Source organism: Aristolochia californica, unplaced genomic scaffold (assembly GCF_029961685.1).
Source record: "Aristolochia californica isolate CCGP_79_NKW_82.1479 unplaced genomic scaffold, dmAriCali1.0.hap1 SCAF_9, whole genome shotgun sequence".
In the NCBI taxonomy this organism is placed as follows: Eukaryota; Viridiplantae; Streptophyta; class Magnoliopsida; order Piperales; family Aristolochiaceae; genus Aristolochia; species Aristolochia californica.
The window spans coordinates 5,967,170-6,028,796 of NW_027182290.1; the positions used below are offsets into that span (position 1 = coordinate 5,967,170).

At 38.7% G+C, this 61,627-nt stretch overlaps 2 protein-coding genes across 3 annotated transcripts; both read right to left on the bottom strand.

The window, feature by feature from the left end:
• Window positions 1-6,718: 6,718 nt before the first annotated feature.
• Window positions 6,719-43,385, bottom strand: LOC137941371 (methionine aminopeptidase 1B, chloroplastic-like). Of its 2 annotated transcripts, XM_068786746.1 has the most exons (11): window positions 43,218-43,385; window positions 42,359-42,437; window positions 40,175-40,224; window positions 39,990-40,096; window positions 39,583-39,744; window positions 39,233-39,274; window positions 33,483-33,554; window positions 13,441-13,520; window positions 12,430-12,527; window positions 12,162-12,209; window positions 6,719-7,052 (listed from the first exon to the last, which is right to left on the bottom strand). In XM_068786746.1, the coding sequence occupies exons 1-11, from the start codon at window positions 43,345-43,347 to the stop codon at window positions 6,907-6,909; spliced, it is 1,014 nt and encodes a 337-aa protein (XP_068642847.1). In that variant the 5' UTR covers window positions 43,348-43,385; the 3' UTR covers window positions 6,719-6,906. The 2 variants fall into 2 exon arrangements, with proteins under 2 accessions (XP_068642847.1, XP_068642846.1); XM_068786745.1 differs by having other exon boundaries at window positions 39,990-40,224.
• A 9,763-nt stretch (window positions 43,386-53,148) lies between these two features.
• LOC137941249 (AP2/ERF and B3 domain-containing transcription factor RAV1-like) lies at window positions 53,149-54,380 on the bottom strand. The gene has a single exon (XM_068786574.1). The coding sequence runs from the start codon at window positions 54,273-54,275 to the stop codon at window positions 53,229-53,231; it is 1,047 nt and encodes a 348-aa protein (XP_068642675.1). The 5' UTR covers window positions 54,276-54,380; the 3' UTR covers window positions 53,149-53,228.
• Between the last annotated feature and the right edge of the window lie 7,247 nt (window positions 54,381-61,627).

The following is a 61,627-nucleotide window of genomic DNA, read 5'->3' on the forward strand; positions in this document are numbered from 1 at the left end:
AGTTCTCCCACTTCGAGTGGTAAGATAATCTAAGATTCACGAAAGCTCCACATTTGGGTCTTTCAGAAAACGCGAAAAAGAAAGAAAAACAAAAAGAAAAAAAATGAAGATGAGAAGATTTGCAGACGCTGGTGTAGTTGGTGATCATCAATCATCATTACATACCCCTCCCTGCGGACACGAATCGTAATTCTAGGGAGGGGGGATTTTTCGCATGCATGTCTGCATCTGTACTGTCCTTTTACTATATGTGATGTTCACATTCTCCTTCTCCTCCACCATCATTGTCCCAGGAACCCAACAACAGTGTTAACCTGCTCTGCCCGGACCTGTTCCTGTTATTTATTTGTGGTCATTTGCTTGAACTTGGGGAGGAAGAGAACCAGGCAGGTAGCAAGAAACCAGTAACTGGTGAACTGTGAGGCGGGGGTCCTCTTTCCCGGTACAGGAGCATTTACTCCATTATATATGCGTCGAAATCTCCTAGTAATGCCAAAGATTTTGTATTCAAGGAGGTGATTGTAGTGCAGGAGGTAGTCGGTCTGTAGATCTACTGTTGTCTCTGGGGGAAATTGGGTTCCTGCTCTTAAATGCGTGGCTGGCCTAAGATCCTAGATCCATCCCTCTAAGAAGAAGTATCAACCCTAAATACTTGGAGCAGGGAGGGGTATGATAGCTTTGTCGCTCCATGAAAGGTAATTTTCCCCACGGTCGCCCACTGATGATCTAACAGGTAAATCAGGGGTGGGCAGGGGTTAAGACTTATCGGAGAGATCCGATGAAACTGAAAATTAAAGTCTTAATAATAAGTTTTATTCTTTTGTTTTTGTTATAGGTGAAGATTTTGGGATTTCGTATATTGATTTATAGCACGAAGAGAAAAACCTAGAATTTATAAATTTATACTTTGATGTATAGTTTTTATTTTGGTGATTGTAATTTGATATTGATATTTTAATTATGTTTTTGTATTTGATTATTAAATGAAGTTTATGCATAATATTATGCAGTATTTATGATCAATTTTATGAATAGTGTATAGACAATTTTATGTAGGGTTAATGAATAGAGGTTATGCCCAATTTTATATAAAATGCATCCATAATTTTATATACAAGTTTTTTACATGTATTTTGTGGAAAGTTTTAAATGTAGGTTGGAGCTCCAATTCGGTTCAAGCTCAAGTTCGGACTCGATTAAAATTATTGGGCTCGTAGTGAATTCACCAAGGTCAGAATTGAAAAATTATCTTGCAGGTGTGTATATTTGTGAAGAAAATTCACAATATGATTTTGATGTTTTAGAATGGTGGAGAGTGAATAATTTGAAATTTCGGGTATTATCTAATATGGCAATAGACATCCTTATAATTCTCATATCCATATTAGCTTCAGAGTCTACCTTTAGTGTTGATGGTACTATCATTCTTCCTTGGCACCAAATACAGTTCAAGCTTTAATTTGTGGCAATGATTGGGTTCGGTGTAAAAAAAATTGCTTTTAAACTATTTTTGAATAATTATTTATTATGATATTTTTTTAGTAATTTTTTTAGTTTTATTTATTAGATTTTTGTTTGATGATTACAACCTGAGAAGAAGATTGTGGAGATGATGCTACCAGTTACTTGATTTTTCATTTTTTCTCATCTTGGTAATTTTAACGTTTTAACTACATTAAATAAGAGTATTGGAAAAGTATGTTTTATTAGACAATAATAATTTTTATTCTTTTGTTTTTGTCATAAATGGAGATTTTTCTCATGCGAATGGGGACTTCGTATATTGTTTTTTACTACGAAAAGAAAGACCTAGAGTTTATAAATTTATATTGGATGTATAGTTTTTTTATTTGGGTGATTGTAGTTTGATATTGTTAGTTCAATGATGTTTTTGTGTTTAATTATCAAATAAAGTTTATGCATAATATTATGTAGTGTTTATGTTCATTTTTTTGCAGTATGCAGGGTTAATGTACTGAGGTTATGTCTAATTTTATGTAGAGGTTATGCCCAATTTTATGTAAAATGTATCCATAATTTTATATACAGTTTATTTGACATGTGTTTTATACAAAGTTTTAAATGTAGGTTGGAGCCCAAACTCGGTTAAAATTATTGGGTTCGAGCTTGATTACAATTTTAGGCTCGACTCGAGCTCGAGTTCGAAATATTTAAATCAAACCCAACTTGAATATAGATAGGCTGGGGCTCGGCTCAACTCGATGCAACCCCTACTTCATGCACTCACTTTTGAATTTATCGTCATTTTTACATGTTTTCCATCATACTCTCTTTTAATAGCATTTTAAGGGTGTGTCAATGCACTTACAAAGTTAGAGTGGAATATGAATTTCACTCACTTAAATGACAAAATTGTGTTAAATTGAGGATTCCATTATGTATAATCAATAGAAGAGGATTAAGGGGTGAAAAGAAGAGGAGGAAGAGTGACAAATTTGGAGAAGGAGAAAGAAGATTAGGGTCATGGACTTATCCAAACCCTCCCTCTTAAGTTGTATTTATAGATATCAAAAGTACTAATATTAAAAGAATACTCTTCACCCTAGTAAGAGTGAATAAAAGACATAAAATTATAAACTAATTACATCAGTACCATCTTTATGAGATGACTCTTTATTTACCATCATGCCACCATTGTGTGGGCCTATGGGCCTTTTCCTTGGTCTGTGGGCTTGAGCCCATCTTCCACACACTTGGATGTGTAGGCCTTCCTTGGTCGTGTGGGATAGGCCTATTTTCCTACACTCCCCCTCAAGCTGGTGGTCTCTTTTTTTCAAGAGACCCATTTGGCATAATATAAGACAAGAGTAAAATCACTCCTAGCCGTAAGACATCACTCCATACTCCACTCAAATTGTCATAGTCAAAAATACATTCCACTCAATTTCCCAAGTGAAAAAGTAGCTCTACTATAGAGCACAAAGTCTACCCACTTTCTTTGGGTAGCTAAAAAAATACCTCTTGGTTGAATCATAGACTTGACTCACATTGGATATTGGGCACACTCCTATCTTCTATAAGTAGTCAATCTATAGGTATTGCTCAAAAGTGTAATAATAAACTCCTCCATCACAGTATCCCTCCACAGGGCACCAACTCTCAAATGGTAGGAGAAAAAAAGGCAAATAAAGGGTTAAAGGGTAATTAATGGAAGATAATATTGGGGCCACCAGGTGTTTTTTTCTTCATTAGAGTAACCAATGTTGATAACAATCAACAACCGAAAAGTCCTCTTTCACCAATAATGTCATAATCAGTGAGACACAATAGCAATAGTTGAAATGGGCCTGGGCCCAAATAACACTTTCCAATTAGACAATTATATAGCAGCGGATAACCAATAGGTAGTAAAAGTTCTTAAGAGCAATAAGGACATATAAGATAATCTGCAGCAAGTTCATCCTTGAATAAGGAAGTTATACACCAAGTTATAAGTTGAGGATAATCCAAGGTAATAATCAAATCGGGGGTCAAGCTGGTAGCAGATAGTAGCTTTAACAATGAGTGAGTGAGTCAAGCCGAGTAATAGACTACCAATAATAAGTTGAAACCAAGTGTTGTTTGATAATCAATAATTCAAACAATCTCTAATGTGCCCATCCTTCATACTTCTCCTTCAATCCCCCCCCTCCCCCCTCCAACTGGGAGATAATGTCAATGATCCCAGCTTGAAGTCAACAAATATTTTGCAAGCTCAAGTGCTAATCCACCTCTTGTATGATCAAGTAAAAGAAGGCTACTATCAAAAACTTAACTAGCTCAAATATTGCAAACAAGTAACTCAAGCCAAGCCAAGTATTTCAATCGTTTCTTGCCTTAAGTTTTTAGGCAAGGATACCAAATCAAATTCTTTGCAATCTTTCAAAATACCAAACAAATCTCACAAAATTCGTGGCTGGAAATTTTTTCTAAATAAAGTAGTTTCCTCCTTCAATTGGTGCCAACTTAGTAATCAAAGAAGACACCTTTCCTTGCCTTTTTTCTTGAAATCTTTAGGCAAGGCAATTTTTGACAAATAAATCTAGGAAAATTTATGAAAATAAGATGATCTTCAAAAGATTCTTTTCAGATATTGTTAGTTAAAAAATAGATACTTTCTAAGGGTAGATCATGAGATAATTTCTTGATATTGTGTATCAATAACATCAACAAAAAGTTAAGCAAAAAAAATTGGCTTAAATCTGGATCTTCGCGTGCAATAGTATACCAGCATGACCTTTGATTATTCCAATACGAATATCTCCTTAAATATAAATAAGATTGACATAAAATTTTCTCCTTTTGAAACTAAACTTAAATACCTTTAAAAAAATATAACTTTTCTTATTAAAATATACTTCTTTTGAAATAAATAATCTGATAGATTTTGGGCTCTATAATCTAGCCAAACTAAGTACTCTTTATTCTTTGGCTAGCCATTGACTTTTCCAAGATTGATATCTCCATAAAAAAAACTCAGAATGAGAATTGGTTGAATAGGTAAGAAAATAGACTTAAAGATATTTCTTTTGATACATAATTCTTCATATAATGTCTTGTTCTTTATGGCATAAAATGGCTCAAAATTTGAAGTTTTCTACTGCTGTATAAAACTTCTATGCTGCTTTACCTTTGTTGTTTCACATGTCGATTTATCTTCCTATAAAAATTGGATTTCAACGATTCTTTTTTAGTTAAAAACTAGACTCAAATATCTTTCCAATAGTATATAATTTTCTATATGAAAATATGAAAAGAGGTTTAAGGAGATATAGAATTTGAGAAATAAGATTTAAGGAAAAATAAGAAACTCCTCTTATTTTCTTTTTTTTCTTTTGCTTCTTCTTCCTCCCTTTCTTCTCCATCTGTTTCTCTTTTTACATCTCAGATCATTGCCCGCTCTAATACCATGTTGAAACTTAGGATGCTATGATGTATAATTATTGTAGAAGAGGATTAAGGGGTGAGAAGAAGAAGAAGAAGAAGAGAAAGAGTGGTGGAGAGAAGGTATTAGGGAGGAGAATAGGAAGAGTGACAACTTTGGAAAAGGAGAAAGAAGATTAGGGTCATGGACTTATCCACACCTTATAGATATCAAAAGTATTAATATTATAAGAATACCTTTCACGCTAGTAAGAGTGAATAAGAGATATAAATCATAAACTAATTACATCAGTGTCATCTTTATGAGACAACTCTTTATTTACCATTATGTCACAAACTGTGTGGGACTATGGGCCTTCTCCTTGGTCTATGGGCTTGAGCCCATCTTCCACACATTGATCGTGTAGGTTTGGGTTCATCTTCCAACAAATTGCATTAGTACAAAAGTTGGAGAGCAATTCACTTTATCTAGGAAAAGTAGATCACTTCATTTTTTTTCACAAAATGATGAAATATGGAACTCCAAACATAGTACAAAAGTTAAACTCATTTTTTTGAGAAAATAAAATGATAATTTGACCATTATTATTTCTAAAAATAGTTTATTAAAAATGAGATAATTACTAAATTCTCCTTTTTACTAACTATTTTTAGGAATAATAATAGTCAAATTCTCTTCTGTGATATTTCTTTTCTATGGAGTTCCAAATATAACGGTGGACATAGAAAAGAAACATTTTGGAAATACATGCAATTGGACCTTTGTTTTCATTAATCACTAAAAGAGGTTTTACTAAGAAATGGGATCCTTTACACACTCGCTTTTGAATTTATCGACATTTTTACATGTTTTCCATCAAACTCTCTTTTAATAGCAGTTTATGGGCATGTCAGTGCACTTGCTAAGTTGGAGTGGAATATGAATTTCACTTACTTAAATGACAAAATTGTATTAGTACAAAAATTTACGTTATCTAGGAAAGTTAAGATCACTTCATTTCTTCACAAGTGGAAGCCACTTTTCATCAAATGATTCCATATTCCCTTCCCCACTCAAGAGAATAAGGGAGTAAGGGTCTGTTTGGAATCCCATGGAAAAGAAAAGAAAAAAAAAAGAACTTGACCATTATTATTCCCCAAAATAGTTAGTGAAGAAAACTTTCAAATGTTTGATTTCAAGAATAAAAGCTAAAACTAAAGGTTTTCAGGAATCGAATAAAAAACTAAAGGTTTTCGAGAAAGCTGGCACACTTACTCTCTTATTTTAAAAAAAAAATTGATTATACTTATGATTTTCTTTGATAAGGTTTGATCCTCATATTTTGAAAATTCCGTAGTTATCAAGATTGGGTAGCAAAATTATGATTACGAAAAAGAAAAGAAAATGTAGTCTTCTTGTTACATACAACTAACAAATGATATCAACAAGAGGATGAATTAAAAACCAAAGCCCAAAATGTTCATTTTTTAAACAAATTCATCAACCATACATTTATAGAGAATAATTTGCTTGAATTAGTCAAAACAAATTCATACGGTAACCAATGGTATAATTTAAAATTGAGGGAATCAATTGTTATACTCAACTATAAATACTTTCTTCATCTTTTTCACCTAAACATCGTCTTCGTTGTTTACAAGCCTTCATCTGTTTTCTTGTCGTTATTCTATAAAGAGTAGAATCTTTATTCTTCCCACCTCTTTCAATTTTAGATTGTCTCCAATAGGGAAAGTTGATGGTGTGAAGTAGTGGGTGGTTCAAAATTTTCTAGACTCGCCATGTAATTTCTCTCCGAATAAAAAATGTCATTGGAAGGACAAACCCAAAAAGATTTAACTTTTCCAGAAACACTGAAATTATATGTTGAACTTGTCCTGTATTATTTTTCCAATGTACATTGTACATAATAGGCAACAGAAGTCCACATGGACCTGTATTCCAGACAAGTGACAGAGCCAACAAAAACAAAAACAAAAACAAAAACAAAAACAAATCCCTGAGAAAATAAATTACCATTTATCTCAGTATTTGGTTAGAATCTCTGCTCCTTTCCTAGTAATCAACAAGGTATGTTCAACTTGGGCTGCTAAGCCGCCATCAGCAGTAAGAGTTGTCCAACCGTCCTCCCACATAACGCAATCAATGCTTCCCATTGTTAGGATAGGCTCTGCAAGGTCCAGCAATCGTCTCAAAAACAGGTTAAAGCGCATGGTTATTAAGTAAAACCACCATCCTAATAAAAAAAGATCAGTGACACAAGTACACAGGTAATAGCACTTCACCACATGGCTCGAAAATCCAAAACATAGGATTAAGAGTTTTTCTTTCACTTAAGAGAATGTAACAGCTTCTTGATTCATTAGACATGTTTCTTATTTGTCGTAATGTAGGCAAAAGGTTGACCTGTCCAACAGAAGAAGGGTGAAGGCTACCCTAGACCAAAAAAACAACATAACTTTGAAATTCCCCCTAAAAAATTATGCACATATATCAAACATGTCTTACTAGTTAAAAAAAGATGAAAGGCTCCTTAACCAGAAAAAATCTCCCAAATGATCTTTTGATCGAAGATCGGTGTACATTATTCCACTCATAACTGTTTCTTTGGCAATATAATATATTATGCTTCTTCCACTCAAGTAATATTGGGTTACTAGCAATAAGTATAGTAGTTTGGTTAGTATGTTCGGTCTTCACAGGTTTATCAACTGAAAAACCACACTTCCTGAAAGGATAAATTAATAATCCTAAACAATCATCTTACCTATAGTAAGAGCAATAGATCAATATTCTGCCTCCTTGCACTAAATTGGGCCATCACAGTTTGTCTCTTACTTTTCCACAAATGTCCTACATCAAAAGTTCAACACCTTGATGTAGATACAGAATACAGTAATCAGGATGCCTTTCTATATTCAAGTAATTATGTGATTGACAGGCTTGTCATTTCCCAGTTACACTTTTCAAATACTTCAAAATGCAATATACAACTTCCAAATGAGTGTGTTTTGGATTCTCTATGAAGTGGCTGACTACTGCAACAAGAAACAAAATCTCCAGTGCAGTAATAACTAAAAAAATTAATTTTTGCACTAGACATTGTACCAGATGTCTATAGTACTTCTCATCCAGTAATGACTCACTATGGGCCAGTATCTCAAAATATTTGTTTCCTAAAGACAATCTTAAACATACTTTCTAAAGGTAGTACAAATCATATTTTTATTCAAACTCAATGCACACAAAAGTACTTCAGCATCCCTCGAGTCTTCCTCCTAATTTTTTTTCTTAAAAGGTCTTACTTTCGTAATTTTGCTATGTCACTAGCAGCAATAATATTATAATCCACATGTACTACAAGTACCACAACACCACTGTTTTGATCAAGCACAAGCATGATGTGATCAAACTGGCTTCTGTTAAACCATACTCCAATACAGCCCAACTAAACTCAAAGCAAACTCCAAGACTGCTTAAGCCACATATTGCTTTTTATAGTCTACAAACTTTCAAGTCCTGAGCAACAAACCTATGATGTTACTCCATGTACACTTCTTCAGTCAAATCACAATAAAGAAAGTGCTTTCCTACGTGTGAAATGAAGTCTATTTTCACTAATCGACAAAAAAATAAAAAAAAGTACAAACTCACACACACAACATGAGAAAATCATTTCCCACTAACCAAGCCATAAACTCACAATTGTGCTATGAAAATGATACTTCACATGATATCCATTGATAACCAGCTGCCTCAGCTTTTAGCGGAATAGAAACTATATCCTAAGTGCTAAAGGCAATCCACATTTCATCAATCATTGCCTTCTTCCAGCAGGATTGTTCTAACACCACCTCCTGCTAGGTCTTATGCAATAGACACAAAGGGCAAAGTTGTGTCATAAAAATAAAAACAAAAATAATAAATTAAAAAAATAAATAAACAAAGGGCAAAGCTGAGTATGACAGGAGAAGAGACTCAGATAAACAACGTGAGCAATAGATTGTTTGTTACTAGATCTGAACCCTCGCAACAATCAATGGGATCAAGATTGAAAGAAAAAACCTATGGAAGAATAATTAACCAGGAGTTCCACTGGAAGATGATGATGGCATTGCAGAGCCAACATCAGTAGAATCAAAAATAATTTTGTTCTCTTAAAGTTCAGCTACAAAGGCTTACTTGCATGATCATCCACAAGATTTATAGGAAGCAGAATCCAAAAGGAGACAACAAATTGGAAACTATCACATCAGGAGAAAAATAAGGTGTACTTTCAAAAAACTGTGACATCAGCAGTAACATATTTCTTAAAACAAGTTCTTTAGGATCTGTGACCTTTCAAAATTCATGATTAACCAAGACTCGTTCATTTGACAAAACAAGGAGATTATTTGTCAACACAAGGTTCCAATATTAGATGAAGACGCAAGCTGTTGAGAATTTTCTTAAGCTGATGAAAGGAGGTTATACCCATCTCTAGGAACACGTGCAACTTCAGTATCTTTATCAGTATTGGTAGAAGCTTCAAACTGTCAAGTTACACTAATCCATGCAGGTTTCCCAAAATTATCCCAGCACTTATTACATATACGATTCCTCTTAACTATGATGAGTACATTGTCAATTAGTTTTTCATTTATCACAAACTCCCCTTAGTCTTGAAATTGACTGCTTGAAAAAAAAGGACCCTACGTTAAAAAAAAAGCAAATCCATCCTGCATTCTCACTAATCTTTCCACTCAAATAACTGTTCATTTTTTGAAGTCTAGAGAATGAAGCATTCACAAGAGGATCACATCACTCCTTGTCATTTGATCTTGTACAACATAATATTGGACTCTAGCCCTCAAAGAAGTAATCCATTCCAAAGTCATCTCACTGAATTTGCATCAGTTTAATATCTATAAACTGTTATAGTTGAATTCAGATTTATCCAAAATAGTTAGCAGAAATTAGCTCTTGGCTCAACTAATAGCCACATGAATTTTCCTACTAGTAATTTATGTGGGATCATTCCCACTAATACTCCTTACGTCCAAATCATTACAAATGGACAATTGGCCTGAAACGTGAAGAATACAAAACAGGCACAAACTAGGCCCAATATAGCAGATATTTTTCTTTGATACCATGTTACAGTTTGGTTCAAATCCATCTCAAAACGACTAACCGAAGTTAGAAGACCTTCCTCAACTCATAATCACAGGAGTTTTCCTAACATTAATCGATGATGGGATTGTTCCAACAAACAAATACCTTCCTTGAAGCTACAGTAGCCACCAGGGTATTGTATTTTACTAAAACCTAATTATACACTCGTACAAATCATAAATTTTGGAAATACTTTTCTCACACAGCAAGGCTTTATGATAGCAATCCACATGCCTTTAGCAAACTTATACAACATGGTACTAGAACTTATGTAAGAGTTAATACCATTCACCAACCAAACAATCCTCCTCCACCTTAACTTCCCAAACTAACAGCTAAAACATCATACACTAATCCAAGTGTAAGACTGTTAGAATTCATATGAGGGTATTTTAGTCATTTCACCCTACTGGTATTCTTTTCTGTGGTAGCAATGAGTTAGGAATCATGTTAGAGACATAAGGTTCAAATTTGGTTTAATTCTGAGTTGTATTGAATGAGTTATGAGAGGTATTTCTGTACTTTCGATACAAAATCACTTGATGATGGTTTAAATAGAAAACATAGTCAATTCCGACCCTAATGTGTGCTCAACTCAACATGCACTTCCATCCCTTTCTCTCTATTCTCTTTCTTCTTCTCTTTTTCTCCTAAAGTTCAGATTTGTAAAATAAAGAAAAAAAAAGAATTTTGGACAAAGAAAGTGAAGAGAAGAAGATTAAGAGAGGAAGGAGAAGGGGAACTCTGACGTTGAGAGAAAGAGACCAGTTATAGGATCTGCACAATCCCTAACCTCTTTATTGATAACTTAAGTGATTTTAGTACAAAATGACCATCATGCCCCTACTCTAATTATATTAATTATTGCCATCAAACAGTAATAAGAAAATGTAAAAGTCACAATGGTGAGCACGTCTAATTCACCTTTATCCAATTAGATGAATGGACCACAATACCCTACAGTAAAATTACTAAAATACCCCCGGCCTTTAACAAGAGTTTTACAGACTTACTTTGATATATGGATGACCACAACTCCCAAAATGCGTCACTCTTTTGCAGATTCATCATCTGTGGACTCTGCCATACTATACTTTCACAAAGCAGCACCTCACACTCAAAACTTCAATTCTCAAAACCGTAAGCGACTTGAATACACCAACAGAAACAGCAGAAGACCACAATAATTGTGCAGAAAAAAGAATTCTTTTTCTACATATAAGATAATAATAACAGAAAACAGCAGCAGCAACCAACAGATTTGAGCAGAAGACTTTCCTTTTTTACTAAAAACAAAAATGGAAATTGGAATTGGGAGACACACTTGGACATTACACTACAAAGAAACTCCTTTCTTTAACTTATAGATTCATTAAAAAGAAATTCAAGCACAACAATCACCAACCGGACCACAACCAAAAAAGAAAAATCAGGGAACGTCAATGGTGGAAAAAGAAATGGAAACAAATCCCTCAAACAACTAACCAAAATATGAAGGAGAAAATTGTATTAGCATGGACCTCAAAAAGTGGGCCCATTCTAATACCATGTAAGACCAGAAAGACAAGAAGTATGAAAAAGAAAGAGCAAGAAGAGAAATAAAGAAATTGAAAAACAATAAGAGGGAAGAAGGTGAAAAGATTGACCTGACCAACTGAAGGAGAGTGAAAACCGAATAGGGTTGTCAACCTTCTCTCCATTCTCAATATCAAGTATGTTACATTAAAGCAAGTTTAACATGGTTTTCTGGCCCACAACTAGACCAGGTCAACTCAGATTCAGAAGAGAGCAGGTTGGGCCAAGGATCAGGCTTAGCCCTTCACCTGGATGAGTCTCCCGAGTTCCGTTACTGGACTCCCGAATAGCCAACCCGGTTCTTCAGGAGCCTAAGTCAGTTCCCGAGTTCAGGTCAGAGAACCGTGATTTGCAAAAAAAAAACCCAAGTTTATAACAATAATAAAGCATATCTGACAAGAGAAAAACATCCCAAGAATGAAAAGCCATATAAACTTTGACCTTCTCCATCTTTCTTCAGACAGTAAAATTGGAGACCATAGCAACCAAGTAGAGAAACAGTTACAGAGTGAAAAAGCCAGATTACAAGGTATTAAACATAAGTACTCACCAATTGTAAATGTCTGGCCCTCAACCATACGTCCAGGCATCTCATTACCTACCAAACACACGAGTCAACAATATAAGTATAAGCAAAATAAAGCTAAAGTCCCTTGTAAATTACTTTCATTCATTTTAAATGAAACAAGAGATCATACGGAATGCTTGAAATGTGGCATCTAAACATTAACCAATTATCACCAGTGGAATCGGTTACATGCTCCTGATGTATATAATCCATGATAGGGCAAATGAACATACTCCTGATGCGTACTTACGATTGTGTATTATGATTGGCTCTGAATGAAAGATCTTTCCTACTCCATGACCCACAAAGCGCTCAACTACACCATAACCATACTTCTCTGCATGCTCACTGAGATTTTTCCAGAAATGATATGCTAAAAACAATGTAAAATGATAATCTAGAAAAATAAGGGATAACTGTTCAAAAGTGAGCACCAGATAAAAAAACATTATTTCATCAATAAAAGAATACACTTTTAGTTCTGGCATATTCAAAAAAAATTGTCAACATGCGATCCTTGAAGCTATATGAGTGCAGTGTGAAAAGAAAATATGACAATGCATAATTATATGTTCTTCTACAGCTTGCACTTTTATCCTAGTATTATAGGCCGAGAGGTATATCACCAACCTCAGTAAACCAGAAAGGATTAACTCAAGATTCGACAGCAAAAACTGTCAGACCAGCCATGCTTTACAGAACGGAACAATGAAGAAACACCTTCTACCATGGGTTTTACAAATGAGAATGTTGAGATGGGTGTGTGGCAAAACTAGATTGGAATAAATATATCATTTAGTAGCAACCAAAGATGAAAAAAGAAGAGAGCCATTCATGATGGTCCAGGCATATTGAATGAAGACTTAGTTCAACATGTCAGAAGGGTCTTTTGCCAGTTGGATGCAGACCTGACAACAAAATAGGGAATGATTGAGAATTACATGGATATAAGTGGTGAGGAAAGACTTGAAGGCCATATATGATTGACCAAAATGGAGAAGGGTTCACATACTATACCACAATGTAGTTGCAACAGCACTTGATGGGAAAAATTAGCAACTTCTCACAGTGAACAAGCATCCCTCAAGTCATCAGCAAGACTTCTAATTAAATTATTATCTGATAGGAAGCCAGACTAGTACTCCCTATAAACCCTTCTTTTTTAACAAAATTTAGTAAACTGGTTGATGCAATGGTGCACGGTCAAATAATACTTCAACAGAACTTATATAAGATGGAGAAACAACTCATCGGCTCAAACCTTATCCTCTTTCCTATTTTCTTAAAGCTGACTCCATCTTTGCAAACAGATATAGCCTTCTCCAAGCACTCTTCAGTTACCTGATATATGAGTAAAATATGATAACAAGTTTAAGACAGTAACTCAAATAGAAAAATCATATGCATGATTTCTTCATCTGAATCAAAATCTAGTGATCGCAAAACAGTATATTGCAAATTAGCTGGAAAACTGATTTATGCCAGTCACTTTCCCTGATATATCTTATTCTGTAAGTATGGTAAGTCAATTTATAGAACATCCAAATACAGTACACTTAGAGACTGCACAGAGAATATTACGGTATTTAAAAGGCCACCAGGAAAGGGGTTGTTCTTTAAACCTCATGGTCATTTGAAGATATGTTTTCTCAGATAAAAAGTATAGGAAGAAATTTATAAATTGGAAGAGCAAGAAGCAGAATGTAGTAGCCCGTTCTAGTGCAGCAGTTGAGTGTAGAGCTATACCTCTACTATAAGTGAGTTGAAGTGAGTGAGATCAGTTCTTCAAGAGTTAAACCTGCAGGTTGCCGAACTTATGACCATGTATTGTGATAACCACAAGCAGCTATTTTATTGCAGGTAAGAGTTGAAGTGAGTGATGCAGAAAATCGTTACCCCTATGTTCGGTCTAGTGATCAAGTTGCCGATATGTTTACTAAAACATTGAGTAAACGTGAAATCGGGGATAGTCATTTTACATGTTCGTTATATTTCACTTATCATGTTCAAAATGTTTAGATGTGTCTATGGTGCTGTTTCTATGTTGTTTAGAGGTGTAGATGGGTAGTTGTAAGGAATTAAGTGTTTTTCTTTAACAAGGTGTGAATATTATTAAAGAAGAGATGTACAAGTTAAGGGAACTCCCCCATTACAACAAGGGATTGAAGGGAGGTTCCCATTTTGGCTTGGCCGTCAACAAAAGAATTTGCTGAGCGGGGAATGTGATTCCAGGTACAATGGAGGTTGGAGGAAATGGTACAAATGTCAAAATAGGTTGCACAATGTCTCCAAGGCGGCTCCTTAGCATTGGTGCACCAATCAATCACGATTTCAGAGTCTCCTTCAACTATCAATGGTTCAGGGTATCAATCACAGTAGATGGTGAGGCCATGGAGGAGACCAGCAAGCTCAGCAACGATTGAGTTCAAAAGATCCGGCATAAGCAATAATGAGAGTGCCTTCGGAATTGTGAATAGCCTCGCCAAACCCAACAGGTCTCAGGCATCCAAGAGCACTATCATTGAAGTTTAGTTTGAGGAAACCAACAGGGGGAGGTTTCCAATCAACCATGCTTAGCGACCTGGAGCGGCCGGCCATTGGAGCCACCAGATGCCAATTATTTCTTAGAGGTGTGCCCTGAAAGTGTTGGAATTCCTTCATAGTAAGAAGCCAAGAGGCAACCTGGCCAACAATTGATTCAAAGACTTCCCCAGTGCTTCTGAATTTGCATTAGAAGCACTGATTGTTTCTTTCCCTCCAAACGGACCAGGGAATGAAACCAACGCAGCATGAAAGGAGGACCTTGCTTAACTTTGGTAACCAGGTTCCTAGCAGAGATTGGAGCATGGACAAGACATCATGTGTAGCGCATGATTGTTGGCCAATTCGGTGGAGTAGAAGGGACCAAACTCTCCAACCATATGGGTAGTGAAGGAGAGTGTGGCTGATGGTCTCAATATCATCATAGCAAAGTGGACAAGTGGGGTCAGGAATGAAGTTCCCACGGCACAACAAGTTGTATGTGGTAAGAATTTTGTTGAGGCTGGCCGTCCAAAAGAAGAACCTGACTCTGGGCGGGACAACAAGGCTCCAAGACACTGCAGCGGGGATCTAATCAGCAATGGAGTTTCCTCCATGAAGGTGAGAATAGGCCGAGGAAATGGTGAATTTGCCACTCGAGTCAGCCAACCAGATCAGCTTATCCAGAATGTGGAGACTGATCTAGATCAAGGCCAGGTTCGAGATGAAGCGAGAGACATCAGACACTCCATCATCAAATAGCCCACGTCAGAGCTGCAGGTCCCAGTCAACATTGCCTTGCCAAGTAGCAACCGGGTTGTGGAGGCAAATTTTGGGAGCAAAAGAAAGGGCAACCTCCAAAGGGGTGAGAGGCAATAGGTGGCAGCCACCCCCAGTCCACCAGCCCTCATCTCTCCCAAGCTTGGCCACAATCATAGGTCTCCAAATCTGATTGGGCATCATGTTGAATTTCAAAATTCATTTTAATAGGAGGGCCAAGTTCATGACAGCAGTAAGCCTGATGCAAAGGCCCCCGGGATGGGCAGATTACATACTTCAGTCCAGCGAACGAGATGGTATTTGTGCTCACCCTTCAGACCCCTCCATAGGAATTGCTTCTTCATAGATTCAATGTGATGGCAGACAGCTGCTGGATAAGGGAAAAGGGAGAAAAAATAACTTTGAATGCCCGCCAAACAGGATTTGATGACAACTAGTTGCCCAGCTTTTGATTAGAATTTCCCTCTCCAAGAAGCGAGGTGTCGCTCCAACTTTTCAATGGCGAGACTCCAAGAATGCTTGTGAGGCATGCTGTAGGGAGGCCCAGGTACACGTAGGGGGGTTGGCAACAATACACCCCAGGTAGCTGGCCATCAGATTGAGGTCATTGTCGCTGATGTTGTGGCCCAAGATTGTAGACCAGCTAATTTGCTGGCCTGTTGTCAACTCGAATAAGCCTAGGAGAACTTTTATTTTTTTGATTTGATCGAAGGAGCCAACCCCGAAGTAGAGGGTGTCAACAGCAAATTGGAGGGGGATGTCAAGATTGTTTCAGTCGAAGATAGGAGCTAACCACCCACAGCATTTGGCTGAGTAGATCATTGCTGATAGGTATTCATTCAGCCACAATGTTGAAAAGGAAAAGGGAAAGAAGGTCCCCTTGCCTGATGCCCCAAGAGCTTCGAAAGTAGCCACATGAGGTTTCATTGAAGAGGATGGAGTACAAGCCAAAGGAGATACAACTCCGGATCCAGAATCTCCAATGGTTGCCAAAGCCCATGCGCATGAGAAGGTTGTCAACATTCGATTTACTCGGTCAAAGACCTCTCGAAGTCAAGCTTAAGGGTGATCCTAAGGAGCCTAGATCGCTTGAAGAAGTCCAACATCTCATGTGCGACCATGGCGGAGTCCAAGATGTTTCTTCCTCTCATGAAGGCGCTTTGCTCATGGTGGATGATTGTAGGAAGCACAAATTTAAGCATGTGTGCGAGCGGCTAAGCAATGACCTTGTATAAACAAGATACGAGGCTAATCGGCCGGAAGTCATGAGGGTGATCCACATTTGTCTTTTTAGGGAAATGAAGATGGAGGAGGCCCCCATGGCCTGATAGGTGATGTCGTTCTAATGAAAATTATGAACCATAGTAATAAGGTCATCCTTAATGATCGGCTTGAAGAAGTCCAGCTCTTGTGTGTGGCCATGGTGGAGTCCAAGATGTTACGATATGTTAAAATGTATATTAAATGTAATTTATATTCATAATTGTTGTATAATTTGGGATTTGTATATAGGGTTATTTGATTAGGCTTAATGGGATGAGGGGGTATTGTCGTGGGCCCATGGGCCATTTTGTAACAGGAAAACCTAAAGGATAAATACTTAATGAAAGGGGGAAAATCCCCAACGGAAACAATTTTGGATTGATCTTCGTGTGTTTCGTTTCGCCGTGAAACCAGAGAGCTACGCTCTCTCTAGTGGATGTTTGGACTGTTCCGTCAGTCCCTTGATCTTGTTTTGTCATGGTATCAGAGCTCTGAAGAGTAACCGTTCGACGTATTTTTTGTCCGACGACCTGCATTGTCCGACCATTTTTTTTCTCTTCGCGTTCGGCATTGATTTCGGGCGCTGTTGGAAATACTTGTCGGGTGGTTCCGTTGTCGGACGAGTTACGGAGGTTCCGTTGCCAGGAAGGGGGTTCTCGCCGGAAGGGGAAACAAACGGCAGAGGGTTCTCACCAGAAGGGGAAACGAAAGGGGTTGTCGGAAAGTATTCTCCGAGCTCGGAAACGTTGTGGTTCCGTCGTCGGAAAAGTTCCATCGGTGGTTTCGTTGCCGGAGAAGCTACAACGGACGGGGGTTCTCGCCGGGACACTCGCCGGAAGGGGGAACGAAAGTAAAAAAAAATTTCTCCCGCGCGTTCGTTTCGGGTGATTATTTGGCATATGGTCATTTTGCAATTTGAGAATCTTTGGGGGCTGCTTTGCAATTTCTGACAGTTTGGGGGGCCATTCTGGAATTTCTGAAGGTGCGCGGGTGCTTTTCGAATTTCTAACAGTTTGGGGGTCTAATTCGAATTTCTGTTAACCTGGGGGCAACTCTTGGATTTCTGCAAGTGTAGGGGTCTATTTGCAATTGCCGAAAAGTGGGGGTATATTTGAAATTTCTTATCTTGCGGGGGTGCATTAGGAATTTTGCTAGATTCGATTTTATCATGTCAGCAGATAAGTCCGATTTCGTCTATTCGGTTCACGGGCAAGAACTACGGTACTTGGGAATTTCAGTTCCGGTTATTTGTTCAGGGAAGAGGTTTATGGGGTCATATTGATGGGAGTGATCCGGCACCTGGCGATGCTGACGCATTGTCAAAATGGATTATCATGGATGCTAGAGTTATGACTTGGATACTTGGATCTCTTGAGCCTCACCTAGTCCCAAATCTGAGGCCCTACAAAACTGCCGCCAATATGTGGAATTACCTCCACAAGGTTTATCGTCAAACCAGCACGGCCCGTCGATTTCAAGTTGAATATGAACTTGCAAATTTCACCCAAGGCAGTCGTTCGATTGAAGAATATTTCTCGGGCTTCCAAAATCTATGGGCTGACTACAATGACATTGTTTACGAGGATGTCCCTGCTGCTGCTCTCTTTGTTGTGCAAGCTGTCCATGACACCAGTAAACGGGATCAATTCTTGATGAAGCTTCGTCCCGAGTTTGAGATTGCTCGATCACATCTGATGAATCGTCATCCGGTGCCGTCCCTAGATGCCTGTTTGAGTAAACTTCTCTGGGAGGAGCAGCGCCTTACTACTCAGGCTGGCATGGAACCTCGCGTTCAGGCTGATCTCTCGGCTCCTGTAGCTTATGTAGCACAAGGGAGGCCTCAAGGTCGGGACACCAGTTCTGTTCAATGCTTCCACTGCAAGGCTTATGGTCACTTTGTTTGGGACTGCCCCAAGAAGTCGGTTTCATTCTGTAGCTACTGTAAGAAGTCGAGTCATCACATCACCGTTTGCCCTACACGACCTCCACGGAGGAAGCCTACAGCTTATCATGCATCCACCGGTACATCTAGTTCTGCCACATTGCCGCCTGCCGTTTCGGTCCCTATCATTCCTGTTCCACCAGCACCTGCCAGTTCCACCACTCTCACTCCTAAAATGGTACAACAGATGATCATTTCTGCCTTTTCTACTTTTGGTATCTCAGGTAAACAGAACCTTTCTACTCAACCATGGTATTTTGATTTTTGTGCCTCTAACCACATGACCAACAATGTGGTATCTCTTTCGAATGTCCGAGAGTATGATGGCAATCTGCACATCAACACTGCTGATGGCAGCACTCTGCCTATCAGTGTTGTTGGTGATCTCTCTCCATCTTTAGCTGATGTCTTTGTATCTCCTGACCTGTCGACAAACCTTTTGTCTGTTGGTCAATTGGTTGATAAAAACTGTAATGTTCAGTTTTCTCGCTTTGGCTGTGTTGTGCAGGATCAAGCGTCGGGGAAGGTGATCGCGAAGGGGCCTAAAGTGGGCAAGCTATTTCCACTTAAAGTCTTTCTACCCACTGTTATTCCACATTCTCCTGTACTTTCTTTTGCTTGTAATGTTGTTGGATTTGGCCCTAAGTTATGGTATAGACGTCTAGGCCACCCAAACTCAGTTGTACCTCGTACATTATTTAAATCAGGTTTATTAGGCAATCAAAATTGTACTTCTCGTGACACGTCTTTTGACTGTTCATCATGTAAACTTGGCAAAAGTAAAACTCTATCATTTCCGCATCATGCCTCGCATGCCTCCCACTGCTTTGACCTTATTCATAGTGATGTTTGGGGAATTGCTCCCGTTATCTCGCATGCACACATTAAGTATTTTGTCACATTTATTGATGACTTTAGTCGATTTACCTGGGTCTACTTCCTACGAGCTAAGTCTGACGTTTTTGTCGTTTTTAAGGGGTTTCTTGCACTCATTGAAACCCAGTTCTCTGCTCACCTTAAAGTACTCCGCTCTGACTCTAGAGGTGAGTACATGTCGGCAGAATTGCAAGAATTTCTTCAAAACAAAGGCATTATCTCTCAACGTTCTTGTCCCTCGACACCCCCAACAAAATAGTGTTGCTGAGCGCAAAAATCGTCACCTTCTTGATATGGTCCGCACCCTTCTCATTGAATCATCTGTTCCTCCTAGGTTTTGGTGTGAAGCTCTCTCTACCTTTGTCCATTTAATTAACCGCCTGCCCTCGCCTGTCTTGCATCATATCTCTCCCTTTGTTAAATTATTCTGTTATTCTCCGTCCTACACAAACCTTCGGACGTTCGGTTGTGTTTGTTTTGTGCATTTACCTGATCATGAACGACATAAACTTACAACTCAATCCGTTATGTGTGCATTTCTTGGGTATGCCGGTTCTCAAAAGGGCTATGTTTGCTATGATCCTCAGGCACGTCGAGTCCGTGTTTCTCGGAATGTGGTCTTCTTTGAAAACCAATATTTCTTTCCCTCTCAAGTTACACTTCCGTCTACCTCTTTGTCTAGTTTGTCGAGCTTTGATGAGCCTCAACCCACTGCTTCGCTGCCCTCTTCTCCTTCTGACCTAGCACTTGCTCCTGATCCTCCCTCTGCTCCTGCTCCCCTCCATCTTCGCAAATCCACACGTAGTTTTCACCCTCCTAACCGGTATGGTTTTCCCTCCCCTGTATCTCTGGTAGCTACTTTGTCTTCTATTTCCATTCCTTCTGGATATAAACAGGCTATAGCCCATGCGTGTTGGCAAAAGGCCATCCAAACTAAACTACAAGCGCTAGAGGAGAATCACACCTGGGACATTGTGGCTTGCCCTCCCACTATTCAGCCTCTTGGAAGTAAGTGGGTCTTCTCTGTCAAGTTGCGTTCCGATGGATCGTTGGATCGGTACAAAGCCCGCCTTGTGGCCCTGGGGAACAGGCAGGAATATGGGATTGATTATGAGGAAACTTTTGCCCCAGTTGCCAAGATGACCACAGTCCGTACTATCTTAGCCATTGCAGCCTCTCAATCTTGGCCATTGCATCAGATGGATGTGAAGAATGCCTTTCTCCACGGTGATCTGCAGGAAGATGTCTATATGAAGCTTCCCTCGAGTATGTCTACATCCTCTCCTGATCACGTCTGCAAGCTACAACGTCCTTTGTATGGGCTTAAACAAGCCCCCCGGGCTTGGTTTGAGAAATTTCGTAGCACCCTTATCCTCCACCGGTTTACCCAGAGTCAATATGATTCCTTCCTCTTTTATCATAAGTCTGTTGCAGGCATGGTCATTCTCTTGGTTTATGTGGATGACATCATCATTATTGGCACTGACTCTGGACTGATTACCATGCTTCATACGGTGTTGCATGTCACTTTTCATATGAAGGATCTTGGGCGCCTCACCTACTTCTTAGGGCTGGAGGTTCATCACACACTCAAAGGTATTTTCTTAAACCAACATAAGTATATTCAAGATCTCATCACATTCGCTGGGTTGGAGGACACATCTTCGGTGGCTACCCCTATGGAGGTCAATGTCAAATATCGGAAAGATGAAGGGACTCTCCTTGATGATCCGACTATCTATCGGCAACTAGTCGGGAGTCTCATCTACCTGACTACTACTCGCCCGAACATTTCCTATGTTGTTCATAAGGTCAGTCAGTTTATGGCATCTCCTCGACACCTTCATCTTGCGGCCGTTCAGCGCATCATTCGCTATCTGCACGGCTCCCCTACTCGTGGTTTATTCTTTCCTACTGGCTCCGCGCTACATCTAGTTGCCTACAGTGATGCTGATTGGGCAGGGTGCCCCGATACCCGTCGCTCTACTTCAGGCTGGTGTATGTTTTTAGGCGATGCACTGATTTCTTGGAAATGTAAGAAACAAGATCGAGTGTCCAAGTCATCTACCGAGGCCGAGTATCGTGCTATGTCTACTGCGTGTTCGGAAGTTATTTGGCTCCATGGTCTTCTTACTGAGCTCCAGTTTCCTCAGCCCTCCTCTACACCGCTTCATGAAGATAATACAAGTGCTATACAGATTGCAGCCAATCCGGTTTTTCATGAGCGTACCAAGCATATTGAGGTTGACTGTCACTCCATCTGCGACACTTTGGAGCGCTGGGTAATATCTCTACCGTACATTTCTTCGAATTTTCAAGTGGCCGATGTCTTCACCAAAACATTGTCTCAATCCCGACATAATTTTTTGGTTGGCAAATTGTTGCTGGTTGACTCACCATCATCAATTTGAGGGGGGATCTTACGATATGTTAAAATGTATATTAAATGTAATTTATATTCATAATTGTTGTATAATTTGGGATTTGTATATAGGGTTATTTGATTAGGCTTAATGGGATGTGGGGGTATTGTCTTGGGCCCATGGGCCATTTTGTAACAGGAAAACCTAAAGGATAAATACTTAATGAAAGGGGGAAAATCCCCAACGGAAACAATTTTGGATTGATCTTCGTGTGTTTCGTTTCGCCGTGAAACTAAAGAGCTACGCTCTCTCTTGTGGATGTTTGGACTATTCCATCAGTCCCTTGATCTTGTTTTGTCAGTTTTGCCCATGATGGATGATTGTGGGAAGCACAGATCTAAGCCAATGTGTGAGTAGCTGGGTAATGACCATGTCTGGGTTGAATACGAGGTTGATCGGCCAAAAGTCACAAAGTGCCCCACATTTGTCTCTATAGAGAAATGAAGAGGAGGCCCCCATGGCCCAATAGGTGATGTCATTCTAATGAAGTTTTGAACCATTGCAATAAGGTCATCCTTAATGATCAGCCAACAATGACGATACAACTCTCCATTATATCCATCAAGGCTGAGAGCTCGATCCAGTGGCATACCAAGAGCGGCAACTTCAATTTCATGGGAGGAAAATGGCTGCTCCAGCAGATTGGATGTGGGTGCTGATTTGTGCAAGTTGGATGCGTTGGAGCAAAGGCCGGTTGGTGCATTCCTCAATATAAAGGTCTGTGAAGAAGCTCACAATTGCATTAGTAATGGAGACTCTAACCGAAGTCACCTGGCCATAGATGCACAATGAGGTGATTCGGTTAGATCTCCTCCTAGCCGAGGCAATTGAGTGGAAAAACCTAGTGTTTCCATCTCCCTCAGCCAGCCACTTGGAACAAGTGCATGGTTTCCAAAAATTCTCTCGATGTATGAAATTGTTTGGAAATTTTGAAGAAGTGAAATACAGTGAAAATTCTAGTGGAGAAATGGACCTTTGCTCCTCAGCAATTTGGGCGAGGAGGGAGTGTTTCTCAGCAGGATTGGCAGAGCGACAAATTGAGGACCATGATTTGAGCGTAGCCTTGAGTAGCTTGAGTTTGAGTGGGAAGTAGGGGTGGCATCGAACCGAGCCTGTTCATGAGTGGCTCGAGCTCGGCTCGGTTTGATTCAATCATAAACAAGAGAAAAAAAAATCTTTCTTGAACTCTGGTTGTCGCCTCATGGCTCTTGAAGAAATTGAAAAAACATTTAAGTAGAAATACGTTTTTAGGGACTATTAGTTGTTTTTTCAAGAAATGTTGAAAAGACATTTTTAGTAGAAATATGTTTCTAGGGACTATTAGTGCCTCATGTTTCTTTGAAACATTTTTCTAATAGGAAATTCTTATTAAAAAAATCATAAAATTTTCTAAGTAAGATTTTCCTACTAAGATGAGCTAGAAAACCGTATAGAAATTTTTTGAATAAGCATTTGACAGTTGATGTTGTAATACTTTTAGCATGAGGCAATTTTCATAGCAATTTTGTGTTTGACATTTTATTTGATTAAAAAATTATCGATAAGTATAGTAATATATAAGATTGATTATTAATTTTTATTTATTTTCCTAGAAGAGGCAATAAGAGGTCCATTTAACTTTCCTAAGAAAATTTTAAAATATCTCTTGTAATTTTCTAGTAAGTCACTAATAGTATTAGGATTTTATTTAAAGGTTTTTTTGGAAATATGTATCCTAGGAAAAACATTTCTAGTTTTTCCTAGAATATAAATTTTCAACCAGGGGCACTAAGGAGGCCATAGTAAATTTATGGCCAGATTCAAAATTTACAAAATAAGCTAGACAACATTTGGAGTAAAAAAGATTAATATTGGTGTGTTCTAATCCATTATCGAAATTCAATCCCAAACCTCCCCTATCATTCTTTTTTTTAAAATGTATGCATAATTTTATATATAATTTATTTGACATATATTTTATGTAGGCTCGAACTCGGTTAAAATTATTAGGCTCAAGCTCGATTACAATTTTAGGCTCGAGGCTAGGGTCGGCTCGAGCTCGAACTCGAGTTTGAAATATTTAAATCAAACTCGGCTCGGACAAAGGAAGGTTCGGGCTCAGCTCGATTCACTGCCATCCTTATGCCCAATTTTAAGTAGAGGCCATGCCCATTTTTTATGTGGAGGTCATGCCCAATTTTATGTAGAGGCCATGCCCAATTTTTATGTAGAGGTCATGCCCGATTTTATGTAAAATGTATGCATAATTTTATATACAATTTATTTGACTTGTATTTTTTTAAAAGTTTTAAATGTTTGTTGGAGCTCGAACTCGAGACATGTATTTTTTGAAAAGTTTTAAATGAATGTTGAAGCTCAAGCTAGGCTTGAACTCAGTTAAAATTATTGGGCTCGAGCTCCTGTTTGAAATATTTAAATCAAGCTTGGCTCGAACATAAGCAGGTTCTGGCTCGGCTCGGCTCGATGCCACCCCTAGTGGGAAGGCCCAACCAGCATTGTTGCTACTCCCAATATCTCTCCACCAATTGGCAAGTTTTGAGTCGAATTGATTATCCTCTAGCAACAGTTTTCAAACTTGAAAGGATTGTTCCCAGGTGGCTAAACTTTGTATCTAACTGGATTGGCCAATGATTGGAGCCGGCACGGTTAAGAACCCATCCAGAAGCATTTTCATACAAGCTACTACTTGTTAGGAAGCAATCAAGCTTCAACAAGATTGGTCGGAAGTACCCGTTAGACCAAGTAAATTGTTCATTGGATCGATTGATTTCATAGTTGTAGCTGCCAATGAAGTCAGCAAAAGCCCGCATTGAGGAGGAGATTCTGGTGGCAGGCGAAGATTTCTCGTTGCAGAACCGGATGGCGTTGAAGTCGCTACCAAGCAACCAAGGAAGGGTGCAACACTGTAGTAGATCATGGAGCCTGTCCTAGAAGGCAGCACACTCCCTGTAACAGGTGGGGCCGTAAACTCCGGCAAGGCATCAGACATTTCTTGAACAATGACCCACTTTGGAGTCCAATAGAGTGGTTACCATGTTTGGAGTCAAGGACATCAATGGAATTAGGATTCCAAAGGACGAGAAGACCACCAAAGTAGTCAATTGCTTCAATTGCAGTCCACTCAAGGCCAGTGCAGTTCCAAAGGTCGCGGGCAATGGTATCTTCCACATTTTGGGCCTTGGTTTCTTGAAGAATAACAATTAAAGGGTTGCAACTAGAGAGGATGCTTTTGATTGTTGCGCTCTTTCGATGGGAACTAATTCATCTAACATTCTAGGACAAGATGATCATTTTCTTCTTGGTTTGGAGACTCCCGCTTGTTTTTCAACCCCAGGAAGTTGCCCAGTGTAGACAGTCCCAAATTTGTCAACAACTTCCATCATTTGACTCCAAGTTTCCTCGTCGTATTTGTATTTTTCCAACCGGAGTCCTATAAAAAATTGTCTGGAGCGTTCCCCTGGTGAGAGAAAGGAGATCAACCTGATGTACGATCACTTGTCTTGGGTTTTGCATAGTATTCGGACCACCTTGCCAATGCAATCAATGGACTGATCAATGGAAATTCTTGTGTGCCCATATTTGAAACTGTTGTCGGCATGGGGAATGGAGGTCTCAACTCGCAGCCTTCTGCAGGTAGCTCAACTGTGGACAATTTGCCAATCAGCATCTTCAGCTTCTTCATTGAATCCAGTCCTCAATCCATAACTCTGTCATAGCCTAGAAAGAAGGCCCTCGCAAAGATCAAAAGTATTGTCTTAGTCGTTGGTCTTGGAGCAAGAGGTCACTTCGCCAAGCTCCAAGCCTAGTGAATGCAGGTCTTCATCTTCTCGGCTGGTCTCACGCTGCTCGAGTGTCCAAAAGCATGTCCCTTATTCCTCCACCACCTACCGTTGTTCGATCTTCGCCATCATCTCTTCTCTCTTTGCCTCACCCTTCTCACTTCTCCACCTCTGCTTCCGCTTGCCATCAAGTGTTCATAATTCGTTATAAGGAGTCAAGTGTAAGAGGGGTAAATGTGTAATTGTCTTTTAACTTCACTTAAGTGAATAAAGAAATTGTAACTTCACCATCTCGAACCCTGACCTCCACGGAACCCAAGACCACCCTACTCCACACTAGCCAAACTCCTCACTCCAATCCCCAAAGCCCCTCTCTGCCACAACCTACCACAGAGATAGAGAACCCCCCTCTCCACGCAACCACCATTCCTCTCCACAAACCTCTAAAACTCTCCCTGTCAGTCACTCCCACCTCACGCCCCTCTCTCCACATCACCCCGTTCCTACTCCCCAAAATCCTTCGGTGTCAGAAACTTCTGATTCACGCATCCTATACTCTTCACACCACTCTACTTCCCCTTCCCCGATCTCCTCTCTGATGCCAACTATCATTCCCGCCCTTGCTACCATGCCACCTGGAATACCCGAACCTCTGTCATATATTGAGCCTCTGACTCTAGAACCCATAACCATGATCCCTAGTGTCAGCCCTCTGCCACACCCCTCATCATCAAACGTCTTCACCCTTCCCTATCTTCTCAACCTGCCCGGACCTGAGCTCCACCTCCACATCCCCAGTTCACCCCAGACTGTCTTTGACATCCACCATCTTGCCTACAATCCTCCAACACTAAACCCCAAAAACTTCCTAAACACTGTACCCCTATCTCACCACCCTCTAGCCTCCCTAACCCCGAATAACACTCATCATCCTCCACTCCTCCCACCCTCGAGCAACCACACTCTCCCTCATCTCGTCAACCGCATCCTGCCCGAGATAGATCTTGCCCGCAAATCCCCACAAACAAATATTTCTTTCTCCCCTCCCTCGGAAACCCAATGGTATCTTGATAAAGATAAGAGCATCCCTCGAAACCCCCCCCCCCCCCCCCTCCTCTTCCCGAAGGTTCACCCCCTATAAAAGGATATCCCCCCAACCAAATCTACGCACCTCCTCCCGCAACCAGCACCACTTTCCTTTTCCGCACCCCTCCAGCAACAATGAACCCCAACTCTTCTAACAATCCACAAGCCACCACCTCTCGCTATGGGAACAAATCTCCCATCACCTACTTCAGGCGTAAGCCTAAGCAAAAAGAAACCTCCGCAACACCAATCAAAACCTACTCCCATACGAAAACTCACAACAAACCCAAGAGCCCTAGCCCAAAATCCAGCAACTTACAACAAGAGCCTCCTTCCCCGCCCCCCCCCTCGCTCGGAGTATCTCAAAGACTTCCCCCACCTCACTCGAGAGGAGCGATACCAAAACCTGCAAGCATGTATTATGAAACACTCTGCCGGTAAAGTCTCCCCCCATCGACTTATGAAGATGTTGGGGTACTGTTGGGACTTCTCCGAATATTACAATGGCCTCTGCTGCTACTCGGAAAAGGATTTTCGCAAGCACGCCTGGCTATGAAAGTCTTATCCTGGAACGTCCGTGGAATCAACTCGCCCTCCAAGCGAGACCTTATCAAAGCTTCTCTTTTTGAATGTAAGGTGGATATAGTTGTATCTACTGAAACCAAACTACAATCTTTTGATCAATCTACTGCGTGCAGTATCTGGTTTAACTCTAACCCTAAGTGGGCAGTAATTGATGCGATCGGCCACTCTGCAGAATTCTTGTAATTTGGAACCCGAACTCGGTTGAGGCGCTACAAACCTCAGTTTATTCTCCCTTTGTATCCGTTTCCGGGACAGATCATTGGGATCTGAATGGGCCATCGCGGGGATCTATGGGCCCTCAAGTAATGTGGACAAATCCATCTTCTGGGATGAAATGCTAATTAAAGTCCAACAATGGAATGTTCCCTGGCTTCTTGCTGGGGATTTCAATGCTACCCTCTTTTGCTCCGAAAAAAGCCCCCCTGCAAAAACAATTATCTCCACTATGAGAGCTTTCTCGAACCTAATCAGCTCCCTTGAACTTGTTGAAATCCCTCTCACATGGAAAAAATTTACCTGGTCCAACAGTCAAAACCCTCCCATCCTCTCCAAATTAGATCGCTTCCTAGTTACTAATGATTGTCTCAATCTGTTCCCCAATACTACAGGTCAGGTCCTCAATAAAATTGGCTCCGACCACTGGTCTATCCTCATAAATTCTCACCCCCTTAATTGGGGATTCTCTCCATTCCGCTTTGAAAATTCTTGGCTATTCGAGGCTTCTTTTTCTTCAAACTTCAAGATTTGGTGGGAAAGTCTCCCTCATCATCCAAACCCTGGGTGGGCATTCCATTGTAAACTCAGAGCTCTCAAAACTGTTATCAGACCTTGGGCTCGTTCCCTTACAACTGAAATTAGAGATCAAAAAACCTCCATCCGCAGCAAACTCTCAGATCTGGACCTCTTGGAAGAACAAAGAACACTCTTTCCCCATGAACTTGTTTGTAGAAACAGTCTTACTCCTAATCTCTCAAAGCTTCTATCCAATGAAACCACTCACTGGAAGCAACGATCCAGATTCAGATGGCTCTCTGAGGGGGATGGAAATACAAAAAAATTTCATGCTATAGCATCTAGCAGAAAAAGATCTAACCGTATATCCTCTCTCACTATCAATGGAGAGGAATGTACTGCTAGTATTACTATTGCTAATGAGTTTGTTAAGGAACATTTTGATCGGCCTATCCTTGACCATATCAGCTTTTGTCAGATTTCGGAATCTGACACTTCTCAGCTTGAAAAACCTTTCACCCCCGAGGAAATTGATGCAACTGTCCTCGGAATGCCTATAGATAGGGCCCCGGGCCCAGATGGGTTTAATGGGAAATTTTACCGGCGGTTTTGGGACATAATCAGAAATTATGTCCACAATTTTGTCAAATAATTTTCACCGAGTAGGTATCACTTACAAATCTATTGGAGACTCCTTCATTGCCCTCGTCCCAAAAAAATCTGGCTCCACTCAGGCTAAAGATTACAAACCCATAAGCCTCACCACTAGCCCTTACAAAATCTTAGCTCGTGTCCTTGCCAAGCACCTCAAATCTGCTCTCCATAAAGTCATCAGCCCCAGTCAGAGTGGTTTCATTGCTGGTAGGAATATTTTTGACTCATCTATGATAGCCCATGAAATCCTTCACTCTTTCAAGAAACTGAATAACCCAAGAGTGGTTATCAAACTTGACTTTAAAAAAGCTTTTGATTTTGATAAAGTAAACTGGAAGTTTCTTGACCACCTCCTCTTCAAGATGGGGTTTCCTATTCGTTGGAGATTTTGGATGAGAAGTTGTATCTCCAATGTCTCCTACTCAGTTCTGATAAATGGCAAGCCCAGTGGATATTTCAAAGGCTCTAGGGGACTCAAGCAAGGGGACCCGTTGTCCCCTCTTCTGTTCACCGTCATTGGGGAACAATTAGCTGCAATGATCCGCTCAGCCAAATCTTCTGGATGGCTAAGTCCTGTCTCCCCTAACCCTACCCTTGATATTAGCCTCCTCCAATATGCAGATGACACTATTTTTTTCTGCAATGGCACTCTCGATCAAATTCAGAATTTCAGTGTTGTATTGAGCTTATTTGAAATCTCGTCTGGGCAAAAAATCAATTGTGAAAAATCCTTCATTTCAGGATACAACATAGAGCCTGACCTTCTTAATTCTATGGCCAATTATCTTGGTTGCCGCATTGAATTATCCTCTGGAACATATTTGGGACTTCCACTGACCCCGCGTCTCCCCTCTAAGGCTTCTTGGTACCCACTCATTGAACGTCTTGAAGGGAGACTTGCCACCTGGAGAGGGAAATTTCTCTCAAAAGCACGCAAATTAGTTCTCATCAAATCATGTCTTCAAGGAATCCCCAACTATTATTTGTCCATGTTTCATTGCCCTGCGTCTATCAAAAATAGAATTGAGCTCATTAAGAGACGCTTCCTTTGGGGAGGTCCTAATGGCGAAAAAAAAATATCATCTGGTCAAATGGGAGGAGGTTTGCAAGCCAAAAGATCTAGGTGCGCTAGGAATTCGAGACACATCCACAACGAACTCTGCCTTGCTGCTTAAATGGATTTGGAAATATAACATGAATCATCATTTGATCAGAAGAGCCTTCGTCAAGGAAAAAAAAAACCTTTCCTCTGGTTGGTGGACAGAAGGAGGGAGAATCCGATCTCTCTCACTAGCATGGAGAAAAATTATTCAGCTCCTTCCCAATTTCAAAACGGCTACCAAATGTTATATTGGCAATGGAAATACATCAAAGTTTTGGAATGACTAGTGGGTTGGCCAAAGTCCCCTAAAAAATAGTTTCCCGATTATCTTTGGCCTCGCAAGTAACCCAGAGATAACTATTTCATATAGTTTATCAGGAAATGGAGATTGGAATCTTAACCTTAGAAGACATCTTACTGATGTTGAAGCTCTCCTAGCGTCCCAACTCCTCCACACTCTTCCACGCAGCCAAATGAACACATCTGATGATACCCTAATTTGGACTTTGTGTCCAAAAGGATCTTTCTCCTCATCCTCGGCCTATGCACTCTTAAACAACCTCTCAGATCATCCTAAGCACCTAGCGGCTCATGTTTGGGATCTGCTAGCCCCCTCCACGAGCCAAATTCTTCATTTGGTCTGCCTGCAGAAACAAAATATTAACCTCTAATGCTTTAATTCGTAGGGGCACCTCAATCTTGGACCATCACTGCCCTTTTTGCATAAATACTCGCGTCCTCCTTTCTTGCCAATATGCCTACCAAGTTTGGACAACCCTTTTAAACAAAATTGGCCACCAATTCTGTGCATCTAGAAACCTTATTGACACTATCCTCTCTCTGGTCAACTTGCAGCTCCCAAGGCTAGGGAGAATGATTATATCTTGTTGCATTGGTCATATTATCTGGGCTCTCTGGAAAGAATGCAACAAAAGGAAATTCAAATTCAAATCCTGCCCTATTGAGGTTTTGACTGACCATATAGCAACCCAAGTCTCTTTTTGGCTTTTAAGCAAAAAAGAATTCAAAAAATTCAGTGACTCAAACTTTAGGGGAAATTGGCTATCTATTGCCGAGATGTCCCTTCCCGCTCGTCCCCCTACTATGGCCACATGGACTCCCCCCTCCACCTGGCATATAAAGCTCAACTTTGATGGTAGTGCTTTACGTTGCCCTAGACCTGCGGGTTTCAGTGGTGTTCTTCACAACGGAAATAGCGAACTCCTCTTCTCATATGCTGGCCCCCTTGGCAGGTCAGACTCTACTACTACAGAACTCGTTGGACTTCTACACGGGCTCAAGGTCTTCTCCAATCATCTCTCTGGTCCACTCTGTATTGAAAGCGACTCAGCAGTAATCATCAATTGGTGTGCAAATCTTGGCCACTCCCCATGGCGACATTGGGAGATGTTCAATGAAATTTGTAATTTACCTTCTAGGCTAAATTGTATATGGAAACACATTCCACCCTCTGCTAACCACTTAGCAGACTCTCAGGCTAAAGCGGGTGTGTCTCTCCAACACTTTGTTGTGGACCCAGGCCCTTAAAACTAGGTTTGTATTTCTCTCTATTTATCAATATATGCACTTTCATAAAAAAAAAGTGAATAAAGAAATTTGAGGGTCGACTTCAAAACCCCAACGACAGCTCCTCTCACACTCTCTTTCAGCATCCTCTTTCTCCCCTTTTCTTTTTCTCTCTTCTCTCAATCTTCTATTTCTTATTTCTTGACAGAGAGAATGTTGATTGATGTTCTCATGGTAAAATCTTATGGTCCAATTTCTGCTAAGAGTCTTCAAGGTCATACTTGGTGCCTTTGTCTTACTTCTTTTGAAAAAATTCAAATGTCATGAACAAAATATGGTCTTTCCAAGTTAATTCATACCCCTTTGTGCCAAAACTGGTCACTTTCATTGGTCATTGGCTTGAATTGTCAAATTTCTTTCAATTTTGCTATTCATTTTGTCTACCTTTTATTCCCCCATAACTTTTTTTATTTTGTATACTTTTCTCCTACCATCTCTATTTACTTTGGACTTCACTTATCTTTTAAGACCAATCCCTCGTTGGCTTTCTTGGGTTGGTTTCTTTTTTTGCTATATATAGGTGTTTTTTAGTCCATCATGGCTTTTCTGCTACTACTACTACAACCGCCACCTTTTGAGTGACAAGCATTACCCTGCTTAGTGATTATTATCACATTTGTGTTCGAAATCCACACATATTGTCTATTATTTGCTTTTTTTTAAGAGTTTGTGTATGTTTTAGTACTTATTTTGGGACACCTTGGGATGATGGAGGAGATGTGTTGAAATACATGAAGGGGAAGTTTGATCATTCCCTATCTCTGTGTGTGTCCCTCTAAGTGTTCCAATAAGTTAGCCAACATGATAGGAGTATGTTTCAAGTTTCAAGTTATTCTGGTAAGTATTTTAAGAGTAATTGAATTTTATGTAATGAGGGGTATTAGTATAATTTGTCTGACTTTCACTTAAATGAGTTAATTAAATAGAGAGGGCTGAAGTTTCAGCCCTAACGTGTGCTTGTTTCACATCTCTTTCTATCTCTCTCTTGCCTCTTCTTCCTTTCTCCTTCTTCCTCCTATCTCTCTTCTTTTGTGTTGCTTCTCAAAATGATTGCTACAATCATTTTTATGTTCAAGCTTGGATCACTGTCATTACCTACCAGCTTGAGGAGGAGAATAGAAAGAAAAGTATGAAGAATGAGGTGGGTGATTCCACAAGTTGTAGTAAAAAAATATCCAAATAAGGCGGAGAATTAAAGATTGAAGAGATTGATGACCAGAGAGACCATAGAAATTTGTTATTTTTCTAAGAGTTTTTTTTATTTTGCAAGCCGAAGTTACAAACTCTAACTTGAGGGCGAGTGTTGAAGAGCAAATATAAAAGTCTTACATGACTCTCATGAAAAGGATCTCATAAAGAAAAAATGCATTTGGTAGAAACTTATACGAATCTGAAAAGAATAATCTTCATAAGAGAAAGAATTTTAGTATTATTTGGACTACAATTCATGTTAGAGTTGTTTAAGTGTTGTAGGATTTATCTTTAAGAGTGGTCAGATTTTATGTATTCTCTCTACTATAAATAGAGACCAAGTGTACTCAATTTACAACAATAAAGGAATTATTTGTCTTTTTCAGAAATTCAACAATATTAAACAACCAGCTCAATGGTGTTGAGGCTCTATTTCATCCCCGACAATTTACGCATCACACCAGCCCAAGCTAATCAAGACTCCGGGATAAATTCTTCATCAAGTAAGATCTCAAACAAAATTTAGTTAATTAAACATGACAAGGACATGGATATCACAAAACAAGTGAGAAATCAATAATTTGATAAAGATTAACAAAGTTCAGACACACATCAATTCCCATCACAAAACTAAAAGGCAAAATCCATTGGGAAACAAGCTTTAGAAAGTTATCACCATATAATAAATCCATCAAAGGAACCAAGAAATGGAACCACAAGATATTTGTTTAGAGGTAGAAAAGGAGTTGGTTTCAACTAAGATGCAAGTCAACACAATCATACCTGTACTAATCTTCTAGCTTCTTCATTTACATTCCCACATAAAAAAGTCCTTGATGTGTCACCATGGTAACCCTATATAATACAATTGAAAAAAAAATTGTCACAAGAAAACAATTTTATTGTAAAAATTAAATATATACAAAAGAAATAAAGTAGTTAAACCAACTCTCTTAAAACCACTAGAAATTGGAAAGTTGTAGCAATTAGGAACAACTTAAGGGTGGTTAGCAAAAATAAAAAGTGCGCTGGAGAAAAATAGCTTAACATGAAAACTACATATGCATTTTCTTCCATTTTACAACTCCTGAATTAGTGCAGACAAAGGGAGATCCAAACCAATTTTATGTCAAAATTCATGTAAGGGTATTTTGGTCATTACACCCTTCTAGTATACACCTCAAGTAGCAGCAGCAAATTAGGCATTAGAAACATAAGGTTCAAGTTTGATAAAATTTTGAGTTACATTTAAATGAGTTATTAGGGTATTTTACAACTTTGTTAAACTGTCACTTGAAGGTAATTAATGGGGTCAAGTTTTTCTCCCCCATCGACTGCAGAAGTTACGGACTCTTCCCTCTCTAGTCTCTCCATTTTTCTTCTTTTTCCCCTTTTTCTCCTACAATTTTATATCTTTACATAGTATAAAAGCAGTGAGATCCTATTGCAAGAGCTTCTTGGCCTTTCTTTCTCCCCTCTCTTAGTTCCATACATTCCAAGAAAGGGAAATTCTAGGATTTCAACTGATTGAAGCTAAAGGTCAGATTTTTTTATTTTCTGTGTCATAACCTTAAAGTTGATGGTTTGTACTAGTAAGTGAGCAGTCCTATGTGCAGTTTGTGCCCCCCTAGAAGGTTTGTATTTGTGGGTTTTTTCCCATTTCTACCTGCTTAGATCACCAGATCTACGCATATTGCCTGTGTGATCTTACTAGCTGATGTCATCCTTATTTTTTATAACTTTTAGTATTTTGGTCTCGATTGTCTCTGTTGCTCCAAGATTGGATTTTTGCAATTGAATGGTGTTGTTTGTTACCCTAATCGTTCTAGTGTGAGGCCCACATAACCTGTGTAGGCATTCTATAGAGGTTTTTTTGGTTTTTTCAATTTGATTACTGTGTATGGCCGACTCTAGTGAAGTGTTTACACCAACTAAAGAAATTAGTAATTCTAATGGGAAGGATACCATTTTGATTATTAATGAAAAATTGAATGGCCAGAATTACTTAAGTTGATCCAAATAAGTTCAAATCTATCTTCAATCAAAGTGAAAGGCTAAATACTTGAGAGATGATCCCCCTATTCCAGTAACTAATGACTGGAAGCAGAAGACAGCTAGATAATGACTTGGCTACTCAGCAGTATGGAATCCAAACTCAGAGCTAAATTACGAATTGTGAAATGACCAAGGAGATTTGGATCTCCTTGAATCAATGTAAGCCTAAGAGAGTAACTTGTCAAGAATTTATGAATTATGTGCGAAGTTATTTAGTTTAAAAAGAGGTGACAGAACAGTCATCGATTACTATTGTGACCTGCAAAGTGTGCTACAGATAATTAGCATCTACCATCCCTTTACAACCGATGAGAAGGAGATTCTCAAACAGCCGGGACACATTTATGTAAAAAAAATTTGGATGGTCGGAACCCGAATATGATGCAGCCAGAACACAATTGCTTGTTTTAGATGATGTGCTCTCACTTCCTAATGCTTTTAATAGAGTCATGCATGCAGAATCTACTGTGGCATCACATGGCAGAAAAGAAATAAAAAATGTCGAGGCTGCTGCCCTTAACCTTCAGCATGCACCAAGTCGGTCAGGGCCACTTGTGGTTATAGACGGGTTAGTAGAGGACGAGGTTGAGACAGTTCAGGACATGGTAGAGGCCAAGGTGAGGGCAAATGTGATAAACCTTACATACACTGTGAACATACCATCCATTTTTCAAATAAGTGTCAAGACAAGTTTGGTAAACTATCATAGGCGAATTCTAGTGTTCCAGACAGCAATGAGACTTCTACAACTTGTGTTGTTGATATTATGCATGGTGCCCCTATTGAACTTCAACAATTAGTCCAAAGGATGGCCCAATTGACTTCTTTCTCTCAGTCCGTAGCCCAGACCATTCTGTCAGCTAAAGCTCCTCTAGCCTATTCAGGTAAGTCTGTTTTGCATGTGAGTCTAGTTTCTACATGGGTTATTGATTTTGGTGCATCGCACATATGTCAAGTATGTCTTAATTGCTTTTGGAACTTAATCAATCCTCACCGTGTAAACAAGTCTCTCTTGCCAATGCTCAATCCAACCTACTTTATCATTACACTTATATTTAGGCTTTTTAGTTCCTTAATTTCTTGTGGATCTTCTGTTTGTTGGTCAGATCACTAAGTCTTTGAATTTTCTATAGCTTTTTATCCTACTCACTATGTTTTGCAAGACCTTCAAAAAAGGAGGATGATTGGTTCAAGGCGTAAAAGAGATGGACTATATCAGTTGGACAGTTCATCATAGCAGACTTCTTCAACGCTTCATGTAGATACAACACTCTTCTCATGGCATCTTCAACTAGGTCATACTTCTCTAGCAAAACTGCTTAAATAGTTTCCCGTCTTGCCATCTAGGTTCATATTTCAGTGCAAGTCTTGTCAGCTAACGAATCACCGCCAAGCGTCTTTTCCATCTAGTCAATCTTCTAGTAGCAGGCTATTTGAAATAATTCATTTAGATGTAAGGGGGCCATGCCCTACTGCTATTACCTTTGTTACAAGTATTTTGTGCCATTTATCGATGATTTTATTAGTTCAACTTGGGTGCGTCTCCTATGAGAAAAATCTAAGTTTATAATGTATTCTTGTTTTTTTTACAATGAAATAAAAACCTTGTACTGTGCTTCACTTAGTATATTACATACAGATTATAGGGCTTGAGTTCATGAACCATAAATTTGATTCATTTCGTCAAACTATTGGTATTATTCATCAGTTTTCCTGTGTATTATACTCCATGGCATAATGAAGTTGCAAAAAGGAAGAACCATCATTTGCTTGAGGTTGTGCGCACTATCTTATTTCATATGCATCTTCCCAAATCTTACTAGGTCGATGCACTTTTTACTACCTATTTTCTTATTAATAGGATGTCTTTCTCAGTGATTGGAGGATAAATTCCTGTTCAAGTTCTCAAGCCTGATACTGAATTATTTCCTCTGTCCGCATGTTTTTGGCTGTGTTTGTTTTGTGCTTATGTTTGACCCTACTATTGATAAATTGTCTTCTAAAGCCATTAAATGTGTTCTTTAAGGTCATTCACCCACGCAAAAGGGATATAAAGGTTATTGTCCTTCTACCAGGAAAATATTTGTATCAGTTAATGTTATGTTCTTTGAAAATATTCCATATTTCTCAGTTTCTATCTCTTCACCCATTACTCCTAACATTGATCATGTTGCTCTTAGTCCTATGGAGAAGATTTCTAACCCTTTGCCACCGGTTGTAGAATCAAAGCTATTGTAGAAAACCTCCTAAGACACCAAACAAGGCTCTCTCTCTACTTCCTATGCTAGCGCTTTCTTCGTCTATTTTTCTTGAGGTAAATACTCTGCATCTCCCCATTGTTGTCCATAAAGGTGTACATGCATTTACTTGTTATCCTCTTTCTTAGTTTGTGTCCTTTGATTTACTATCTAACTCCTTTAAAAAGTTTGCTCTATCATTGTCTTTGTGTACTACTCCTTCAATGCAGGAAGTCTTGTTGTCTCCTTAATGGAAACGGGCTATACACGAAGATTTGGATGCTCTACTTGACCTTGGGACATGGACACAATATAATCTACCTTCTGGTGCTGCAATTATAGGATGTCATTGGGTATATACTGTAAAATATAAGGTTGATGCATCTATTGAAAAATATAAAGCCCATTTTGTGGCTAAAGGATGTACTTAGACTTACTACGTTGATGTATTTGAGACTCTCTCCTTTAGCCAGATTGTCCTTTGTTAGAATTCTTGTTTCAGTAGTAATAACCAAGGGCTGGCCTTTTATATCAATTGGATATAAAAAATTTATCCATTTATGGGAACTTGGATGAGGAGGTATACATGGAGTAACCTCTTGAGTATGTTGTTCGAAGGGAGACGACAAAGGTATGTAAGTTGAAAAAAACAATTTATGGTCTCAAGCAGATTCCCAATGCGTGGTTTGACAAGTTTAGTGAGGTGATTATGTCATTGGGTTTTTTAGAAGTCATTGCATTTTTTAGTCATTGCAATTAGTCCTTATTTGTTTTGAAGAGATCTACTAGAATGGTAGTGTTGATTGAATATGTGGATGATATAATATTATCTGGAAGTGATGAGCAAGGGATTGCAAAGGTGAAAGAATATCTTATTAGACAATTTCAAACTAAAGACTTAGGATCCCTTAAATATTTTTTGGGGATTGATGTTGGTAGAAGTAAAGCAGAAGTTGTGTTAACACAATGAAAGTATGTCATGGACATGCTATAGGAGTATGGATTACAAGGTGAAAAACCTGCAAAGACACACCTATTGAGATGGAGATGAGTCATAATTTTCATGAAAAAGTAGTGCTGCACTCAAGGATAAAATTATGTATTGAAGGCTGGTAGGTAAACTTATTTATGCTACCATTACACGTCCAGATATATAATTTGTTGTAAGCATGGTCAGTTAATTTATGGAGTGTCCTCGTATGGTTCATTTAGAAGCAGCTCAAAATATTATGATACATAAAGGGGCAGCAGGAAAAGGTTTATTGTATGAGCCACATGGTGACTTGAAGATGAGGCATATTCAAATGTAGATTATGCAAGATCAAAATTGGATCAAGAATCTACTACTGACTACTATGTATCTGTTGGTGGAAATCTACTTATTTAGAAGAATAAGAAACAGAATGAGGCGGTCCACTCTGGTGCAAAAGCTGAATACAGAACAATGACACGTACAATTAGTAAACTGATGTGGTTCAGGTTCGTGTTATAAGAGTTGAGTTTTCCAAATATAAAAGACATGAATATGCATTTTGATAATCATGCTGCAATTTTTATTACTAGTAATCCTATATTCCATGAACGACAAAAGCATGTAGAAGTTGATTATCACATCATCCATGATGTAGCAGGTGAGTGGAGTAGTGGCCACTCCATATGTTCAATCTGCTTATCAGATTGGTAATATATTCACCAAAGCCGAGGGCAAGAAAGTATTCGGGATTTTTTGTAACAAACAGGAGCTTCTTAACCCTCCAGATTGAGGGGGAGTGTCAAAATTCATGTAAGGGTATTTTTGTTATTTCTGATTTATAGTATATACCTTTGGAAATAGCAGTAAATTAGGTATCACGTTAGAAACATTAGGTTCAAGTTTGATAAGATTTTGAGTTGTATTAAGTGAGTTATGAGGGTTTAAGTTATGAGAGGTAATTTTTCAACATTGTTAAACTGTCATTTAAAGGTACTTAAATTGATGAGGGGACAAGTTTTTCTCAAGTGCAGCAGCTACACACTCTTCCCTCTCTCTTCTCTCTATTCTTCTTCTTTTTCCCCTTTTCCTCCTACAATTTTATATTTTTACACTATTTACATCTCTGACAAAAAGCCTACATGATTGCAGTTTAAATGAAAGTTGATAAAAATGTTTTCTTCTAATGATAAGCAAAATTGGTAGTACCAAAAAGGAAAGGAACTCAAGAAAGCTTTCTCATCAATAAGGAACTGGGAACCACCACATACATTCAAGTATACAGTCACATCGATGTTGATGATGTCACCATCCTGCAAACAATGTCACAAGGTCAATATATCATTTAGACTGCCCAGTACTAAAATAGTCTCGAGTGTACCCAATGTAACCAATGAGAGGACTGCCCCCCACCCTCCAAAGCAAAAAAACAAAAAACAAAAAGAACACAAAAAAGAGGAAAAATGACAGCCAAACGCTTATAGTCAGCAGCAAAATATTAATCAACCACCTAGATCACCAGAATGGAGAGTTAGGGAGGCCTACACACATGCAAGGTGTACAAAACTGTAGACTTGACACAGATGACAAAGACTGAAATTGACATGTAGAGTGTTAAGACCTGTAGTTGCCGAGAGTCAGGAATGCCGTGGCACATGCACTCATTGACTGAAGTACATACACTTTTCGGGAAGCCCCCATAGCCAAGAGGTGAAGGGTAAGCCCCAGCATCAATGATCATTTGGTGCACTGCTTTGTCAATTTCATTCGTAGTAATAGATGGCTGATGAAAACATTCAAACCGCACACTTATAAGCATAACAGAAAAACTCACATTTAATTAAAGAAGAATGCTTCAATCAGATTATATATCTCTTTAAAAACATTTTTTTATTAAGAAAAGAAGCAGAAGTGCAGAAGAAACATTTATGTTGGATGTAGCAGAGGCATTGCTCAGAATATTGACAAGAGACATCACAATTAATTTTCTTTCTTATTTTTAGATCAGGACAATTCAAATTATCTCACCCTCACTAAAGTTCCAGCATAGTCCAACACACGAGCAGCAAGCTCACCAACGGCCCTCATGCATGCAATACCCTCAGCATCATGTATTTGATGCTCAGGAGAAAGATCTGGAAGCAAATTAGAACCAACATAAGGAGGCTTTAGAATGTGATCAGAAACAGGTAAACGACCTGAGACCTTCCCACGCCTTAAAAGTTGCCTCTTTGTTTTTTTCGCATTCCGAAGTTCTCGTTCCCTACAGGTGATTAGCAACACAGCACATAAGAGGTTAAACAATTGACAACTAACCTACCAGAACTAATATGATGTCAAACCAAAATGTTTATGTTGATTTTCTATAATCTAGCAATGTTAATGCGGTGACTGGTAAATAGGAACTATTTTTCTCATGAAGCTAGGATGGATTTCTTATGACATAACCCTGTTTTCTAAGTTTAAAATTTCATTTTAAATCAAACAGAATGGTACAAAGTAAGTAAATCCAGGCAAATCAAGTTCTGAAATTTGATATATGACAAAACAGAGACTCATTAAAGGAGAAAAGTCAAGACATAAGAAAGTAAAACACAAACTAAAGCTACATAAATCAACAAAATACATTAATATAAGATTAAAATTACCCTTTAATCAGAGTATGAGACAATCCCAGTTTGTCAAAGTTCATGAAGTGAAACTTGAATAGACATGTACTTCAGCTATGGGAAATACGTATTGAAGAACTATGACCTAACTCAGCCTCTCATTACCCTAGCACTAAGACCTCTACATGGCTTTCTTGTTATTATAGTCATATGATTTAACTGGCCCCAAACTGTTTTGATCCCAAGCATAACTTCGTCATATCTAATCTTCGTAAAAGAGAAGCCAGGGTCAAACACAAATCAAATGGTCAGTCTATGCTACCAACATCAGAGCATGAGCAAATCTAAGTGGATTAGATCATCATCTTCAGAGGCTGTCCCAACACTCAGTTCTGCTTTATTATTTTCTAGTTCTATTGCTAAGTTGGCTTCCATCAATTTTTTTCCTCAACATTCTATTGCATAACTTTTGGAGTAGCACATAACAATCCTCAACATTCCATTACATAACTTTTGGAGTAGCACAAAACATTCCTCAACATCCACACTCAAGCCATCCAACATGTATCCCATGTGAAACAAAAATCTCCAAGAAGATCCTCAGAAATTGAGCTATAAATCATGTTTATGTTATCAATCAGTTCTAGTCTATGCAGATAGAAGCAGACGTGTTATTATTCTTTTTCTATTTTATTTTTTTGAAAGATCAAATGTATGAAATATAAACAAAGTTCTGTTATTTGAAATAAAAAGAACAAGAGAGGGGCAAGAGGAACAAATACAAGAAAAACTCTTATTTTTCAGTTCAGTAAATGAGAAAAAGGACAGAGATTATCTGTTTCCCTGCAGTTAATAAATGGACCACCCATTCAAAAACTTTAAAATAAAAAATAAAAGGATTTCCTTCCCTTCTTAGTGAGTTTTCACCATTTCAAAAAAAGAAAAAGTTAAATAAATAGAAAATAAAAACATCAGTTTCATGCCAGTTACTGAGTCCAGTTGTCCATCAGAATATCAATTCCATTATTGATTCAATCATGTCCTTCTAAGTTCTCATAAATTTTAAAGTAACAAAACAGGAGGACATTTTGTACTTTTAGAAGTAAAGGTTAATTACAGCTCTTTAAAAGCTCCTTATACCTTGCCACCTAAACTGCTGCAAGATTGGTAGAAAAACAAACTAATAAGATGGGATTGAGAATTTTTTTATAGTTGGAAAAAGAAAAGAAAGAGAATCTACTCCTGTACTTTCTGCTCATTGGACTGAAACCAATAAAATGAGTGAGATCACTTTGAAAACTTGCCATTAGGAACAACAGAAGAGCCACAGATGATAATAGGCATCAAAAGGTTCAGACTTACTTGTCCGACATTAACAATTCAACAGTGACTACTTTTTTTTTTAAAAGGATGTGTATATATATAAACAAGAGAATTACAGAAATTACAAAGAGGAGAGCATGTCCCTGACAACCATGGATTGTAGGGTAGCTCCATTTTTAGCAAGCGCTTCGGCAACAGTGACTACTTCTAAAAGGTTTCAATGACCTTCTCATTTTCGTAATTTTCAGTCGAAACAACTTAGGTAGCAAATAAATATTTGCAAAACCTTCTGATAATTTGAATTCTAATTTTTCTTGATCCTCTTCATAATCAAGTTTCTCATCAATAGTAGAAGCAAGATCGAGATACTAATTGGTATAGTTAGTATTCCATTAAAAAACAAAAATGCGGCGGCACTTCAGCAGCCAAAGAAAAGAAACAAAAGTACTCTCCTTAATTTCATACCTCCTAATTCGCATCGCCTCCTCTAACCCAGATAACCTCTTCGAAATGATTATAACTTGCTTTTCACTACGTTTTCTCCCTAAAATAGACAAGAAGATGGAGACTATAAGCAGTGTACCTTATACAAGAAAACAGAAAGCATACTTAAATTTGGAAGAAGTAGATTAAGCCTAAAGAAAAGTTTATCGTATTGCAATTTAAAGAAGAAAGTAAGCAGATATAGTGAACTATCTCTGTCCTGCACTCTGAAATAAATATGAGCCCGGCATAAGATTAAAATTGACCAAAGCAAATAAAAACGATACTGAAGAGCACTGGCATAAGATTAAAAGTTAGCTAAGCAAATAAATATGATACTGAAGAGCACTGGCATAAGATTAAAAGTGATATGGAAGCAGCGATGCAATTTTACAGCGTAACAGCGTGAAAAAAAAAAAGAACATTAAAGAAAAAATCTCAACCCAAATCGCTCTGTTACTACAAGATAACCCTACTCATTTCATTGGACTTGGCTATCCTTTATGTGTGCGAGCGCCGTGCGCGCGCGTCTGCGTGAATGCGAGTATTTGTCCATATTTCGGCAGCTTGGGTCTTACAGTGATCCAAAATCCTAAGCTTAAGAATCGAAATTCCATGGAAAAGCTCCAATCGCCTCGAGAACTCAAAGTCTCAAAGTATGACACTCAATAGTGACGTCCAAACTAACTAGTCTCAGTGTATAAGGCAGGAATTCTCCATGTACTTTCAGAAAACAGATTACCGACTTGGATACAGATACTTTAAAGAATGAAGAGCGCAACGCATGAAGGGATATCTCGCAACGGACATCGGCTTTTTTTCAGAAGAGGAGGGAACGAACCTGGAAAGAACTTATCCGAGAAGTTGAGTGGTACACCTTTGACATGAACGGATGACGATAAGGTTTCTCCGGTAATAAAGGAAGATGAACAATGCAAGGAAGACATGGAGAGCGGAGCAGACAGAGCCATTCCCCGGTGATGGCTCCCTCCGGAAGGTTTTTAAAATAACGAAGACGAGATTTTAAAAGATAACTGAAATGAAGTCGATTAACTACAGCGAAAATCGAAAACACCGAAAAGCCTTTTAAGTCGGGTCCTGCAGGCCCATGAGCTGGAGCTTGCATAATGGGTCTGAACTTTTGCAGGCTGGGAAAGCCATAGAGAGCAAAGGGCCCAAGTAACATAAGCCGTAACGGCCTGTTCTGAGGCTTGAGATTTAGGCTTTTGCAACACCTCAAGGCCCCATCTTACATGCACCTTGGCATTATGAACATATCTTTTCAAACAAAACTGCCTTACATGGCCAAAATAAAGTAATGTGAAGTGTCATCTAAATATGTTGCCAATTAGAATCATAAGACTATAATCAGGCACTTTTTTCTCATTTTCTATAGTAGGTTTTTTAATTTTCACACAGGCTAAGAAAAAAATTTCTTTCTTGTAGGTGGTTTTCTTATTAACAATATCCTCTTAGATGTTGTACAATATGTAAAAGTACTTAGATACCATACTTCTCAATTATAGCCAAAAGTTTAAAAACGGTAACTAGTTAAAATAGGGTATTATTTTTGTTTTTAATAAATATTAATCAATATTTAAAAAAAAAACATTATCTATTCCTCCTCTAAAACATAATTTGAAAAAAAAAATGTACGATATACCCTTATCTTTTTCTACACAGAAGAGATAAGGAAAAAGGTTAGATCCATCCTCTATCGGCACAAGCAAGTCTCATGTCAAGACCCTTAAAACCCAATACAAAATAACCAATATGTTTTAATTTATTGTATTTTATTTGGTTTTAACTTGGACTAGAAAATGAATAAATAAAAACCAATTGGCAACATTAAAATCTGATACGTATAGCCTAATTTGTGTCACATATTTAATTTATATGGGCCACACTAGGGAAAACTCCTTTTTTTATGTACACACATACACACACACACACACACACACACACATATATATATATATAACATATTGAAACTTGTTATAAAAAACTTATATAGGGTAATAGTATTATGTTACATAATTTCTAATAATTCCATTGCTCTTACATTGGCAACAAGACCTCAATCATTCTCTAGATATTAATGATAAGCTATACTTTGAAAGCACAACATACAAGTGACCATACCTAAATAAATGTAAAAGAAAATCATATTTAAAAAATTGGGCCCTATTAATGCCTTTTCTAGGAAAAGCAAGAAAAACCTTTCTAATTAGAAATATATTTTAGGATTTCATTAGTGCCCCAATTTTCCAGGAAATGCATATCTACCAAGAAAATCATTTGATTCTCCAAGGTTTTCCAATCATTAGATGTAGAAAATCTCCTACTTGGAAAAACATCGGGTTCCAATCTGTTCAACGCCTAAACGTAATTTGTTTCTACAAAAGCCACTTCCTCTTCTAATTTCTCACTAACACTCTCTCCTCCTCTCACCACTCACTTCGGTCCTTGATCTACAAGTAATACTCTCTCCCTCTCCCTCTCCTCTCCACCGATTTTCCCCCTCTTTTGTGATCTTCATCCAACCCTCTCATTTTGCTCCATCTCCTCTCCCTTCCCTTGCTCTTCCTCTCTTCTCTTCCGGTTTACCCTCTCCCCTAGTTTGGCTTGTTGCTTCATTCTGTTTAATTCATGATCCTATATGATTTTTTTTTTTTACTTCATTTTGTTCATCGTCGTAGACATCTCACATCCAGGGGCAACTCTTTCTCCTTAACCTTTTGTTTCTCATTGTCCTCTCTCACGTCAACTCTTGCCACCAAAGGAGGAGGCTACATAGTTGGAAAGACTATTATTCACCCTATTAGGTTAATAAATGGATTTTCTCCTTTGAGTTACCATGCCCGTTTCCTTAATCAAATTAGTTGCTACTAATTTGTTATTGAGGCAAATTAAAACTTCATATTTGTTTGGGCCAAATTGTTTGAGGGTATGATTTGTTGTATATTGTTGTCAAGTTTTGCATGTTTTCAAATTAAGCTTTTTAAGCATTATATTGTTATCATTTTCTATCTTTTCTTGTCTATCTCTTTTTTCCTCTGATCTAACAAAGTCTCTCTCTCTCTTTCTTTCCTTTGACCTAAGCACAGTTATCGTTCGCAATTTATATGGGAGGATTGCCAAAGGAGAAAAATCCTATACATTACTAAGAACTTATTCACAAAAATGTCAAATAGTAAATTCACCCTTTTGGAGGCATTTTCTCATACAACTGGATGCATTTGTTTAGTACTACCAATAAGGAAAGTTTGTGAGAACAGTAGAAGATGCTAAGTCAGTTCATCTTTTACTCGAATAATAGATGATATTAATGGAAACCTTTGTATTTTGTTATGCATTTATATTGATGTTAGGTTTTGCTTATTTTCATATTAAGCTTTTTAAATGTAGTAAAATATTATTAAGATTAGTAGAAGATAGTTAACACTAGCATTGCATAGAACTACCTAAAAGGAATGTTGTTGTTGTGGTATATCTAGAATTGTGTAATAGTTTTTCTATTCAGCTCATTGGTGAATGTGGATATCATATATATTAGCAATTTATGACAAATTTATGTGTGGTTGTTATGATTTGAAACTGCAAAGCAGCCCGTTTATTTCTTATCACTTTGGTTATACCTGATTAGTTGTGAATATTGTTTGTAGATACTTGCACAACATATTAGGGCACCTCTTTCTGGATTGAACGCTCAGATTAGTTTTCAATTGATTGCTGTAGCAAAGGAGCATGCTTCTTATGGGGAAATTACTAACTCTAAGGTATGATTTTATGTCTATTAGGTGCAATACTAATTTGTTGGGCCAAAGTTTTACTTTTGAAACAACATGTATTAATATTATTTAACTTCTACAAGTGTATTTTCTAGACGGAGAATCCATTTTGCAAGTGGCTCTTTGTTGCATCACTTGGTTGAATCCTAGGAGAAGATAAGTTTTACAAATTTATCTTCTAATTTGTTTGCATCTACCCTAGCTTTGGTACATGTCTTCCTCACTATTGTGAGGCCATAGTGGTACTTCAATTTTTCTAGTAGAAACTTGAGGTCAGTTCCAATTTTATTTATATATTATTTATTTTATCTAATTACCTATTGCTGGGTTATCCTATTAATAGAGAGGAAGTATTGTTCTTACACTAGACTTTTCAGCAACCCAGTTCAAAAATCTTATGCACACTTGAATGTACTATCATTTTCTTATGATTATCCACTAGGGTGAAAATGAGTAGGGATTAAAACTTCCCTTAAAAAAATTAACTATTTCTCTTGTTAGTAGATCAAATGATCCTTGAGCTATTTGTACAATAAACCCCATTAAATGATGCTTAGGAAATCTTCTTCTATTTATAAAATAACATTTTTATGTCAACTATATGGTTAAAATCTACCTATTTAATGAACTTACAACTTATGTTTTTCTTGTTTGTTTAAAGTTAAATTATATCATGCTATGGAATAGTATCCAGAAAAATTTCCTATATCATGCCAACTTGGTATAAAAGTTGGTGATTGAGGGTACACTCCTCATGATGATATGACCATGCTTACTATCTTGTAAGAGGAGGTCCATAAAGGATTCCTATATCATGCCAACTTGGTATAAAAGTTGGTGATTGAGGGTACACTCCTCATGATGATATGACCATGCTTACTATCTTGTAAGAGGAGGTCCATAAAGGATCTAAGTTAGAAATGGTCAATGGAGGAGTGATACATGGCCTAGACTGTTACGAGAATTCAAAGAAGTTGAAGAGCAAATATGGAAGAGTCTTACATGACTTTCATAGTAAGAAGCCTCACAGAGTCAAAATTAATATGGTGGAGTCTTACAGGAGTCTCACAGGAGGAGGTCTTACAAAAGAGTCTCAATTAAAGGTATTTTGGTTATGTTAATCTTCTATTTATATTCAATTGCTCAATAACTCTAGGATTTATCTATTAGAGTTTAAGTTTGGGTATATTTGGGAAAGAGGTAGTTTAATTATAATTGGATTTTACTTGTTTCCTCTATTTTAAATAGAGGCTCATTGTGTTCAAATTAAAACAAGTGAGTGAAGTGTTCTCTTTTCCGTAAATTCAACACAGTATCAGAGCAAGTACTTACATGTGGGCCTCCACCAAAATTATCCATATGTAGAGCCACAAAAGAGGGCCTACACGTGAGGGGAATGTTAAGGAATTGTCCCACATGGAGTAATAGCAACTTCTCTGGTTATCTTATCAATTTATTTTGAAAATGTATCTACACGTTCAAAAATTGGATTGGGTGGAAGGGCTCATATACGCTTAATGTTGGAGCATAATGAACATCTGTTTAGACGAGTGTATAGGATGGGACCATATGTTTTTACCCACATCGGTAATTTACTAAGAAGTAGGAGATTTCTTGTGGATACCAAGAGCATTAAAGTTGAAGAACAAGCTACTATATTTATGGTTACCATAGGTCAGGGTCAAAGGTATCCAATGTCAAAGGAATATTTTAGATGCTCAATTTGGACTATTAGTACATATTTCAATAGAGTACTAAAGGTGATACTCAAATTGAAAATGATTACATACATCCTCCTTCAACTAGAAATGTTCATCCAAAAATAGCAGGTGACGATAATTGTTACTCTATTTCAAGGTAAGCAACTAATGTAACTATTATTTATGTATTTATTTATTTAAAAGAATAATTATATTAAATTTCAAAGTGAAAATTACAGAATTGCATCGGAACAATTGACGGGACTTACATAAAGGCCCACATTATTGGCAAAGACACTACTAGGTTTTGGAATCGGAAGCAATACTTATCACAAAATGTGATGGAAACTTCTAGTTTTAGTATATAGTTTAGTTTTGTAGTAGTTGGGTGGGAAAGATCAACAGTGAACGCTAGCATTTTGATGTATGCATTAGATACACTGGGCGGACTTGTTGTCCCTAGAGGTAATATGTTTCTTTTATATATTTATTTTTGAACATGTTACCTTTATTCATATTAATCATTATTCTTGTTTCATATTGTAGGAAAATACTACTTGGTAGGTGTTGGGTATGCTAACTTGCCAGATTTTTTGGCACCTTTTTCGTTCAACTAGATATCATTTAAATGAATATGATAAAAATCATCTCCCTCGGACTGCACTAGAGTTATTCAACCATCGACATTAATCGTTAAGAAGCACAATTTAGAGGACTTTAGGTGTGTAGAAGCAACTATTTGCAATTTTGAATCGAGCACTTCCATACCCATATAAGACTCAAGTAAAAGTTGTCATTGCATATTCTATCATTCAAATTTTTGTAGGATATCATATCACAATGTGGAAGGGATTGAAGGAGAGAAACTAGTATAAGTTATTAGGGATGATGTAGGATTTGGTCAAGATCAAGAAGAAGATGAAGATGATTTGGGGGAGCTAATTAACCAACTTACAATCTCAATATCATGGAGAAGAAGAAGAAATGAATAAACGTAATTAGCTAACCATTTTCGTAACCATATAACAGCTCAAATGTGGGACAATTATGTAGAGTACAATAGTTGATTTAACATGACCTATTCATTTTTAGAAAAAATTTAAATTATATTTGATATTTTATTTTACTGAAAATTTATCTGATAAGTATGGTAATGTGTGAGATTGATTATTAACTTTTATTTATTTCCCTGGAAAATACACTAACAAGTCTATTTATTTTCTTTAAAAATTTTCATGTAATTTACTAGTAAGACACTAATAGGTTTTTTATTTAAAAATTTCTTGGAAATATATATCCTAGGAAAAATATTTTTAACTTTTTTGGATATAAATTTCCAACGAAGGGCACTAACGGGCCCTAGTGTTTTTCATTCATGCATTTGAGTCCCAGATTCTTCTTACCCTATGATGCTTCTCATTCGCATTTAATGTTCCATCAAGGTTCATCTCCACATTTAAGGAGCGGAAGAATTTCTTCCCTTGCAGTGTTCCATCCTGTTCATGGATGCATAGACGGTTCCAGAAATTCCTGGGCCGCAGGCTGCTTCCATCCGCCGAACTCTGTGGTCAAAGTTGTTGAAGCAATATAAAGGAAAATGTCAAACTGAGAGACGTAAGTATACCGACAGAGAGATGAGGAAGCAGGAGAAATCAGAGCTTTTATTCTTTCCAGCGCTCCCAGTGGAGAAATATATGAAGCACAAGCTTGACCCGAAAAGAAAAAAAAAGGGTCTAAAGCTGCTTCACTATCCTTTCAGATTAAAAAGTATTTTTACTTTTTTATCATTCGGAGAAGTTCCTTGTGGCGTTCATGTCAACGGAAATGGCTGCTTGATTCTCTATCAGATAATTCCCTACTTGAAACAAAGGGAGCTCGGTTGCAACAAAAAATACAAGCAGGGACGAAATGCAATTCTTACCTTGACCGATCTGAAACTCAACGTTTCTGATAGAAAAACCTTATCAGTCAAGTTTGACTTTTTACCTTAAAAATCTATATATTTTGATTCTTTCCAACTTTAAGCTAGCTATGAACTAAACACATTAAAGAAGGATTAAAAACAAATGAGAAAAAGAAAAACTCAAGGAACCGACAGATCTTCCTCCATGGGAAATAGAAATAGTTAGCCCGATAGATTCTTGCACTGAATCAATCACTAGGTCATGTATGGGTTCATTAACACTGGACTCAGTGATTTGATGATAGCAATTTACCCATTTCGACTGCAATGCAAATAAAAATGTTTTTGTCCGGCAAATCCTAATAAATTTCTGTAAGAGGGTTAGAAAACCCAGAAGTTCATAGCGAAAGAGAGCGACCCTTACTGGAGAGGCTTCTGTAATGACCGCGGACGTAGCTTTCTCTTATCCTTACTTCAGAATTCAGGCAATAGTCGCAGGAAGCGGCGAATCAGTCCACCTTTGACCACCAGTGGAGATGCCGAAACCACGTCTCTCCCCTCCTCCTGATCTTCTCACTACTGTACCTTTCCCTCTTCAAGTTGCCCTTAAAGTGGGTTCCACACGTTCCATAATCACCTCATATTTCCACAAGTTGACTTTGGAGGAAGTTGCCGCTCGCCCCAGCATCTAGGTCCCGCCTACCGCTACGATTCATCATTTTTCATTTAAGTTTTGACCAGAGAAAAAAAGTCGGAAGCTGCTCTATCATAGCAGCTTCCATGGTGCAAAACCCAGTACCCTGCCGTAGAGAGAGAGAGAGGCTTGCAGTAATATATTTGGCAGTGGGGACTTTGTCAAAGAGTTGAGTTAAATGGGGGAAGCAGTGAGCAATTGCCGGAGACTGGAGAGGGATTAGAAAAGTAAAAAGATGTAAAGAACCATCTGTAGACGTGCCCGAAGTCTTTGCCTTGAAAACTCAAGCCCGAAGATATTCTTGAGATCTGATTTGGCATCTTTAAAGCTTGTGTCCATGCAGAGGAACTGGTCGTCGGCGACTGTGACTTGAACCATGCCATGAATTTGAATCAACTCTATGTTTAATCCTTCTTTTGGTAATTTCTCCGAAGAAGCTCTCTTTGTCCTTTTTTTTTTTGGGTTTACCAGCATATGGAACTGTCGTAAGAACTCAAGGAGTGAGCTGTGGGTTGTTTGGTCAAGGCACAGGTTGCCTTCTAGAAGCCAGGCTATCGGCACACTGGCTTCTGGACTTTGGGTCTTGGTTGAAAAGTTGGTGGAGGCGGCGAGAAGCTAAGTCGAGCTAGGAACGAATGGTGATTGTCACTCCCGCACCAATATAGTAATACTTCGAATAAAACACCTGCAAGAACGACTTCTTCTTCTTCTTCTTTTCATTTTCCAAGTCGATTAATGTCTTGTTTAATATGAAAGAGTTTTGAAACCAGTCTCAAAGCTTTTCTCCACTTCAACCAGAAATTCCAAATTGATCATATTTTAAATAATAGTAGAACTGGTTTGGTTTCTAAGTCGCTGTTTCTGGAAATTCGATTTCCTTCATTACTCCCCACCCACTTGAGCGCCTAACTGACCCTGTTGCACCCCACTCACCCCTCTTCTGAGCTTATTTTTTAACTCAAAAGCAGCCCCTTGAGCATCATTCAGGTAAAAGAGGAAAAGCTAAATAAATGACCAAGGTTTATCGACATGATGATTAATGAAAGACTACCGCGGAGACTTTCGAGGGTAGGTTTGCTGTGTTTTAGAAAGAGGAACAAACCGAAAATGAATGGACTCAAAGGCTTGAATAGTATTGCAACAATTAGCACATAAGATCATGGCAAGAACAAGCGAAACACAATCATTGATCATAACTTCAACAAACAGTTTCTGTATGAACACAGTAGCCATCTCTTTTCTAGGTGAAAGTCCCAGTCTTTATTTTTTATTACTCCTCAATCACAAAATAGATTGATGATTAAAAAAAAAGGGGGTGAGGTCTGCCCTTTTATTTATGCTCTCCAAACGAAGCTCATTAATAGGTATCTTCATCAGTTCTTTATAGCTACAGAATCCTCCTCCCCTCTATGGCTTTTTATAGCCAATGCATACTTTTCTACCTGTTTTGTTTGAATCTTCAATAGCAAGAAAAATCTCTGAAGTTTGGACATATTCAAGAATATTTCAATTCTTTCTTCCCGACTCTTCTTACTGTGAAACTAGATATCAAAACTTAAAGAGAAAATGTCAAACGGAAAAGCAAATACAGCCCCTTCTGAACCAAACCAATTCCCCAACTTCTCGCTGTTTTCTCCTTCCTGTACCGTCACTCCTACCTAACTAGGAAGATCCATAGCCACCCCTCGCTGCAGAAATGACTCTTAGGAACGGCAAAGTCACCGAATATTGGATCTTCGGAAGAGACTGATGTTTCCCCATGTGCTCCGTACGGCTCCATTTGTATAACTGGCCATTTTTATTAGCCTCCACCCTTAAGATATTTAAACAAATAAAAATACCAGTTATCTACCAGATGAGCACAATCATTGAAGAAACATAATGTGTCTCTGATGATCATCTGTGTATATTTAGTCGTGCGTGTAGAAGATGTTCTTTAAAGTGATAAAAATTTGATTCAATCGATCACAGCAGTAGTTGCGGAGAAGGGACGAATCCTCGGTTTCAGAAATATGCCAGCTGTGGTGCCGACGTCTGAAATGCAGCTGAGGTCCCACTTAAGCGCCCCTAGAAACGTAGGCGGCTCTTGGATGTTGGATTATACTTACCTCCGTTTCTCTGCTTGAGATGACCAGGAAGCAGTGAAAGGAACAAAGCTCTGAAAAGATAAAAAATTTCAAAGATATGGTCTTGTGACCAGATGCTCAGTGTATGATAGTTGGGTGAACAATTTTTGTCTGGAGTATACGGATACCAAGTATGATATATTTATGGTTTGTTGAGATCGTGAGAGAATTTGATACAAATAATGAATCTGAGAGAACGACTGCAGGAGGAGAAGTTTCGAAGAAATTTTCTTTTGAGCAGGAGGTGAGCAGAAGCAGATTTTTAAAGTTTCTTCAGTCTCCAGTCATTGTGGAAATGTCGGAAGAATCGTCATCACATGAGAATGCAACAAACATTGCCATTTCGGGCAAAGTAACTGTTTCGTTTCAGGGAATTGAAGAGCAGCGGAGATATTACAGAGGGAAAGAAAACAAAGAGAAACAACAGCCAAAAAAAAAAAAAAGGAAAGGGGGGATAACTGAAGCAGGCAAAAAAGAGTGCAGATTGATGATATTTTTGTTAAAGCGATTTCCTTTCTTCCCTTTCAGCTGTCATATGTTTATAATATACACAACATCTTTGCAAGTTGCCTTACTCTGTTCATTTGCTCCTATTTTTACAAAGAAAAACGGAAGGGAAAAAAAATGGGGAAGAACTGTTACAAGGCTCCGACACATTGCTTCTTACAGTGCGGGAGAAACTCCATCTCTATCGACCTCTTGCCATTCCAAGCACTAGCTTCTACAGCATTTACAGCTGGGATTTTAAAGATATTAACACCAAAGAGGCGAACCACCTGTACGGGCGGCTGTTGGACCACGTAAGAAGCCTGGTTCCGTGGCTTCCAGTCGATGTAAAGTTGCTTATCAGGGCCGATCGATCGGGAAAACATGACAACATCGCCGGCTTTGAGATTCTTCTCTTTGACGAATCGGCTCCAACCCTTTGTGAGGACATAGCTTTGGCTGCTATTCCAATAAGAGTAACGGAATCGCCAGACCTTGCCGCTTCCGTCTTCGAAGTTCAAGAGTACGCCTTTGCACGCGGCCCCGAGTTGGAGGGGGAAGTGTTTCTCGGCATGTTGCTTGGGTATGACGAGGCGGTTGAGCTTGCCGACATCGCTGGGTGTCACCGCCTTATCAAAGAGTTGCTCTCTCTGTCTCCCTCCATTGCCGCCGGAATCGTCAGCTCCACCACCTGACTGGTACTTTTTCCCCATGTGACCCATGTTCCGACGGCTCTGCTGGAGCTCGTCGAGATACGTGTGTTTTCGGAGCATATCCACGATTTCGGCTTTGGAGTGAGAGTTCAAAAAATGGGTTTCCATCTCGTCTTCCGTTTCCGACAAGGGCTTGAAATTGGTGACCGCATCCCGACCGCGGAACCTCTGAGCGGCGACGTCGTAGGCCCGGGCCGCCTCCGCCTCTTCATTGAAGGTACCCAGCCACACGCGCTGGTGCTTCTCGTAGATTTGGGCGCCCCATCGCCCGTTGGGCTGCGGGACGACTCCCTTGTATTGAGACGACGGCAGCTTCCTCGACTCGGCCTCCACACCGCCCTCCGAATCAAGCACCACGCTGGCCCCGCTCCCCATCCGTTGCAGGCCATCCGAAGATTTCTTCTCCGGCAGTCTCACTGCCGGACACACATCCGGGGACACAGTAGAGGAGTTGCTGCAACTCTCCTCGATACAACTACTATCCATTTGGCCGTCTCGAAAGGAAGTACTGGATTGGCAGTGAAACAAGAGGGGAAACTGAGACTGTTCAGGGGAAGAGAGCGTGAGAGACGGTGCTGGCGATGGGTATTATCTGGGTTCTGTTTGGGTATCGGTACTAGGGAGGAAGAGAATATATAGAGAGGGAGAGGGGAGGTCCTCTAATTAGGAGAGTAATACTGTTCAGTTCGCGTGAGGTGGGTCAACTCATGGGATGGTGGGAAGATTCATGGGTATGTGATTATGTGTATGGGGGTGGGGCCAGTAAGGCAAGTTGATGAAATTCACATGACAACGGACCGTGGCTGCGTAAGTTCATCCCCCCTGAGCTTTGCTGCTGACTTGTAGCATGGCCTCTCTGCTCTGGTGTTTTTCGATCCTTTTTGCCTTTTTCGATTTCTCCTTCATTATTTTATCATTTCATCCCCTCCCAAATCTCTCCTCCATTATTTTTGCTGGATTTAATGTGCCAATTATATTCCCGATAAACTTGAGCCTCCTCCCCCCGGTTTTGGTTGTTGGCCACTCCATCTGGAACAAGGTACGGCACGGGATGGGACTCGGGCCCACTCTTAAAAGTATGGACGGAGGTGTGGGTTGGGACAAGCTCATCTAACGGGATACTAGCTAACGTGTCATCTCCTCGTTCGCCTTCTCTTCCCTCCCTTTTTGTCTTATTGGCTAGGTACACCATTTCACCTACACTCCGGTTTTGACGACTTCCATCAACTAGTCAATTGGATCTTGCTTCGTTTCTCGTCTTACGTTCATGCAACTTGCTCGACGTAACGCCGGCCGAGACACGAGAGAGAAGTGGAAAAACACACGCGCGCATCGGGATGTTTTATACGTACGCAAAGGGCGCCGGGGCCGAATCGAAATCCTTCCGTCGACGCAAAACGTTACCTTTTTTGGGTGCTTACCGAACTGACCGAATCCGATGAACTGTCACATATCATTAAGAGATAATGTTGGATTTACCGATATTTGCCTTAACCAATTATGAAGTGCGAGCGCGACTTAGTGCTCCACTCCAGGACCACATCACTCTGTTCAGTGGGCACCCACACACGGACCAAGTAAACCCCTACCCTGATTTTTTTTTTTATCGATTAACCAATTAAAACAAACAAAAAAAAAAATATTTATATTCGAATTTTTTGGTTGTTGGTAGTTGGGAATTTGAAACGAATCCATTTATTCGAATTTCAGTGCGCAGAAGATAATTAAACGAGGGATACAAATGGTCACATAAGAAATCAAGAATGGTGTCATGAGCCGTACGAAAGAGGGGGGGGACCCAGAAGATAAAGCTAATCCTTATCTTGCTTCCGAAGCCGCGTGGTTTCAGGATGCGGTTTTGGACGGTGCACTGTATTTGGTAGTTTTGGAAGCGGAACCGCGGGGCAAGTAGTAATTTTGGTACCAGATATATAGCATTAGAGGGTGCGGGGTGAACTCGGACGCGCTCACTGTTCCTCTTGTCCACTCCACAAAGGTGGGAACGTGGTGCCAATGCTCCTTCTCATTTCCCCCTCCTCCTTTTCCTTAATTTAAACATTTCCTATCCGTTTTTTTTTCTCTTATCGGCTGTTCGAATGATGACGAAAAAGAAATTTTCCTCTGTTTCTTTTATTTTTCTCCCCTTAGTGGGCTGCTTAGATACCTCGATATGCACATGAAATTTTGGAAGTGGATTCTCCTCTTTTTTTTTTTTAAATATATATAATCGATGTAAGGTACAAAAGTGACAAAAAGAACGGATTTCATTTAAAACTGAGGATAACCCATTTCATTAGTTAATCATATCTTGGTGGTGGAAGCAATCACGGCCAAAAGAAGTAGCTAAGCTTCTCTCTCTTTCTGGGTTTTTGTGGGACCCTTTCCTCACTGTTTTTTTGCTCGTTTGTCTACCAAAACCAAACAATATATCGGCTTGATCTAGAAGCACAACGAAAGAGGGTTCGTTTTGGGCGCTTGTGTTCACATTGAAATGGTTACTGATGATGGCCTCGAATCTTGTGGTTACGATTCCTTTTGGTTAAGCAAATAGTTTAAACGGATCTTTTCTCTTAGAAAAATCGGATCCATACTGATACCGCGACAGATGCATGCTCACAGATATCACGAAATCTGGCATAATCGCTCTTAGGATGAAATTATAGTGCGACGTGTCAGAAATGCATCCAGGAGATGCTATTAATTACCTGATACTTTTACAAGATCCTCCCTACTCGTAACATGATTAATTAAAAGGCTTAAAAAAGGGAGATAAAAGCCAGCGCCCTATAGTGAGATATTTTTTACGGTGAGAGTCATAGAAAAGGCTCTTGTTGATTTGATTTTTGAATTTTGAGAGGAGATAAGGATACACATCTTTTTACCTTTTCTTTACTATATCAATAATATACTTTTGGTAGATTCCTTATACTGAAAAAACGACAGCTTCTGGTGAGTATTTTGAGTTTAACGTCATTTTCTATCCCAGCTGGTTTCACTAGTGGCTGGTCCGCTCCCACCACAGCAACATCTCATGGGTCCCCCTCCCTCATCCTCTCTTCCATCCCTCTCGTTTAAAGATCCAGATTTGATTAACGCTTGTTGTTCTCGTGATGACTACATGTCCTGTTTATCAATTGGTGAGTTAATCTTGGTGTGGCCTTCACATTAATTTAAGCGAATCAGTCGGGTATGACTGGGCACGTGGTCAGCATCTGATGCAAACCACTCCTTAATAATGGGTCATTTTCTTAAGGTGTAAAGAGTTTACGTGAAATGTGTTTTTTGATTTTTTGATGAGGGATGAAGAGGATGAGAGGAACGGATGGAGATATCCATGTGGGAAGCCATCACTCTTTTTTTTTTTTAACTTTATTTTTTTATCATCCTCCTACGTGCAAACATGTGTGGTTCTGACATCAAATGAATTACGCCAGGGCATGGACTCACACTCGTTCCACATCTAGACTGGCATGGAATGGAAGCAAGGGATCGATTCATATCGATCCTATGGAGTTTGAGGGAGAAGAGGACAAAAGGGATGGTCCAAATCCTTTTCGGTTTATCTCAATTCTCTAGCTTTCTTTCAACAGAGAACAGCAGAACAATCCTTCCAAGTAACCTCTCTTACTCACATGATGTCGACCTACTTTTTAGTCCTTTCTTTTCTTCGGACCCACCCTCACCTCCGATCATCTAAAACACAATTATTCCGCTTCCTTCTCCGCCTCCAAGATTGCTCTCTTATTCGACAACGTCGTACACAGAATGTATTGGTTTTCATGAAGAGGAGGAGACGGTATTTATAGAATTACAGACCGTAGAGATTATTAACTGCTGGCAGCGGATACTCCGTGTCTAAAACGGGGAAGATAAACCGAGACTTTTAACATCAAATCAAATAATGGAATCACGTTTTTCTGGGGCGTGCCGGTGGCAACGCTGGTTGCATCCCGACAAACACGTATTTCATCGTCTCTGTAACGTGTGAAGGGGTTGGTGCTGCCCCGGACCAGATTTTCACTTGGTGTCGGATGCTGTTCCGTTGGTAAGACAGGAAAAACGATTTCAATAATGAGCCACTTGCCTACTTGCCTTAACACACTCAGACGGACCTCCAGTTTAGACCTGTAACAATGCCTTTGGGGTATCTTTGACTGTTGCCAGATCTGTGACCGACGAAGACACTGACCCTCTCTTCCGGGTCAAACCACGTGATTCTATTTTTATTATTATTATTTGGTTAATAACCGAGCCAAGATCTTAAAAAAGACTTAGACTAAACTGCACACTGATTCTCTTCCATGACGACTACAAATTAAATCAATGCCGACTTTAAGGGTCTATTTAGAACCCACGGAAAAAGAAAAAAAATAGAATTAATTATTATTTTATTTTTACTAATTAATTTTTTAGGGGTTCTAAACGGACCCTAATGAGATTGTGCTTTGATTTTGGAAATCAGTAGTAAATGACAATTTGTGTGTGGACTCTTGGGAGGTCAGTCCAAAACGGGAAGACTTTGCCCCTTTTCCGTAGATGAGAATCATATAAAATTTTGACTCAATTCTTGTTATTATCCCTGAAAAAACAGATTACCTCGAGTGGAATGAGGTCTAAAAACCTAAGCAGTCAATGGTCTAAACGCAAGTTAGGAATCCTCTAATGGGGTTGATCATGATCTAACAGGCATTTTACGAGGCATGATTCACGCCCAAGAGCTTCGCATCATTAAAGATTAAACAAACAACCGCTAGCTGTTAATCGCTGTAAAATCGGAAATAGTTTTTTTCTCAAGCGAAGACGGAAATTTGAAGCAGTAAACCGGTGGATTTTACTTGTTTTCTAAGCTAATGATGATGGTCCCGAGCTGTCGATGCACGAAGGTGACTAGTGATGGATGCCATCCGTTTTCTCCCCTCATGACGTCACCTTTATTTCTTTTGTTGCGGATGAGCTCCTCCGCCCTTTGCTTCATTATTATTAATTCCTTCCCCGGTGGACTTGTGCCGGTTTTCGAGGTCAACCACGTCAACAAATATTTTCAGAACTGGAATTGGTTGATTCGTCCTGGTTTGATCTTGGCGGCGAGAGCGGTGAAAGCCTACGCAATTTGATGCTGTTGGGTCGACTCTTAAAAGTCTACGATGGAATAATAAAAAGATTAAATAAGAGTCAATTAATGGGTTTTTCTTCCGGAGTTTCATGTGGCCACCGGCGTTGCTTCTCCTCTACAATTCCGGTCAAAACAACATAGTACAAGTTGGAGGTGGGTGACAAGTATAATCAATCAAAGCGTTTTTGTTTGAAAATAGAGAATAATGGCCACTGACGGATCGGCGACTGTTCATAGGTAGCATTCTTCCATAATTGAGGAGATTCTTCTTCTTCATGGAGTCTTGCTCGCTCAAGATTAGACGCATGACCTCATTAATCCTGTAGACTGGCGAGGCGAGTGGGTCCTTTGAATGAGTTGGCCGGGATTCTGTGGCAGCGTTCTTGGTTTCGCTCCCCCTTACCTGGTTTTGCTTCCATACCGACTACTGGAATGAAATTATTGACCGGCTTCGTTCATGCATTGATATGGACTGCCCTAGCCATTTTGTACTATCTGTGATGTGAGCCTGGTAAGTAGGGTCGCGTAGCAGATATCTCCGAATAGATCTCCGTCAAAATATTTATTCACTACCACAACCTGTTCGATGAAATGCCCATGGGGACCAGAGAGGATTGAGCTTCTGTATCCGTGCCTTCCAAAACGCGTTTTACCCATCATTTTTGGTGCTCCGTTCCGTGAGCAGATGCAGCTTCATTTGTTAAAGAATGAAGCTGTCTAGATTTATCTAAAAAAGGGCAAAAATACCAGTGGCGTAACTCATTTGTCGCTGCAGTTGAAAACAGTAACCCCACTAGGAAGTCACATTCGAGATGAGCTTGGCAATCAGAGGTGTATTATAGTTGCCTTTCCAGAAAAATTTAAAACAGGGAAAAAGAGTTCCAGATTCTCCTGAAAAGGAAATTCATTTACGATGAAGCAACAGAGCTCCGGGTGATCTGAATGTGGAAGGAATTCACACCGTTTACTTACTTTTGCCATCAGAAGAAGTTGCTTTCTCCACGAATTTTCTTATTGTAGCTGGAGATGAGAAGGCATCAGCAATCATGGATAATATCACCCATCAAGACGAGGTCGATAGTGATATCCACCAGAATAGAAAGACACACTTTTTAGAGTTTTCGATTCCTGGACTGGTTTACTTCCTCTCTAAATTCTATAAATAGTTTATACCCGATCAAAGCAATTTTCACTACATTCGGTTTAAGAAAAAAATTTATTATGTCCTACCTGGTTTATCATGTGTGAGTGACGTGTTCACTTGTACACAAAGCATGCAAGAACTGTGCCTTAGATCTCAAATCCATCTTCGAATCTACTACAAGGACAAAAAAGATAGTACGAAGTACAAAGTGACCATCATATATGATGACTTTACTATCTCAACTCCAATCAATCCCAATTCACTTTCTTCAGCTTGCGACGTGTCATAAGTTTTTTTTCAAAGATGGGCATGAATATTGATATATAGGTCATTACTCTTGTGAAGTACCCCATGTGGCACAAAGCTTTCTTGAGTCCAAAAACTACCTTGTTCTTATGGGCATGAACCCATATTCTAACACATTTGGATCTATAGGCCTTTCTTTGTCGTGTGGACTTGGGCCTATCTTCCAATAACGCTTTCAACAAAAGAGTTAATTCTAGTGTTAGAAAAAAAACCAATGGTCAAATTTCTCTATGAAAGAGTTTGTTTTCCGAAGAGGAAAAAATCACCTATTTTGATGAAGCAATAAAATAAAGTTTCTCTAAAGAGAATATTTTTCTTTAAAAAATATAATAAATATTTACTTAACAAATATGCCCATTTGCCTTATATAAATGGTCGACATATCCAAAATATCACTTTTTATATGGGCTCATTTTTTATGTGGGGCCCATCAAACAAATCATGCACAAAATAAGTTGTCTAATAGGGTTTAGGGAATTTTACTAAACTACCCAATTTTTTTAAAATATTTATGAAAATAACCAATTAACAAACTTAGTTTAAAAAATACACAACTTTGACTAGTCAACGAGCCACTTGGAAAGTCTAGCACAACACGTCAACATTGACCGCGTACATGGTGCCATGTCACCATTATGTAGAAAACACGTACCACATCATTTGACACGTAATCAATTACCACATCATTCGCCATGTAGGTGGAAGTGTCATCATGCCATGTTAATGACATGCCACATCAACAAGACTTTTTTTCTCTCATTTTTCTTTCATTATTGATTTATGATCTTTTTTAATTTTAAAAATATTATTTTTAAGTTTTTAAAATCTTATTTGTTTGTACATGTTTTATTACCTTCTATTTATTTTAATAAAATAAATATTTTATATTAATTAATTAAAAAATCATCTTCTAATATAGTTAACAACTTTAATTGTTGATTTAAGATATTTTCAAAAAAAAATTATTTTAGTTTTTAAAAATGTTATTTGTCGGTACACGTTTCATTACCTTACATTCATTATAATAAAATATAACATTTATATATTAATTATTAAAAAAAATTGTAATGTTGATCAACTTTTAGATCAATACAACTTGTGGATTTTTGGTTCTTTAATTGTTGAATGAAGCCTTGTTATTCCATTGATGGTTTCATGGTGCATTATGATTGAAAGGCCTCGATTCTGATGTATCATGTGGATGTGTCATCTAATGAGATGGTGACATGGTAGAGACTCCCTTGGTTGATGATGTGGCATGTTGATGTGTCACAT

What these genes read in the sequence shown, in the direction of transcription:
- LOC137941249 (XM_068786574.1), bottom strand. Translation starts at nt 54,275, where the DNA reads ATGGATAGTAGTTGTATCGAGGAGAGTTGCAGCAACTCCTCTACTGTG.
- LOC137941371 (XM_068786745.1), bottom strand. Translation starts at nt 43,347, where the DNA reads ATGGCTCTGTCTGCTCCGCTCTCCATGTCTTCCTTGCATTGTTCATCT. An exon ending in ATGCTGGAACTTTAGTGAGG is followed by an intron (nt 39,745 to 39,989) that starts GTGAGATAATTT and finishes TGTTTTCATCAG; the next exon opens with CCATCTATTACTACGAATGA. An exon ending in GCCAATCATAATACACAATC is followed by an intron (nt 12,210 to 12,429) that starts GTAAGTACGCAT and finishes TGTGTTTGGTAG; the next exon opens with GTAATGAGATGCCTGGACGT.